This window comes from Dunckerocampus dactyliophorus, chromosome 9, assembly GCF_027744805.1.
Source record: "Dunckerocampus dactyliophorus isolate RoL2022-P2 chromosome 9, RoL_Ddac_1.1, whole genome shotgun sequence".
NCBI classification, from domain to species: domain Eukaryota; kingdom Metazoa; phylum Chordata; class Actinopteri; order Syngnathiformes; family Syngnathidae; genus Dunckerocampus; species Dunckerocampus dactyliophorus.
The window spans coordinates 18,283,199-18,352,923 of NC_072827.1; the positions used below are offsets into that span (position 1 = coordinate 18,283,199).

At 41.5% G+C, this 69,725-nt stretch overlaps 10 protein-coding genes and 1 pseudogene across 10 annotated transcripts in view; 3 read left to right on the top strand and 8 right to left on the bottom strand.

The window, feature by feature from the left end:
* The first annotated feature begins 9,931 nt into the window (after positions 1-9,931).
* LOC129187323 (trace amine-associated receptor 13c-like) lies at positions 9,932-11,087 on the top strand. Its single transcript, XM_054786417.1, has 2 exons — positions 9,932-10,107; positions 10,262-11,087. Exons 1-2 carry the CDS (start codon positions 9,932-9,934, stop codon positions 11,085-11,087), a joined length of 1,002 nt encoding a protein of 333 aa, XP_054642392.1.
* A 1,264-nt stretch (positions 11,088-12,351) lies between these two features.
* Positions 12,352-16,717, top strand: LOC129187326 (trace amine-associated receptor 1-like). The gene is made up of 5 exons (XM_054786438.1): positions 12,352-12,382; positions 12,783-12,792; positions 13,627-13,689; positions 15,616-15,729; positions 15,901-16,717. The coding sequence occupies exons 1-5, from the start codon at positions 12,352-12,354 to the stop codon at positions 16,715-16,717; spliced, it is 1,035 nt and encodes a 344-aa protein (XP_054642413.1).
* A 5,508-nt stretch (positions 16,718-22,225) lies between these two features.
* LOC129187733 (trace amine-associated receptor 13c-like) lies at positions 22,226-23,403 on the bottom strand. Its single transcript, XM_054787361.1, has 2 exons — positions 23,228-23,403; positions 22,226-23,036 (listed from the first exon to the last, which is right to left on the bottom strand). Exons 1-2 carry the CDS (start codon positions 23,401-23,403, stop codon positions 22,226-22,228), a joined length of 987 nt encoding a protein of 328 aa, XP_054643336.1.
* Positions 23,404-26,678: 3,275 nt separating this feature from the next.
* LOC129187741 (trace amine-associated receptor 13c-like) lies at positions 26,679-27,820 on the bottom strand. Its single transcript, XM_054787387.1, has 2 exons — positions 27,648-27,820; positions 26,679-27,495 (listed from the first exon to the last, which is right to left on the bottom strand). Exons 1-2 carry the CDS (start codon positions 27,818-27,820, stop codon positions 26,679-26,681), a joined length of 990 nt encoding a protein of 329 aa, XP_054643362.1.
* A 3,236-nt stretch (positions 27,821-31,056) lies between these two features.
* Positions 31,057-32,214, bottom strand: LOC129187787 (trace amine-associated receptor 13c-like). Its single transcript, XM_054787480.1, has 2 exons — positions 32,039-32,214; positions 31,057-31,873 (listed from the first exon to the last, which is right to left on the bottom strand). Exons 1-2 carry the CDS (start codon positions 32,212-32,214, stop codon positions 31,057-31,059), a joined length of 993 nt encoding a protein of 330 aa, XP_054643455.1.
* A 2,590-nt stretch (positions 32,215-34,804) lies between these two features.
* Positions 34,805-35,962, bottom strand: LOC129187755 (trace amine-associated receptor 13c-like). The gene is made up of 2 exons (XM_054787414.1): positions 35,787-35,962; positions 34,805-35,621 (listed from the first exon to the last, which is right to left on the bottom strand). Exons 1-2 carry the CDS (start codon positions 35,960-35,962, stop codon positions 34,805-34,807), a joined length of 993 nt encoding a protein of 330 aa, XP_054643389.1.
* Positions 35,963-38,157: 2,195 nt separating this feature from the next.
* Positions 38,158-39,303, bottom strand: LOC129187790 (trace amine-associated receptor 13c-like). Its single transcript, XM_054787483.1, has 2 exons — positions 39,128-39,303; positions 38,158-38,974 (listed from the first exon to the last, which is right to left on the bottom strand). Exons 1-2 carry the CDS (start codon positions 39,301-39,303, stop codon positions 38,158-38,160), a joined length of 993 nt encoding a protein of 330 aa, XP_054643458.1.
* A 2,513-nt stretch (positions 39,304-41,816) lies between these two features.
* On the bottom strand, positions 41,817-42,961 carry LOC129187708 (trace amine-associated receptor 13c-like). Its single transcript, XM_054787323.1, has 2 exons — positions 42,789-42,961; positions 41,817-42,633 (listed from the first exon to the last, which is right to left on the bottom strand). The coding sequence occupies exons 1-2, from the start codon at positions 42,959-42,961 to the stop codon at positions 41,817-41,819; spliced, it is 990 nt and encodes a 329-aa protein (XP_054643298.1).
* A 3,676-nt stretch (positions 42,962-46,637) lies between these two features.
* On the bottom strand, positions 46,638-47,757 carry LOC129187788 (trace amine-associated receptor 13c-like). The gene is made up of 2 exons (XM_054787481.1): positions 47,585-47,757; positions 46,638-47,454 (listed from the first exon to the last, which is right to left on the bottom strand). The coding sequence occupies exons 1-2, from the start codon at positions 47,755-47,757 to the stop codon at positions 46,638-46,640; spliced, it is 990 nt and encodes a 329-aa protein (XP_054643456.1).
* A 4,756-nt stretch (positions 47,758-52,513) lies between these two features.
* On the top strand, positions 52,514-55,904 carry LOC129187328 (trace amine-associated receptor 1-like; annotated as a pseudogene).
* A 1,845-nt stretch (positions 55,905-57,749) lies between these two features.
* Positions 57,750-69,725, bottom strand: part of LOC129187333 (uncharacterized) — a 15,306-nt gene continuing 3,330 nt past the window's right edge. The window contains exons 2-19 of the mRNA XM_054786448.1: positions 66,425-66,483; positions 66,277-66,350; positions 64,905-65,123; positions 64,761-64,829; positions 64,590-64,683; positions 64,264-64,363; positions 63,897-64,131; positions 63,148-63,322; positions 62,531-62,621; positions 62,382-62,444; positions 61,392-61,603; positions 61,002-61,133; positions 59,070-59,257; positions 58,831-58,979; positions 58,496-58,741; positions 58,251-58,413; positions 58,085-58,168; positions 57,750-58,008 (exon numbers count right to left, since the gene is read on the bottom strand). Of these exons, the coding sequence (XP_054642423.1) occupies positions 58,085-58,168; positions 58,251-58,413; positions 58,496-58,741; positions 58,831-58,979; positions 59,070-59,257; positions 61,002-61,133; positions 61,392-61,603; positions 62,382-62,444; positions 62,531-62,621; positions 63,148-63,322; positions 63,897-64,131; positions 64,264-64,363; positions 64,590-64,683; positions 64,761-64,829; positions 64,905-65,123; positions 66,277-66,350; positions 66,425-66,483 (2,353 nt within the window). The 3' untranslated portion in view covers positions 57,750-58,008. The remainder of the gene's footprint in view (positions 58,009-58,084; positions 58,169-58,250; positions 58,414-58,495; positions 58,742-58,830; positions 58,980-59,069; positions 59,258-61,001; positions 61,134-61,391; positions 61,604-62,381; positions 62,445-62,530; positions 62,622-63,147; positions 63,323-63,896; positions 64,132-64,263; positions 64,364-64,589; positions 64,684-64,760; positions 64,830-64,904; positions 65,124-66,276; positions 66,351-66,424; positions 66,484-69,725) is intronic.

Genomic DNA, 69,725 nt, shown 5'->3' on the forward strand with positions numbered 1-69,725 from the left:
TATATTGCAATGGGTTGCATTGCTTAAGTGATTATGAGGTTTTCTGCAGCAGCGACTTCTTAGGAGTCCAATGAAGTTTTTTTTTTACTTAATGCTGCCACCTTCTGGACAAAATCGTGTAACACAATCTGTAACTGAGTTTGACGCTTGAAAAACACAAATGTGCTTGCAATGAGCAATACTGTAACCTAGTGGTTCCCAAACTTTTTACTGCTCCCACTACTCCCGCACACTTAAAAAACATAAACCTATTTTTCTTAAATAACTTGAAATATTGAATGTAATTAATTGGTTAATTATCGGGCCGCACTGTGGCCTAGTGGTTAGCACGTTGGCCACACAGTCAGGAGATCTGGGTTTGAATCTCCATTCGGTCTCTCTGTGTGGAGTTTGCATGTTTTGCATGGGTTTTCTGTGGGTACTCCGGTTTCCTCCCACATCCATCCATCTTCTATGCTGCTTATCCTCACTAGGGTCGCGGGTATGATGTAGCCTATCCCAGCTGATTTCGGGCAAGAGGCGGGGTACACCCTGGACTGGTCACCAGCCAATCGCAGGGCACATATAGACAAACAACCATTCACACTCACATTCATACCTATGGACAATTTAGAGTCGCCAATTAACCTCACATGCATGTTTTTGGGAATTTGGGAGGAAACCGGAGTACCCAGAGAAAACCCACGCACGCACGGGGAGAACATGCAAACTCCACACAGAGATGCCTTTTCTCCCACATCCCCCGCACCCAAAAAAAACATGCACGTTGACCGCCGCAGCTAGCTAGCTGGAATTTTCTGCCAAACTTCTCATCTTCGGACTCTAAATGTGACATTTTACCACAGTGACATTTAGTTTTTCAAACATACAAGCAATGCGGTTAGTTTGGAGCTCATTTGTCTCCCACAGGGAAGTGGATATTACGTCCATCCGATACCTACTAACTTTTTCAAGTGTCTATTGTTGTCATTATACTAATTATGTCTTGTCGTCCAAAAACTATTTGTGTGTTGTTGTTTAGTACACATTACTTATTTGCACCTAACCCTTTGGAATTGTCTAATGGCGACCCTGACCAATAGCACTCATCATAAATAAATTGAAAAATGTACAGTTAATCCAGTGATCGGTATTGGTATGGGCCGATCTCACTCATGAATGATCAGTATCGGAATCGGCAGCATAAAACCCTGATCAGAGCATCCCTAATTAGTTTTAATTATGTTGAACATGTAAAGTAAATGCAAATGCAAAGTAATATTATTAAGTGGTTTTATATACAGTATATCCACCACCATCGAGGTACCATTGACGTCCCTTAATGTGAACAACACAAAGACAGAGGACCGTAGTAATTAGGGATGGGCGGGGCAAAACCCAGAATTGGGCGTGCTCTAACCGGGAATGGGTGGGGCTTAAATTGACATGGATTGATCAGAAATTGCTGTATTTATTGTGTATTATTCAGATATATGTGTACTGTGTATGTTTGTAAGTGTTGTGTAAGACTTTAGTTAGTTGGATTGATCTGGGCCGCAAGGTCAGGAGACCGTGAAGACCTGGGTTCGAATCTCCGTAGGGCATCGCTGTGTGGAGTTTGCATGTTCTCTCATGCATGTGTGGGTTTTCTCCGGGTACTTCAGTTGTCTCCTACATTCCAAAGACATCCATGTTGGGTTAATTGGAGACTCTAAATTGTGTCCATAGGTTTGAAATTTTCTCAAAAGCACCGCATTCGGTAGTACGAGCAAACTTTTCCAACTGACTTTATATCATCAGCCAAATTAGAAGCAAGCAGACAAAAAAAAAACAAAAAAAAACACCGGCAGCGTCCGACACAACACAAGCCTTTTAAAGCTCTGTCTTGTCAAATGCACCGCGTACGTAAGGAAAAAAAATTACTAAGCAACTTTAGATACAAGCTGAGCTGAGGAAAACCTCCGGAGTGGAGGCAGTGACCAACGCGACACGAGCCTTCGTCTTGTCAAATGTACCGCATACTCCTCTCTCTGTAGGGAGTCTGTCTAGGGAGGGGCGGTCGCTGTGTGTGACTGGCCAATGGCAGAGTTTGAAGAGTGACTACCTAAGTAGTTACCCAATGAGGATTGTACTTCTTCACGATTACTGATAACGACGAGCTGTACTCGTTTCATGCTGGTACTCGGCAAAAACTCGTCTAAAACGAGTATCCGGCTCATCCCCAGTAATAATCTGTTTGAAGGTGGTGTTTGGTGGCTTGTCTCTCACCGTGGAGCTGGAGTAGGCCTGGGTCTGGGAGGCCAGGATCCCAACACCCGTGGTTTGGTCTCGAGCTGGGTTTGGGGTCACGCTTTCACCTGGGTTGGACCCTCCATGGTTGGATGGGGCCTTCTACTCCGATGTCGTCCACGCATGGTGACTTTGTTGTCACCGTGGATTCTGTGTGTCCCCAAAACATTTGGGCCCAGTTTCACGTTAGGGGCATGAATAAAACCAGGACTAAGGTAATCTGGTCTACAATAATTCACACTACCGTAAATCACGGTGTATAAACCGCACCCGTGTATTAACCGCACCCCCATTTTCAGGCTCACGGTGGAGAAAGTTTAGTTCATAAATGCTTGCCAACTCTTTCATCTCAAATCAACATGCGTAAAGGTACTAAGCAATTTCAAAAAGAAGAAGAAAGGAGAAATCTGCCGTCCATCAATTCATCTGCAATGGAATTCATGTAAGAAAAGTTTATTTCCGACACAACCTGCCAATCATACACACACATATTATACACACCAAAGTAACACTCAAACGTAACACTCATGCCGAACTTCGGCATCTAGATCTTTAATATTATGGCAAAGTACAGATTAATAATAATAATAATAATAATAATAATAATAATAATAAATCAAAATAAAGTAATTTGCATTTTCAGAGATGTTTTGATATCTTTCACTGCTTCTCTTTTTCTCTACAAGCCAATTTGAATAAATTAATGTGAATAAACTCCAACGGTGTATTGTATTTTACATCATCTGCAATGTTTTAATGGAAGCTTAGGTTAGCTTCAGTGTATATAGAGATCGTTTCACTGTGTGAAAATACAGACAGCCGTCAGATAAGTTAGAAAGAAATTGCATACACAAGCATTTTCAGCAATTGTACAGCAGAGGGCGCTAAAGTCAAAGCAACTGTCTGACCCACAGACGGCTATTCCCAAAAGAGCTTCTGGTCAATTTCTCCCCGTATTTATAGCCAAATTCTGGCCTAGCGGACCCAAGCGTCCACGAACTTGCGTCTAGCGGCGCCAAACTTTAACTGGCCGTTGTTGGACCGACGATGAACTTTGCAGTGGCGGAAAATTGGCCGCTCCTCACCGCTCGCAATATTTTGTGCAGCTCAAAACTTTCAGAGCAGCAGGAGGGACCATCAGCGGTGGCCGAGCAAATACGGCGTTGCCTTTTACGGGGGCCAACTTCTGTTAAACGGTGGTGAACGGTTACGAGTGCTGATGAATTTTTTTCACCGCTCCAGGGACGCTACAGCAAAGTTCAGACGGTGTGACCGGGCTTGTAGTACGAGTGATCTTCCGCTGAAGCGTTGTAGAAGTGTTGTCTGATTTTATTTTTCAGTCCGAGTCTGGTCACAGACCTGTCATCGTGTATAAACCGCACCCCAATTTTTTTGCTTCTTACCGGTGGAAAAAAGGTGCGGTTTATACACCGTGATTTACGGTAATCGTGTTGCTAATCAGGTTGCTTTTTGAGATGTAATTTAATTTCAGATTAACTACTTCCAGAACTACAGAGTCTCAGGGGCTATCCACATGGAAACGTTTTCGGTCAAAACGGCAAAGTATTTTAGCGTTTCAGCCTGTCATCCACATGGAAAGGGCATTCTGGGTGCCCTGAAACGGTATTTTTGGAAAACGGCTTCCAGAGTGGGAAAATCTGGAAATGCCGGCCTATTATTTATTATTATCATTTATTATTCATTCATTCATTTTCTATGCTGCTTGTCCTCACTAGGGTCACGAGGGTATGCTGGAGCGCCTATCCCAGCTGACACACACCCTGGACTGGTTGCCAGCCAATCGCAGGGCACATATAGACAACCATTAACACTCACATTCATACCTATGGACAATTTAGTTGCCAATTAACCTAACATGCATGTTTTTGGAATGTGGGAGGAAACCGGAGTACCCGGAGAAAACCCACGTACACACGGGGAGAACATGCAAACGGCATTCGGAGATGCCCAACGGTTCAAGCCCAGATCTTCTCGATCTCCTGACTGTGTGGACAACATGGTAACCACAAGTCATCCAAATAAGTCTCAATCTGTGTCACACATGGTGTGTTCAAGCATCACCGAACAAAGTGGCTGCAACACCCGAAGAAGACACGTTATTTGTGAAAGCATAAATTGACTTACATGTGCAAAATTGGGGGCTTTCAAACATAGTCAGTCAAAAACAAATGATAGGCGCATACAGCTCAGAAAACGCACCGTTTAGTCATAGTCTCACGTGACACACACACATACTCTAATCTTGCCTTTTAAAGGTCCTCTGGAATAACATGAAAATACAATTGAAGAAAACAACAGCCATTGCGTAGAGGGAATATTTCAAGACAGGTGGGGGAACCCCAGTTAGACCAGAGACTGATGACCTACGAAACTTGTTCACTGGGATCATTGAAAGCCAGCAACCGTTGGAAGGTGTCCCAGATGATGATAATCTCAACAGTTCAGGTGGGGAAGCATCTCAGTACTCGTTTGCTTTAGTGTATTTACGATTCTCCCCAGCAGGTTAGCATAAATTAAATAATATATATTTTTGCACTCATTAGAAATGTCATGACCTCAACTCTGGAAATCATATGTCTAATATTGCCATTCTTTTCAAGGAAAAGATGAACTGAACTTGAACCAGATGCTGGAGGAACCGTAGCAACAGCAGGCTGTGTCTCCAATCCAGGCAGCAGTCGAAGAGGGAAAAGCTGACCATTCATGAGAAGCTTGCTGTACAGCTCCAAGAGCACAAACGACTATATTTAAAAGAAGAACATGAACTCAAGATGAGTTGTCTATCATAGAGAAGGGGAGAAATAATGAAGCAGCAGCAATATGTCAATGCTCATTGTAACAATGCCCCTTGTGCCTTTGTAAATTAAAACAAGTACAATAAAATAACAATTCAACCAACATTTATTCATTTTCGTAATGACGCATAATACAGAAAACACCAAATGTAATACATAAAGCAAAATAACACAAATGCCATCTTTTCACACATTTGTTTATGAAAAGTGTTGCAAAACAAAAGGTGTCTTTGTAAGTGTGTCCAGCTTTTTCATTGGCTACTTCAAGTGTGCTCAAGTTAAACCTGCCTCTGGCCAAGTTTAATTGAAGTCTTGATCCGGAACTGGATTAGCTCTAGTTCTCCTTCAAGAAAGGAGATTATTTAACTCAAGACGAGGACATATCTGAGACTATATAAAAAAAAAGAAAAGCAATTTCAAGTCCTTCCATCTTTTTCAAGGTGATTTAGTCTGTAAGTAGAGCTTAACCGGGCCTTGGATTTTAACTCATAAATCCTATATTAACTCGCTGTTTTTATCTCTATATGCAATTTAAATACAGCTGTCTAAAGTTGCAGGTTGCATATTGAATTATTTGTATTATTATTTATGCGTGTTTTTTGCTGGATAGGTCCATTTGGACAAACATTGTGCTAACACGCGTGATGGGAGATTGCCTCACTTGTTGTCTTCACACCTCTGATTGCAGACTGATGTCATCATTGTGCACTAATGCATGCAGGTGTGAACAAGAGTCCACAGAGAGAGTCAGCATGCCGCCATTGTGCTGACTGACATCCTCGAGGGGATGCAGCACACTTAACTCACGCACGCAGAAACCACATCCAGTACATTTTATACAAAGGCATGGATTAGTTGGAACTGATTAACTTTAATGTATTGTGTGGTTAATGGATGGAAATATTGTTAAGTCTGCGAAGAAGTCTCCAATACTTTAAGTACAGTACAGGCCAAAAGTTTGGACACACCTTATCATTCAATGCGTTTTCTTTATTTTCATGACTATTTACATTGAAGATTCTCAAAACTATGAATGAACACATGCGGAATTATGTATGAGCCTCATGACACAGTCGCTTGAAATGGTTTTCACTTCACAGGTGTGCCTTGTCAGGCTTACTTAGTGGAATTTCTTGCCTCGTTAATGGGGTTGGGACCATCACTTGTGTTGTGTGTGTCCAAACGTTTGGCCTGTCCTGTATATGGCAGAATAATGAGAGTACATCATATCAAAAGCAATAAACTTCAATTTTTCAAGAAACATTGTCATTGGAATGTCAAGAGCTTTTAAATAAATGAAACAAACAAAGAACATAATCAATTAAATAAACAAACTGACTGCCGGGACGAAGGCTCTACTGCACCTCCACACTGTGGCATTCATCTTAGTCATCTCATGGCTTTTGTGCCTTCTTGCTAACTGCTAGCACTGCCTGTGTATCCACTCACTAGTGCACTGGAGGACAAAGAGGGTGAATGAGAAGAGGGCTAACTCTCTCCGTTCATTTCACAATAGAACCAAAGCGCACAGACACATGCTGAGGGAACCTTCTTGTCATCAAGCCTGTGTGGAATAGAGAGACGACAGAAACAAACAGGCAAACATGCACATGTTAATTTATTGAGGCAGCAAAATGATCAACTTTGTTTTTTTTTATCATTCGATTAATCAATTTATCAATTATCGTGACAGGCCTAATATGTCGTCATGAGGGTTTGGAATGTCGCCACATTTAGCGACAAAATCACAATATTGTCAACACTGGTATTGCGATTATCAGTCGATCCCGAGTGTCTGTCCCACCTAGTCATTGAGCATGAACTGATGAAGCCTGATCGGAAAGGCGAAATCTCTTCTAAGGGCCCTGTCACACCTTGACGATTTAGCCAGCTTACGCCAACGTATGAAAAATTTGGCCAATACGCTGGCGTACGTCGAAAAGTTATGGGTAAGTTTTGTATATGTTAACAGCACGCGGAAGCACGCCGGCATACGTCGTAGTACGTCTAAGTTGTCCAAAAATTTTGTGCCTGCATAAAACCTTTCCACGTACTGTATGTCAACGTATGATTCATACGTCCTGCATCCGCGGGCAATTAGTTATGCGATCGTTGAGGCCCATTCACACACGTTATTTGTAAGTTACGTACAAGTCGTAATACGTCAACATACCTTGAGACAGAACTGTCTTCTTGGCGAGGTTAGATGTAGAGGAGGAGAGGCTGTCGTGTTTGCATTTGCAGGTAAGTTTGCAGTTTGACCAGTAGAGGGCACTGTGACACGGAATGGAACCAACTTGTTTTGAATTTCTATCAACTTTATTAATGCCTAGCGAGTCACAAGTCCATGAGTGGTAGCGTATGCAGCCTACACCAGGAATCTCAGACTCACGGCCCCCGTCTTAATATGATTACCGTAATATTCGTGTGGCCCGCAAGTTTGATATGAATGACACTTGTCGTGTGCGGAGCTGAACGAACCAATCACGGTGAGGTATATCGCTCTCAAGGGCAGGACCTCGGCTGAACAAACCAATCACGGTGAGGTATATCACTCTCGAGGGCGGGACCTCGCTCGCTCATTCATTCATTCCTCCACTCAGCTGGGCAGAGGAGAAGCCGTGAAGCCGCTGACTCCGCTCTGTCTCCGAGGAATGAATGAATGAGCGAGCGAACAAGTCAAGGCAGTGAGGCGTTGACGTGCTGCCCGGCCGAGGTCCCGCCCTCGAGAGTGATATACCTCACCGTGATTGGTTCGTTCAGCTCTGCACACGTCAAGTGTCTTTCATATCAAACTTGCGGGCCACACGAATATTAATCTTTCATATTAAGACGGGGGCCGCGAGTCTGAGACCCCTGGTGTAGGCTGCATACGCTACCACTCATGGATTTGTGACTCGCTAGGCATTAATAAAGTTGATAGACATTCCAAAAACATGCATGTTAGGTTAATTGGTGACTCTAAATTGTCCATAGGTATGAATGTGAGTGTGAATGGTTGTTTGTCTATATGTGCCCTGCCATTGGCTGGCGACCAGTCCAGGGTGTACCCCGCCTGTCGCCCGAAGTCAGCTGGGATAGGCTCCAGCATGCCCCCGCGATGGAAATTCAAAACAAGTTGGTTCCATTCCCAGTGTCACAGTGCCCTCTACTGGTCAAACTGCAAACTTACCTGCAAATACAAACATGACAGCCTCTCCTCCTCTCCATCTAACCTCGCCAAGAAGACAGTTCTGTCTCAAGGTATGTTGACGTATTACGACTTGTACGTAACTTACAAATAACGTGTGTGAACGGGCGTCAACGATCGCATAACTAATTGCCCGCGGATGCAGGACGTATGAATCATACGTTGACATACGTCGAAAAGTTTTATGCAGGCACAAAATTGTTGGACGACTTAGACGTACTACGACATATGCCGGTGTGCTTCCGCGTGCTGTTAACATATACAAAACTTACCCATAACTTTTCGACGTACGCCAGCGTATTGGCCAAATTTTTCATATGTTGGCGTAAGCTGGCTAAATCGTCAAGGTGTCACAGGCGTTGGGCGTTGGGCATAAATTGTGAACACCGGCAACACGCTACACATTTGTTGATATAAGTTGTCTATAAGTTAGAGAAACGTTCTATATAAGTTACTAATACGTCATGTTTACGTCGACCTCGTTATGAATACGCTATGTATATGCCAAAAATTGAAAAAAAAAATGTCGGCAGTTCAACGTATGCCATCAAAATGATCACGTCAGGCATGCGCTGCCTAAATCGTCAAGGTGGGACAGGGCCTTAAGCTAACATGAACAGTCCAGTTGTGATAGAGTCAAAGCCCTGAGAATACAATGACCTATACGAAAGAAAACATTCACAGGCAGATTTTTAAAATTGTTTTTAACCTGCCAGTCTTAAAGCATCCGGACTAAAAACTAAAGAAACTAAACATACAGAGTAAATAACAAAGCAAATTCAATAAGATGAACATAGAAAAATATAAAAACAGGGAGAAAAATGTAGAAAAATATAAAATAACACAATTAACTATTTTACATTCCTGACTGTTAGTGCAGGGATGCCAGACCCAAAATAAACAAATTTCCCCGTTGGGGATAATGAGGATACCTTAAATGTAAACATAACTATTTTTGAATTATAATGCTACATACGCATACTACATACTTGCAAATGTGCATCATCTTCTATAACAATACAGATTAGCTTGTTTCATGTTAAAATTGAGACTATTGATTGCTGCTTTCGTCTGGTGCCCGCACCGCGAGTAGTGACTGAACTGCTGCGACGTGTGCTGGCAGCAGTGGCAGGTTGTGCAGACTCCACTCACATTTTCACTCTTTCCGTATTGGGTGGTACTTCGGTTTTTGAGGGCACTGTCCATCCACATACCCTGCACATCAGCTCGAGATGTTCCAGGCATGCCCAGCTGGGAGGAGGCCCCAGGGCAGACCTAGGACACGCTGCGAAAGCGGAAGGAAACTGATGGATGGAGGGACGTACCTCATGGAACTGTTCTGTTTCCCAGTGTCTAATATTTTGGACATACCTGTTAAGACTGACACTGACGGGACCAGCTCAGTGGGTGACAATGAATGAAACACTGGCATTCCCGTACAAGATGACCTCTGCTGAGTGCGACAAGTCTCCCATTTAGTGTGCCCCATGCTTGGAAGTGGGCAGGATGAGGTGAGAGATGAGGAAAGGAAAAGAAGGGAGGAGAATGAGGAAGTGAGACACTGACAGAGAGGAGGGATGAAGTCATTAGTGTAGATAAATAGAGGACCTTCGAGAAGAAAGCTCTCAGAGCTCCAGCTTCTCATCTCTTCTTCCCGATGATGGAGACGGAGGACCAATCAGAGCTTTGCTTTCCACAAATCAGCAACATCTCTTGCAGGAAGCCCACATCTCATTGGTCTGAAGGTGTTCTTTTGACTGTTCTGCTGTACATCATCTGCATCTTCACTGTGGTTCTCAACCTGCTGGTCATCATCTCAGTCTCCCACTTCAGGCACATATCCAATGTTTTCGGATGTACTGTTGTGTTATTATGTAATATTTGTACAACGTGACTATGTTCATTGATGTCTTCTGTGGTGACCTTTAGGTATAACTGTCTTACCGAGATCTTCTTGAGCTTGTCTTTACCTATTCTTTGTCTCCAGGAAGCTTCACACTCCCACCAATCTCCTCCTCCTCTCTCTCGCTGTCTCTGACCTACTGGTGGGCTTCTTCCTGTGGCCTGGTGAGATCTACTTGAGAACATCCTGCTGGACTCTCGGTGATGTTGTATGTTCTTTGTATAATTTCTCATCCTTCATAGTGACATCTGCCTCCGTAGGAAACATGGTGCTGATATCAGCTGACCGTTATGTTGCTATTTGTGATCCTCTGCATTATAACACCAAAGTGACTGTGAAAAGAATTCAACTTTGTGTTTGTCTCTGTTGGTTCTTTGCTCTCCTCTACAGCAGTGCAATTTTGAAAGATGATCTGACGCATCCTGGAAAGTATAAATCATGTCACGGGGAGTGTGTTATTGTTATTGACTATTATGCAGGAGTTGTTGACCTTGTTGTGAGCTTCATCCTTCCTCTCAGCATCATCATCACGCTGTACATGAGAGTGTTTGTAGTCGCCGTGTCTCAGGCGCGAGCCATGCGTTCTCATGTTACATCAGTCAAACTACAACATTCAGTCACCGTCAGAGCAAAGAAATCAGAGCTGAAGGCAGCCAGGACTCTTGGTGTCCTTGTCCTTGTCTTCCTCATGTGTTTCTGCCCTTATTACATTGTCACTCTTGCAGGTGACAGCTTGTTAAGTGCCTTATTTGCTACATATGTGCTTAATGTGTACTATCTTAACTCCTGTTTGAACCCGCTGATATATGCCCTGTTTTATCCCTGGTTTAGAAGAGCTGTTGAACACATACTCACTCTGCACATACTGCAGCCTGGCTCCTCCGGGAGAAACATACTGCAGACTAGTTAAATATTCTTCCTTTTGTCTGCCTTGCTTTCGCTTGATCTTAAATTGTGATCATGTGAGCATGAGAGCAGATCGTGCTTGACTGTTATTTAACGTATTCACATTTACATGAACACTCAGAACATCAATGTTGTTAATATCTCCTCTTCATGTCAGTAGTGGATCAGATCGGATGTGTGTTTCTTTTATATGACAATAAAGTCTGGCAGCGTTCAGATGGAAGATTCGTAACTCTGGTGTGTCTTTTGGAACATTACCTGAGGCCGCACTATTTTGTTAGAATCAGAATAGACTTTATTGTCATTATTGCAGAACAATGAAAAACAGCTGAGCAGCTCCCTGTGTAGCAGCATAGCACGTATAGCACATTACATCACACGTACTGTATATGCAGTGTAGTGTATAAAGCAACCAAACAGCATTTAGAATGTAAAGGGTGATGAATAGTGTAGTGTGATATAGGCAAGTAAAGCGTGGTATGAAATTACGAAGAAATACGTAACTATGCTGGAGAGGTATAAAAATGTTTATAGTTATACAGTTATACGTAATCTCATTCATATGAATTCAATTATGCTCTTATAACGCATGGAAAACTCTATATTAACTCAACCTATAAAACATATTCATATAGTCCACACATGAATAAATAAGTAATAAAATATATAAGCATAGTACTGTTTTCAGACGCAGGGGGCATTGAATAGTTCAACTGCTGCAAAGCAAAACGCACACCTGTAAAGCAATGTAACCTTTAATTTGGTCTTTGCTATTATTTGAGTAGGAAGAGTAAATTGTTATGCAGCATTTTTTATGTATGCGCCACAGTATTATTGTTTTTAATAATCACTTTCTTTTATTTAGTATTTATCTTATTTATTCCTTCTTGCACTATAGTTTCGGCATTTGGTTCCTATGCATGTTTCTGGGTACCTAATAAGAGGACGGACTTGTGTTCAGAGAAAAGAGCATGTGGTTGTATACTTGAATAAAGCCATATCAAGAATGTCTTACTGTAGTGGTGATTGCAATGAAGGCAACAAAATATACCAACAGCCTCTGAGACTGGTGAGAGTCGAAATATTTGGGTTTCAGTACTAAAGAGTGGATGACAACTCAAAAGCAACTAGCTTAATGATAAAAAGGAGAGCCCAGCTGGAGAGGCTTTGTTATAAAAGTTCAAACACAGCCTAAAATGTGTAATGGCACAGGGAAAAAACAACTAACATGGAAGGTGCAGCCCTGCAGATGTCAAAACAGAGACGACATGAGAAGACCGGTCCAATGCCTTCATCCAGGTAGGGGAGGTGATACCCCAGGACATGGTCCCTAACCCCCAGGCCGCGGCGTACCGGGCCACACAGAAAGAAAAAATAATTTCCATTATTTCATTTTATTTTATGAAAAGTGTCCGGATTCTCTCTGTTACATCCGTTTCACTTGACACATGTCCATTGTGCGTGTGCTAACTTTATCTCAGATAGACTACTACTGTATTTTTACCATTTTTCTTTCACCTGATATTTGGTCTCAAATGCTGATACTATGTGGGAATGCATAAAGGTAAGTTTTGATGACTTATTGAGTGCTAATGTACACATTTGTCTCAAGTGAATTCATGCTAGCACACTGCCTTTTAGCACACACGTCAAACAGCGATGTAATCATCTCTCTGGAAAAACTTGGCTGGAACTTGAACTGGTGGATGGTGGGTCGGCATTCATTTTGTGCTTTTAATTTGATGTTATTCATGTCTTAGTTTTACACAATACATAATAAATAAGATAAATTACATCGCTATAATGCACGAACTCTTTCCAATAAACGACAGGGATAAATGTTGTTCTCTTTTTATGACAGTTTTATTTAATCACTGTACGGAAGTTAGTGTGACTGTACTTTATGTCCATTATGTGTTCTGTGTACAGTGCCAGTGACAAAGAAGTTAAATTAGGTTCATTTTAGGTATACAGTAGATTCGACTTCCATTAGCTGGTAACCTATCCGCAAGTAGGCTGTAATGCGAATGGTAGATGGAGCTGGAGAAAGAGTCGGTAAGCCAGTCTTACACAGTTGTAATTTCTCGTGCCGGCGGCGGTTGTTCAGCTGTTGTTTATTGCTTTGTTTTTTAAATGTTTCGGTCTTCTCCTTGCACGGTGGCAACTGCAGGCCCAAAACACAAGCAGTTTGCATGTTTAACATAAAAAGCCTAAAAAGTACAAACCTGTTACTTTACAAAAAATTGTTTTAATTGTCGTATTATATTTATCTTTTTTTTAATATTGTATACAGTAATCCAGTTAATTGGCTCCACATCCGACTGTGATAACTGAGTTTCTTAATTATTAAGTCAATATTTTCGTAGCATAGAAAACCTGTTTATGATCTTTATGATCTGTTTTTTATCATTATTAAAGCCCTCTGCACATTAAATAACACCTCTATAGTCACCTTTACACTTGTATTGCCCAATATAGTAGGCATAATACGAGTAAATAAGCCATTTCATGATCATGTGCATTACCGTAAATGTTTTCCCTAGGGAAGCTGTGTTGGGGCAGACAAGAAGTGACGCTGGGGGTTCAGAGTTGAGTTTCAGGTTTGCGTGAGTAACGGCTGCAATGGTGGCTTGTGTTTTAATTAGCTATTTTTATTAGGGGTTATAGTGAAATAATTCAAACCTGCAATAAAAGCGTGCTGTTCTGGCTCGTGTGTCTCACTGAGCATTACAGTAACATTGCTGACACCTAGTGACCAGTGTAGAGTACTACACATCATCGTCTGCATTTGAATGCTTTATGTTTGTATTTTAGTTCATTTAGCCATTTTAATGTTTGAAAATGCAATAATTTAGGGGTAAAAAAAAAATTGCTTAAAAATGCTAATTATAATAGGGTATGTGTAGGCTTTCAGTCGTACAGGAGTTGTCCAACGAGGGAAAGGCTTCTTGAGACGTCATCTGTACTTCTGTGAAGAATGTGTCGGACGTTTCGCTCCTCATCCAAAGAGCTTCGTCAGCGAACTAAAACGTGCTGGTAGCCTAGGCCTTAGATCCCTTTGATCGGAGGTGCTAATGGCAGGAGAGGATTAGACCACAACTCCTCCCAGTCTTAGTGTAAGTAACCAATAAGAGGAGGGTGTTGGCACACCAATTCCGCCCACTTTTACTGTATTTAAGGCCTAGGCTACCAGCACTTGTTAGTTCGCTGACGAAGCTCTTCGGATGAGGAGCGAAACGTCCGACACCTTCTTCACAGAAGTACAGATGACGTCTCAAGAAGCCTTTCCCTCGTTTAACAAATAATAGGCTGTATTCAACCACAAAACTGCATGATTTATGTATTTATATATATTTTTGAAAAAACGTGATAGAGTGAAGCTGCGAAAACCAAAACAGGAAGTGTCGAGGGACGACTGTAGTCTTCATTTTTCCTTTTTAGATATCTTGAAAAGGTAGTAAAAATCTTTAAATTTGTACTTGAAAAATAAAAGAATGTAGCTATGCTAAGAAGTTATATAGCCTACTATTATATGCTAAGTTATATACTGTATATTTGAAGGAAAAAACAGCTGCAGGCTGACGTTGTGTTGTAGGTGAGAAAGTGCTTTTCGCAACATAAAATTTAAGACCCAGAAGGGGTCAGTTTAATGAAAAATGGTTCCATATATGTTGACGTAGTATTGTCGACTTCCTCGTTCTCCCTAAGCAGGGTGAAACGACAACAAAACTGTCTAGTTACACAGCTTTTTTGCACATAATGACTTCCTGTTCTGTGCAAAATAAACAAAATAAGCAGTATAAACCTGGATTCTAGTATACGGGATTCTAGCAACTAACATTGCTAACATTGATTGTTAGCCACTGGAAGACAAGATAAGATATCTGTCAGATAAGGGGTAAGATAAGCTACTCCCAATACTTGATGCGGCCCAACCTTCACCAGGCTGTATCTCCAGTGGCCCCCAGGGAATTGAGTTTGAGACCCCTTGTATACTGCATATATTTCATAAATTGGGACGTGGAATTTATGGGGTTTTTTTATAAGTAGAAGGATACAAAAAAGTGGATCACCGTATTTGTGTTCATTCGTTCCCCTATTTGTTGAATTTGCTAAGAAGTGCGTATAAGACAAATAGACAAAGTGTGAGAATTTGACTCTGCGTCAAACAGTTCCATACGGGAACAGCAAAAACTAAAAATAAATGTGTAAAAAGTGTAGAAAAAAGTGTTTGCATGGTTAAAAAGTTGGATTATCTTGCGGTGAAGCACCATCAAAACACCAGGGCCTGTTGTTTGGCTACAATGTCTACAATGTCCATCATGACATCACCCTTCACCTTTGAGAAACTTTGACCCAATAAGGTTAGCTTGGGGGAGGTACAAGGGGTTGGATGAAGGCTCTTGAAGGTAAACCAGATGTATAATAGAGAGCTTTAGACGGAAAGCGGAGCTGCAGCTTCTTTTCCTGATGATGGAGACGGAAGACAAATCAGAGTTCTGCTTTCCACAACTCATCAACATCTCCTGCAGGAAGCCCGTATCTCATTGGTCTAAAGATGTTTTTTTGAGCGTTCTGCTGTCCATCATCTGCATCTTCACTGTGGTTCTCAACCTGCTGGTTATCATCTCAATCTCCCATTTCAGGTACATATTATTTTCAAGGCTCACATGAGGCTCACAAGTTTCCTTATGTCGTGTGCTGCATGATGTTTACACTACATGTGTGTTCATGTGTCCTTACCATAACGTGTATTCTACACCTCTTTAGTCCACTGAGGACATATGTTGCCTTCTTTATTTCTTCTTTGTCTCCAGGCAGCTCCACACTCCCACCAACCACCTGCTCCTCTCTCTCGCTGTCTCAGATGTTCTGGTGGGCCTCCTGGTGATACCAGTTGAGATCTACATGAGAACATCTTGCTGGACTCTTGGTGATGTTCTCTGTTGTCTGTGGGTCTACATGACTGTCACACTGACATCTGTCTCCGTAGGAAACATGGTGCTGATATCAGCTGACCGTTATGTTGCTATTTGTGATCCTCTGCATTATAACACTAAAGTGACTGTGAAAAGAGTTCAACTTTGTGTTTGTCTCTGTTGGTTCTTTGCTCTCCTCCTGTGTAGCATCATTGTGAAGGATCAGCTGGCTCATCCTGGAAAGTATTATTCCTGCTATGGAGAATGTGTCATCGGTATTGACTTTGAAGGAGGAATTTTTGACCTTGTTGTGACTTTCGTCCTTCCTCTCAGCATCATCATCACTCTCTACATGAGAGTGTTTGTGGTTGCTGTGTCTCAGGCGCAAACCATGCGTTCTCATGTTACATCAGTCAAACTACAACATTCAGTCAAAGGAAGAGCAAAGAAATCAGAGCTAAAGGCAGCCAGGACTCTTGGTGTCCTTGTCCTTGTCTTCCTCATGTGTCTCTGTCCATTTTACAGTCTTTCTCTTGCACATGACAAGAAAATAATGTCTTTGTTTGCAAAATATGCTTCTTATTTATATGAGTTAAACTCCTGTTTAAACCCGTTACTGTATGCCTTGTTTTATCCCTGGTTTAGAAGAGCTGTTAGACACATTGTCACTCTGCACATACTGCAGCCTGGCTCCTGTGGGGACAGCATAATGTAGCATGAAAGGAATGCTTTTTTTCTGTTATCTTCAGTCATCAAGCAGAGTGGATGTGTTACTAAAATTTCAATGAGGTATGGAAGCATTTGGGCTGGAGTTATGTAACCTTTTATACCGTCATACTGTACTGTGCAAAGGTGTGTTATTTTAAGAATGCTATTAAGATGACTTTGCATGATTATACCTAGTGGCTAGCATGTCAGCCTCACAATCAGGAGGTCTAGGGTTCAACTCCTGGAACACGTCGTTGTAGTTTTCATGTTCTCCACTTGCCTGTGTGGGTTTTCTCCGGGCACTCCGGCTTCCTCCCACATCACAAAAACATATATGTGTATGTACTGATAAAGGTTTTTCAGGACTGATACCGATTGTTAGTAGTTAAGGAGGCCGATAATCAATATTTGGAGCTGATATTCATTTGCAGTAAAAGTGTAAAAATCGGCGTATAGATGTTGAATAATACAAACACTTAACTTTGTTCAATTGCCTAAAACATGTTTATTTAAACAAACAAATAGAAAAAAAGCTCCACAAGAACGTGGAGTTCCTAGACTCAATAGCATCTCTTAGAAGTTGGATAAAAACTGAAATAAATAGCTCCCTGAATTGTTTCCACAGTAAATGAAGTAACATTGATATATACAGTAACTTATCTTTGTTTGGAGGTCAAACAAAATAAAACGTAGAGGGAGTTAACAAGCTCAGCAGCAACTCTTGTAACGTTAAATAAAAACTTGTGACATTCACGCAAACACACACTATTCTCCACATTACATGCATTCTCCCCATTGCTAATATATCGTCTGCTGAGCCTTTAGAGACACACCGGCGAATTAATGTGATGGTACAACAACCAGCCTCCACCTTGGTGTGCTTCCTTCCAATAAATCAAGTGCATTAAGTTTTTTACACGTTCTCGCTCTCAATCACAAACATGCTTTTACAATCACGGATTACTTTACTGCCAACATTATCAGCAGCCTACTTTCAAATAATTCACAGACATGTCGGGCGGGGCTACAATGTTAACGCCGCTCTTATATTATTCTGCTGCTCACTGCAATGGTAGTAGTAGTTGTGAGATGTCGAGCACTGGCATGTTTGTTACAAGTTCAAGACAGTTTTCTGCGTTTCCCTTGAAGTGTGTGTTTGCTCTCGGGACATTCTCCACACGAGAAAACTTCCCCCTTTGCACACTAAAGCGTGCTGTGGCTTGCTTGACCAATCAGATGGCGCCGTGGGTGGAGTAATGCTGGAGACAGAAGTCGCAGCCGGCAGGAGGGAGAGAGAGAGAGAGGCGTAGCTGCATCTGAACTGAAATAATCCAGTTTTGCATTGATTTCTTGATATCGGCACGTCGGATTTAAATAAAGGCCGAGACCTATGTACGTCACAATTCCAAATATCGGCACGGCCACTATTGGAAACTATAAATTAAACATAGGTATGTGTGTATGTGTCCTGCTGGTGGACCGGCTGGTGGAAAAAAGTCAGCTTGGATAGGCTCCAGCTCAACTGCGACCCGAATGAGGACAAACGCAATAGAAAATAGTTGAGTGGTGGTAGTAATTCGGAGAGACGTACCTCCTGAAAACAACCTCTTGAGAAAAATGACACTTCAGTCAAATAAAATAGAATAACTTCCCACTTAAGCATGACAATATGACGTACTTTTAACAACATAAAAAGTGATAGTGTTAACCTATAACCTCCAAAGTGGAAAAGGGACATAAAACCCATTCAACTGTAAATGATGTATGTAAATTATGTCACGCTCCGCATGTCAGGAAAAGACTCGTACACAAGCAGAGCTGTTTCAAAGTCTATTCTCTGAGCGACAGGCAGCCAGTGCAGAGACCTGAGTACTGGACTGATATGCTCATATTTCCTGGTTCTAGTCAGAACATTCTGGATATACTGCAGCTGTTTTACAGCTCTTTTAGAGAGCCTGCTGAGAAGGCTGCTACAGTAGTCTAGCCTGCTTGAGACAAAGGCATGGATTAGTCTCTCCAAATCTGTTTTAGACACTGATTTTGGTAATGTTTCTATGTGGTACAAGGCTGATGATATTATTGATTTAATGTGGCTGTTAAAGTTCAGATCTGAGTCCATTATTCCCCCTAGATTTCTAATGATTAGGTTTTAGAGAAAGTGTCTGAAGGTGACTGACAAATTTTCTGGGGGCCAAAGACAATGATTTCAGTTTTGTCTGAGTTTAGCTGGAGAAAATTGTTTGGCACTCGGATCTGTTTGATGCAGTGACAAAGTCAATCTGCAGGCGCATGTTCAGGACCATGTCAGTGACACGTAGATCTGAGTGTCGTCTGCATAGCTGTGGTAGGACACATTGCAGCTGCGTATTAGCTGGCCTAAAGGAAGCATGTACAGATTGAACAATAAGGGTCCCAGGATTGACCCCTTGGTAACCGCACACGTCATAGCCATTTCGTCTGATACACAGTGACCAATTCCAACAAAATACTTCCTGTCCTCCAGATAGGACTTGAACCAGTTTTGAGCAGCACCAGAGATTCCCACACAGTTTTTTGACCTCTGTAGTAAGATCACATGGTCAACTGTATCAAAGGCAGCGCTCAGGTCTAGCAGAACTAAAAGTGAGACTTTGTGCATCTTTGTTCATCTGTCACCTTGTTCAGAGCTGTCCCAGTGCTATGGTGGAAAATTGGAAAATATCAAACACATTGTTAGAGAGGAGAAAGTCAGTAAGCTCCTGGTATACAACCTTTTCTAAGACATTTCCCAAGAATGGCAGGTTTCATATGGGCCGATAGTTGATCGGTACCGTAGCATCAAGACTGCTCTTCTTCAGAAGAGACTTCATGACAGCAGTTTTAAGGGCCTTTGGAAAAGTTCCAGTCAGAAGTTAGATGGTAACTAGATGAGTGAGTTGTGGTAGCAAACTGCTCAGCGCAGTCTTTAGAAATCTCGTGGGTAACTCATCAAGGCAGCACCTTAATTCAGGCAGCACAACTCTCCCTTGTTCCACGCAAGGTTTGTTTGAAAGCATGTAGCTTTTCTTTGTTAACCTCATCATGAACCAGGAGTTTTGACTTGCGCCATTTCTGTTCGGCTCCTCGGCACTCCCTTTTCAGTGCCGTGACAGACTCTTCTTTTCTCTTCCTTTCTTTTCTCCTTTTCTTACTTTTAACCATTCTAACCTTGACAGCAGCAACACTTGATGTATAAGAGCTCAACAGATCATCAACGTTAGAACACGGAGTGTTTTCAAACCTAATCCTTGCCATAAAGTGCGTCCCTGTGCTGTCATTAATGAGTCTTCACTGAAGAGTCTGCAGGTTTGGGTGTAACAGACAGGTCAAAGAAAACACAAGTGATCAGACAAAGCAACATCCCCAGCATTCACATTTAGTGTGTCCTCTGCTGTGGGTAGGTTCAGTCACATGCTGAGTTAGACCAAGCATTTCCAGGACATCAGTGAGTTCCTTAGCATGCCTGTCATTAGCTACATCCACATGTACATTGACGTCCCTTGTAATGACCAAACAGTCAAAATCAGTGCACACAACTGAAAGTAATTCAGTTAAATTGTCAATAAAACAAATCTGTGGTGGTTTGTAAATGGTAATATAAAGTATGGAAGTCTGTTTTAACACCATTAACACACACTCAAAAGAGGAAAAAAAAGCCCAAATGACACTTTTTGGATGAGTATATTGTTCCTGAATATGGCACAAACACCCCCACCCCTTTGGTTTTGTTGTGTTTCAGATACAAAGTTGAAATGCGGAGCACGAGGCTCAATCAGGACAGCATTGTGTTTTTGTCGAGCCATGTCTCAGTTAAAAACATCAAAATCAAGATTGTAAAAGGAAATAAAATTATTGATTAAAAATTATTTATTAGTGAAATATCTTAATATCTACTGTATGTTTAAGATTAGCTAGAGTTGAACTGGACGCTGTGTTCTTGCAAGGAATGTGGATCACATTGCTTTGATCAGTGTGTCTCTTAACTAATCGATGTGGACTGACAGTGGTTATTGTTTAAGGCGAGAACACTCCCTCCCTGGGCCTCTGGTTGACATGAGGTTTAGCCAAGCAGAGGCCCTTGGTGTCCTAGACAACAGCATTGACACTGTTGGGAGTGACAGCTACCGGTGCCAATGGTAGAGGCCATGTCAGGAGTGAGGGGATGTCGGTAGATATCGGTATCAACTTTTTTCCCATCCATCCATCCATTTTCTATACCGCTTCTCCTCATTAGGTCACGGGGGCATGCTGGAGCCTATCCCAGCTGACTTCGGGCGACAGGCGGGGTACACCCTGGACTGGTCGCCAGCCAATCGCAGGGCACATATAGACAAACAACCATTCACACTCACATTCATACCTATGGGCAATTTAAGTGTCCCCAATTAACCTAACATGCATGTTTTTGGAATGTGGGAGGAAGCCGGAGTACCCGGAGAAAACCCACACATGAAAAACGATTTTTTACAAAAATGCTGTATAGATGGACATTTTAATGTTCCCATGGCCAGGATGACACCATAGTTTGTTCACATACAGTGCAAGCCCACCTCCTTTGCGCTTTTCATCAGCTCTTATGTCCCTGTCCGCTCTGACGGCACTGAAGTCGGCTGGCTCCCCATGTTAGCATCTGGGGCGCTAGCTGTCAGCCATTCAGTGAAGCACAAATGAGCTGCACTCCCTGAAGGCCTTGACGTTCATGCCAGCTCGTCAATTTTGCTAAATATTGTTGGAGGAGACGTGCTGGGGCAACTGATTATGGCTCAACAACAATTCATCATTGCTGCTTTCTCTTTCTTAGCAGGAATCACAACACTCTTTCATTGTATTGCCAAGCACTTGTGTTGTAAATGTGCCGGTTAAACATACCGTATTCACAAATATACGGGCCTTGATGCTCCCTGTATGTCTGTCAAGAAAAGCTATTGTCTTGTGTGCATGTTGAGCAAGAGATAAGCGACACCCTACTTTAAAAATCAGGGGTTTTCTCAGCAGTCAAATTATTATCTACAGTATGTATGTTTGTGTCACACAATACCACCATTTTATTTTACGTTAGGTTTATTTGTGGAATGTTTACAGTATGAACATATTGCACTCTGTTGATATGGACGCCTGTTATAACAATAATGTCAATTTCAGTTATTTGTTTTCTGTAAAAATTACTGCGGCACAGTTTAACAATGCTCTCACATTTCTCTTGTTTTTGCCAGTAAATGACCTCATTTTTCTGATATAGTAGAAAACCTATATTAGGTATATGGATCCAGTTAAAAAGGACAGACCAGAGGAATATCTTCAGTCCACCTTTATTTATTGCCAATTTTTATGAACATGTTTACAATATGTACAGAAGAGGACAGATGCACAACCTCAATGCTCCTAAAATTCATGTAGAAGCATTTGAAAAATGAAGCATTTAAAAAAAAAACAGTTGCCTGTAAACTGTACGAAACATGCCAGTTTAGGAAAAAAACGGCATTGTCCGCTTTTTTGTCTACAGTATGTTTTCCCCACAGGAGCCAGGCTGCAGTATGTGCAGAGTGACAGCATGTCTAACAGCTTTTCTAAACCAGGGATAAAACAAGGCATATATCAAAGGGTTTAAAAAGGAGTTGACGTCAAACAAATACTGACTGTACTTTGCAGATGAAGAAAAGGTTGAACTTGCAAGGGAAACAATGTAAAATGGACAGAAACACATGAGGAAGACAAGGACAAGGACACCAAGAGTCCTGGCTGCCTTCAACTCTGATTTCTTTGCTCTTCCAGTGACTGAATGTTGTAGCTTGACTGATGTAACATGAGAACGCATGGCTCGCGCCTGAGACACAGCAACCACAAACACTCTCATGTACAGTGTGATGATGATGCTGAGAGGAAGGATGAAAACCACGACAAGGTCAAGAATCCCCTCTTCAAAGTCAACAGTAACGACACACTCTCCATAGCAAGAGCTACACTTTTCCGGATGAGCCAGTTGATCCTTCAAAATGATGCTACACAGGAGGAGAGCAAAGAACCAACAGAGACAAACACAAAGTTGAATTCTTTTCACAGTCACTTTGGTGTTATAATGCAGAGGATCACAAATAGCAACATAACGGTCAGCTGATATCAGCACCATGTTTCCTACCGAGGCGCATGTCACTGTGAAGGACACATAGTTATATGACAAGCACAGAACATCACCAAGAGTCCAGCAGGATGTTCTCAAGTAGATCTCACCAGGCCACACCAGGAGGCCCACCAGAAAGTCAGAGACAGCGAGAGAGAGGAGGAGCAGGTTGGTGGGAGTGTGGAGCTGCCTGGAAATAAAGAAGAAATTAAGAAGGCAACAAATGTCCTAAGTGGACTAAAGAGGTGTACAAAACAAATCAACGAAGACATTAGAGTGAGGGCGCATTGATAAACATGTTGCACAACTCCAGAATATAAATGTCATGCAACATGCTACATCAAGAAAATGTTGCTGTGAACCTTGAAAAAGAATATGTGCCTGAAGTGGGAGATTGAGATGATGACCAGCAGGTTGAGAACCACAGTGAAGATGCAGATGATGTACAGCAGAACAGTCAAAAGAACATCTTCAGGCCGATGAGATGAGGGCTTCCTGCAGGAGATGTTGATGAGTTGTGGAAAGCAGAGCTCTGATTGGTCCTCCGTCTCCATCATCAGGAAGAAGACGTGATGAGAAGCTGAAGCTCTGACAGCTTTCCATCTCAACTTCTCTCCTTACACATCTCATTTATGTTTTCAAAAGCCTTCGTCCAACCCCTTGGAGATCCCCCAAGCAAACCTTATTGGGTCAAAGTTTTTCAACGTTGAAGAAGGTATGATGTCATGATGAACATTGTAGCCTATCAACATTTTTATGAATATTAAACATTGCTATTCATGGCATGATGTGTTGATGCCCCCCCCCCAGTCCACAACAAAATTATCAAACTCCTTTTTAAAACACTTTTAATTATACTTTTTTTTGTTTCTGAATGGAACAGTTTGCCCAGAAATGAAAAGCTCACTTTGTCTATTTGTCATACATAATTCTTAACAGATTCTACAAATGGTGGAACAAAGGAAAACAAATATAAATGCTGCAAACAAAAACTTTAAATCACATAAAATAGGGATAACAAAATAGACTTCTAAACAGACTTTCTCGTTCCGATTTGCATCTGCAATACGTGTTCGAACAAGATGTCGTTGCGTTGGCTCGGAAAAAAAACAAAAAGAAAAAAACGCAGCTGAGTAGCTGCAGTTCCAAAATGAAGAAAGGACAGAGAAAAGGCGTTGTACATCGTTATGTGACTAAACAAGTGAGTTTATAGAGTAATGATCCTGTTTTTGTCAAGGATAGACTCACATCGTCCATGCACTTCAGTCACTTATTAACAAGCGGACAACACATTTGCAGTGAACATTCCCACAGCAGCTGCTGTCGACCACAGCTCACTCACAGATATTAGAAAAAAAGTCGCTTACAGAGAAGATACAAACGCTTTATTCCCAAACACTAAATTATTAACATTTGCTGATCTGGTAAACTTTCAAACAGCTAAAATTATGCATAAAGCAAATAATAACTTGCATCGAATCGTGAGGTGGCCAGAGATTGACATCTGTTCACACATCAAAATGATCGGTATCCGTATCTGTACTCAGAGTGGGTGTGACATAAAACTGAAGTGGGTGTGGTTGGTGGGTGGGGCTTAAACCTGTACATTATTTTAAGTCTGAAATTGACGTCAGAACTTGCTATATTTATTGTTTATTTGAAAACGAGCCTCAAAATTGAGATTCAAATTACGTTTTTGCTCACAAAAGTAAAATAGCCACTTACAGAAAATAATTTGTAGGTTTTTTTAATGATCTGTGTGAAGTTGGTGATTCATGCAAACATCCAGTGATGGCAAACAGGGAAATAATCTGTCCGCCTGGGTTACTGTATTTTTTTTTTTCTCAAGAGCACCGCGTTCAGTACTACAAGCAACGTTCTCCAACTGACTTTATATCACCAGCCAAATTAGAAGCAAAGCGGGCGAAGAAAAATACGCAGGCAGTGACCGACGCAACACAAGCCGTTTACAGAGCTGTCTTGTCAAATGCACGTCTACCAACTAACTTTAAATATCATACAAACCGATATGGTCATGATCCTTTATTCATGTACATTCCGGGTGTCTTATTCAGTAAAAAAACTGTAAAATTCAATTGTTATTTGATGTTTAAAGTGCTCCTGAAAAAAGGGACACAAGCACATACGTATAGCAGATTGTATGACACTACAGTATAATTCCAGGTGGACTGTTGGAATTATAAGCGTAAAATAGTGTGCATGTATCAAATATGTAGTCTGGCCCCCCTGACAATTTTGTCAACTCAATGCGGCCCGCGAGTGAAAAAGTTTGCCAACCCCTGTCTTAGGGTGAGTCCAGCCACCCTATGGGGGAACTCATTTCTGACGCTTGTATCCGCGGTCCCGTTCTTTTGGTCACGACCCAAAGCTCATGACCATAGGTGAGGGTGGGAACATGGACCGACCGGTCTGGCACCGTGACCACATTACTGCAGACGCTGCGCCGATCCGCCTGTCGACCTCACGCTCAAACCTTCCCTCACTCGAGAACGACTGTACCGCTTATCCCACACCCTCAATGTTTTAAATTGGTAAAACCGGAAAACAAAGAAGACATCATGGATAAGTTAAACTTCATTTGTAGTACAGACTCCGGGTGTTTTGGTTCCTCTCTGTAGGCCAGGTCTTTGTTATCCTGGGTAAGGCTCACTAACGTTGTGTTGTCTGCAAACGTGGGTCAGAATGCGCTCCCTACAACAGGGGTTTCCAAAGTGCAGCCCAGGGTCATTTGAGGCTCGCAGGCGTAACAGCAAAAGTTTAAAAACGAGATAAAGGCAGAATGTAACAAGAATACATTGAAATGTTAATACTAATAACATGATACACTGCGTCACCGATAAGCTGACATGCAGGCTGTTCATTCTTTGAGTATGCAGTGGTGTGGAAAAGTATTTGCCCCCTTCTTGATTTCTTTTTTTTTTGCATTTTTGTTACACTTAAATGTTTCAGATCATCAAACAAATTTAAATATTAGTCAATGACAACACAATTGGGCCGCACGGTGGTCTTATGGTTAGCATGTTGACCGCACAGTCACAGTCTGGAGATCGGGAAGACTTGGGTTCGATTCTCCATTGGGCATTTCTGTGTGGAGTTTGCATGTTCTCCCCGTGCGTGCGTGGGTTTTCTCCGGGTACTCCGGTTTCCTCCCACATTCCAAAAACATGCATGTTAGGTTAATTGGTGACTCTAAATTGTCCATAGGTATGAATGTAAGAGTGAATGGTTGTTTGTCTATATGTGCCCTGCCATTGGCTGGCGACCAGTCCAGGGTGTACCCCGCCTGTCGCCCAAAGTCCGCTGGGATAGGCTCCAGCATGCCCCCGTGACCCTAATGAGGATAAGCGGCATAGAAGATGGATGGGGAGAAAAAAAATCCTAACCTTTATGACCCTGTGTGAAAAACTGATTGCCCCCTAAAACTAATAACTGGTTGGGCCTCAATTACCTTTTCACACAGGGCCATGTAGGTTTGGAATTTTGTTCTCCCTTAATCATAAAAAGTTTCATTTAAAAACAACATTTTGTGTTCACTTGTGCTGTCATTGACTACTGTAAAAATTTGTTTGATTATTTGAAACATTTCAGTGTGACAAAAAAAGAAATCAGGAAGGGAGGCAAACACTTTTTCACACCACTTCATTTCCTGCGTTTACACACTTTTTTGAGTTAATGTCCAGTATGGGTAACAGCTGACAGTGTAAAAGATGCATAACCTCCACTCTCTTAAGGGGAATAGAAATTTTAGCACTTTCTGACTTTCATTTCTGAGTTTCACACAGAAAAGGAAGCTGGTTTTCAATCTTCTACTCTAAATAATGTTGGTCTGACAGGAGCCGGGCTGCAGTATGTGCAGAGTGACAACGTGTCTAACAGCTCTTCTAAACCAGGGATAAAACAAGGCATAGATCAAAGGGTTTAAACACGAGTTTAAACCAAATAAATAAAGAACATATTTAGCAACTGAATACATAATTTTGTTGTCACCCGTGAGATTGACTATGTAAAAAGGGCAGAAACACATGAGGAAGACAAGGACAAGGACACCAAGAGTCCTGGCTGCCTTCAGCTCTGATTTCTTTGCTCTTCCTTTGACTGAATGTTGTAGTTTGACTGATGTAACATGAGAACGCATGGCTCGCGCCTGAGACACAGCAACCACAAACACTCTCATGTACAGTGTGATGATGATGCTGAGAGGGAGTAGGAAGGTCACAACAAGGTCAACAAATCTTGCATAATCTTCAACACCAATAACACATTCTCCGTAGCAGGAAATATACCTTCCAGGATGCGTCAGCTCATCTTTCAACATTACGCTGCTGTAGAGGAGAGCAAAGAACCAACAGAGACAAACACAAAGTTGAACTCTTTTCACAGTCACTTTGGTGTTATAATGCAGAGGATCACAAATAGCAACATAACGGTCAGCTGATATCAGCACCATGTTTCCTAATGAGACAAATGTGACTATGAAGGACACGTAGTTATGTAAGAAGCACATCACATCACCAAGAGTCCAGCAGGATGTTCTCAAGTAGATCTCACCAGGCCACACCAGGAGACCCACCAGAAAATCAGAGACAGAGAGAGAGAGGAGGAGGAGGTTGGTGGGAGTGTGGAGCTGCCTGGAGACAAAGAAGACATAAAGAAGACAACATTTGTCCTTAGTGGACTAAAGAGACTAAAGAACAAAGTTTGGTGAAAAGACACGGGCGACAACGTAGACTGAGGATGCATTCACAAACATGTTGGACAATGCCAGAATAGAAATGTATGCCTGAAGTGGGAGATTGAGATGATGACCAGCAGGTTGAGAACCACAGTGAAGATGCAGATGATGGACAGCAGAACAGTCAAAAGAACATCTTCACACCAGCGGCATGTGAGCTTTCTGCAGGAGATGTTGATGAGTTGTGGAAAGCAAAACTCCGACTGGTCGTCCGTCTCCATCATCAGGAAGAAGACAAGATGAGAAGCTGGAGCTCTGACAGCTTTCCATGTAAACTTCTCTCTGGTACATCTCATGCATGTCTTCAAGAGGTTTCGCCCAATCACTTGTACCTCCCCCAAGCAAACCTCATTGGGTCAAAGTTTTTCAACGTTGAAGAAGGTATGATGTCATGATGAACATTGTAGCCTATCACCAGTTTTATGAATATTACATAGGGATGTCCGATAGTGGCTTTTTTGCAGATAACTGACATGCCGATACTGTCTGACTCTCAATTTCCGATTCGATATCAACCGATACCGATATGTGTAACATCACATATCTTTTTCCTGAGTTAAATGGTTGTAAAGTAACAAAACTCGAAAATGAGTACAGTTGTTTTGTTGGCTACTACCCCCATCTCTGAGTAGATAATTAATGTATTACATATTGTATATTATACAGAATACATTTGTCTTTCTTCTGCCTTGATTTATGTTATTTTTGTAAAGATTTTAATTATTTTTAGCTAAAGGGGTATCGTTTAAAATACATTGACAGATCTTGACATAAGCCTAAACCATCTTAAATGCAAAAAAGGGCGAGCCAAATGTAAGATAAAAAGAATAGATATTAGGAAAAAATACTTAAAACTAGTGAAACGATCTGTCTATGCAGCTAGTTAATTTTACTTGATGAAAAATCCTAAATTAAGATTTCTATAGCTACAAATAAACAAGACCTTTAAACTGAAAATACTTGTATTCAGAATAAGATACTTCATGCAACCAATAAAAAGTGAAATATTATTAAAACAAGTGAAACTGAAATTACATCGTTGTGCAAAATGAAACTCGCTGATCTTGAAATAAGCTCAAATTAATCTTACAAGTAGGCCAAAAAGTCTTTACTAAAAAAGTCTACTTGTTACACAAAAATCCATCTTAACTCGTGCTATTAAAAATCACGAACAGAAGTTCTAATTTGATTTTTATTTTGATCAATTTGATATTTATTTTCTTGAAAACAGTATACCAAGTATACCAATTTAGTCATTCGTCTGTATTGGCCAGCAAAAATTGTTTCCAGTATGCCATTTCCTTTCCTCAATTTTAACATTTCTGAACTAAACTAGACAAAAAGTATTCCCTCAGATGGTAGGCTGGGCTTGCGCATGAAGCTATTGCTAATGGTGGCCTCATCTTAGCTTTCTGCCCTCTATTTGATCAGGAAATGTGCAAATTCAGCGATTTTTACAAAAAAAAAATTTTAACGATTGGAATCATACGGAAAATTTCCCAGCAAAATGAAAATAGCTAAAGTGGTTCCAATTTTCAAAAATGGAGATAAATATCAATTTACAAACTATCGACCAGTTTCCCTCAATTTTCAAAAATGATCGAGAAGCTATGTAATAACAGGTTGGACAAATTTATTAATGAGAAAGAATTACTAGCAGGTAATCAATACGGATACAGAGCTAACATTTCAACTTCTATGGCACTGATCGAAATCACGGAGGAAATTACTCCTGCTATAGACCACAGAAGATGTGCAGCTGAAGTATTTATGGATTTGACAAAGCCTTCGATACAATTAATCACAATATTTTAACAACAAAATTAGAAAGTTACGGAATCAGAGGATTAGTCTTGAATTGGGTTGGAAGCTACCTAGCAAACAGGAAGCAATATTTAAAGCGAGGAGAATACACATCTGGGAGTTTATACACCACAAGTGGAGTACCCCAGGGGTCTATACTGGGACCAAAACTGTTTAATTTGTACATCAATGACATTTGTAAAGTAACAAAGGACTTAAAGTTGGTATTATTTGCGGATGATACTACTGCTTTTTCTTCTGGCGAAAGCACACAAGAACTCATTAAAAAGGTCAAGGATGAAATGGTTACATTAAAATCATGGTTTGACTGGAACAGATTATCCCTGAACTTAAGTAAAACTAAAATAATGCTATTTGGAAATAGCAGAAGGGAGACGTGTGACCGAATACAAATTAATGGAGTGGACATTGATATAGTGAAAGAATATAAATTCCTGGGGATCATAATAGACGAAAAATGAGTTGGAAATCTCATATTAAAAATATACAACAGAAGGTGGATAGAAATACTTCAATATTGATAAAGCAAAATATGTTCTTGATCAAAAATCACTCCACACTCTGTACTGTTCCTTAGTATTACCATATTGAATGTATTGTGTGGAGATATGGGGTAACAACTATAAAAGCAATCTTCACTCACTCACTGTACTGCAAAAAAGATCTGTGAGGATCATTCATGAAGCCAAGTATTGAGAACATACAAACCCTTTATTTCTAAAATCACAAATATTAACATTTCCAGATTTAGTACATTTTCAAACCGCTAGAATAATGCATAAAGTTAATAATAACCTGTTACCTAAAGACCTCATACAGTATTTCTCTTTAAGAGAGGAGAAATATGATCTTAGAGGAAAATTCAACTTAAAGCACTTCTATGCGAGAACTACGCTGAAAAGCCACAGCATTTCAGTATGCGGAGTTAAATTATGGAGTGGATTGAGCAAGGAACTCAAACAATGTACAGAGATGAGCAAATTCAAAAAACAATACAAACAGTTGATGTTTGCTAAATACAAGGCAGAAGAGTCTTGATTGTTATACTTATTGTTCTGTCATGCTTGTTTTTTATTGTTATTATTTATTATTTATTATTACACTGATTATTATATAAAAAACATGACATGGAATGCAGGAAGTGAACAACATGTACTGTGCTAGATGTGGAATGGATGGGGGGTAGGATTAACCAAGCTTTGCTTCTTCCTACTCCTTTTGGACATGTGGAACTGTGAAAGGATGATTCATGAGATGTATTCCATTGTGACCTTCATGTTCAAATAAACTAAACCCAACCAAAAAATTTCTAATGCAATTAAATGGAAAAGTACTAATATTCATTTTATGTTGTTATTCTTTTTTTTTTTTTTAATGTCATCATGACATTTGTGAAGTGAAGCTCGTCACTGATTATAAGCGTGGATGAGAATTAAGTTAGAAAAGACAGAATCAAATATCTTAATTTCATATGTTTGCACACTTCATCATCAGGTTTTACTACCACACGTCCAGTCTGGTAAACAGCTGACACGGCGTTTAAGATGCATAACCTCCACACTCTTAATGTGAATAGAAATGTCAGCACTTGAAATACTCAACGTAACCTGCTGCTCATCCTAAGGCTTCTACTCTAAATAATGTTGGTCTGACAGGAGCCAGGCTGCAGTATGTGCAGAGTGACAACGTGTCTAACAGCTCTTCTAAACCAGGGATAAAACAAGGCATAGATCAAAGGGTTTAAACCCGAGTTTAAACCATATAAATAAAGAACATATTGAGCAGCTGAAGATGTCATTTTGCTGTCACCTGTAAGATTGACAATGTAATAAGGACAGAAAGACATGAGGAAGACAAGGACAAGGACACCAAGAGTCCTGGCTGCCTTCAACTCTGATTTCTTTGCTCTTCCTTTGACTGAATGTTGTAGTTTGACTGATGTAACATGAGAACGCATGGCTCGCGCCTGAGACACGGCAACCACAAACACTCTCATGTACAGCGTGATGATGATGCTGAGAGGAAGGATGAAGCTCACAACAAGGTCAACAAGTCCTGCAGAATAGTCAATACCAATGACACACTCTCCATAGCAGGAAATATACATTCCAGGATGAGCTAGCTGAACATTTAAAATGACACTACAGTAGGAAAAAGAAGAGATCCAACAGAGACAAACACAAAGTTGAATTCTTTTCACAGTCACTTTGGTGTTATAATGCAGAGGATCACAAATAGCAACATAACGGTCTGCTGATATCAGCACCATGTTTCCTACCGAGACAAAAGTGACTATAAAGGACATGTAGTTATACAAGAAGCACAGCGCATCGCCAAGAGTCCAGCAGGATGTTTTAGAGTAGATCTCACCAGGCCACACCAGGAGGGCCACCACGCAATCAGTGACAGCGAGAGAGAGGAGGAGCAGGTTGGTGGGAGTGTGGAGCTGCCTGGAAACAAAGAAGGAATAAATAATACATATTATTTTACATACATTTGTACTTAGTGGACTAAAGAGTTCGAAGAACAAAGTTTGTCAAAAAAAAACACAATTACTGAATGACGGAGGACACATTTACAAACATTTTGGACAATGCCAGAATAGAAATGTGTGCCTGAAGTGGGAGATTGAGATGATGACCAGCAGGTTGAGAACCACAGTGAAGATGCAGATGATGGACAGCAGAACAGTCAAAAGAACATCTTCATCCCGATGAGATGAGGGCTTCCTGCAGGAGATGTTGATGAGTTGTGGAAAGCAGAACTCTGATTGGTCCTCCGTCTCCATCATCAGGATGAAGAGAGAAGCTGGAGGTCTGACAGCTTTCCGTCTAAACTTCTCTCTTACACATCTCATTTATGCCTGCAAGAGGCTTCATGCAACCCCTTGTACCTCCCCCAAGAAAACCTGATTGGGTCAGTGTTTCTCAACCATTTTATGAATATTAAACATTGCTATTGTCGGCGCGGTGTGGTGATGCTTGTCTACAACAAAACAATCAAACACATTTTTCACACTTTTAATTTTACTTTTTGCCGTTTCCAAATGGAACAGTCCACCCTGGAATTAGAATTTCACTTTTTCATACATAATTTTTCAAAGGGAAGAACAAATGAACACAAATACGGTAATTGCCATTTTGTGTGTCCTTCAGATGCTAAAAAAAAAAAACCTTCAATCATGCATACCGATTAATCAAATATTGAAAACAAAATTGACGTGAATTTTGAAACAGACTTTGCTTGTCATTCAGATTTGCATCGGCAATACACATCACAATAAGATGTTGTTGCATTGCTCTCAAGGGCTGCTGATTGTGCCTCCGGGTGTCGCGGCCTTGTGTCGCTGGTCCTACAACTGGTCAAGGTGTGTTTGAGTTGCATTTTTATTTTATAAAATCAGAGACCAAGAACAGACATTTTATCTTGAAAGGCAAGCGATAGTAATACCAATAAAATGGAGAACAACAGGCTAAATAGGCGTCTGTTAACATAACGTGAATAAGTGGCATGTTAATGTAACATGTAGTTATTCAGGGAACTATGAGTAAAATAACTCTCAATGACTTAATTATTTTTGTTATTTTATTTCATCAGGTTTTTATTGCTTTCCTTGTATTTTACTTTATTTCATTCTGTCCCTTCTGCTCCTCCCGGTCTTCCGTATAGTTGGCTTCTGTACTTCCCTTGCTGTGCCTCACAATGTGCTTGGCATGGAACAGAAGAGGGCATTTATTTTATTCTTTTGTCCTTCAGAGTAAACCTGGAAACCACCCATTGAGCGTTCATCTTTTGGCCCGCACTCCTCCAACTGCACAAGTCCATCATGCACCGTTACACTGGTGCTGTGGCAATTTGGATCTTCAGAACATCTTGATGCTCATCACCATGGATTCTATGTCGTCGTCCTGGTCTGCATTGCATGATCGTCTGGTCAGGTTTATGAAAGACTGTGATATAGGAATTTGCCCAACACACGCACACAAGAGAAAGATAATTCACCTTCAATGAATTGACGATTTTTGACGAGGAGGAGGAGGACGACGGCAGGAGCAATGTGTTTTAACAAGGATACAAAAACGCTACAGCCGAACGGCGACAGGATGAGGCACGGGTCAGAGGGGTGAATACACGTGAGTCCCTAAATAATTTATTGTGTCCAACCTAGTAGATTGATCATTAAAATTCAAACGATATTTGAACTTTGACAGCATTTAAACAAGAGAGAAATGTGAGAAAATGTTAATGCCCGTCTGAGAAAAGTGTATAAAGTCGCAGCTGAAGAGCCACATCACCATCATCACCCCTGGGCAGTCCAGTCCGCCATCATTAAACTGTGCTAAATCTGAGCCGTTTCTCACTGTGGGTCCCTCGCCCTCCCCTCTTCACAAGCAGTGCCATTCTCTGAATTCCCCGCCTTTTTCTCCCCATAACCAACTTGTGTATCAACCTCCCTACCCTCGTCCAACATCTGTGTCTGCTCAAGGTTGTCCCCCACATGCTCAGTGTCAGGTGTCTGTAGTAGTTGTAGCACAGAACCATCAGCAGTCAGAGGAGAGTTTTCTCTCTCGTACAGTCGACATGTTTCAGGTGATGATGGAGAAAATGCAGCGCAACACGTCTCCTCAGTTTTGAGGTGGGCGCTTTAAACGCCATAGCAGCGAGGTGTAATGTGTAATGACGCGTGCGTGGGTTTTCTCCGGGTACTCCGGTTTCCTCCCACATTCCAAAAACATGCATGTTAGGTTAATTGGTGACTCTAAATTGTCCATAGGTATGCATGTGAGAGTGAATGGTTGTTTGTCTATATGTGCCCTGCCATTGGCTGGCGACCAGTCCAGGGTGTACCCCGCCTGTCGCCCAAAGTCCGCTGGGATAGGCTCCAGCATACCCCCGCGACCCTAATGAGGATAAGCGGCATAGAAGATGGATGGGGAGAAAAAAAATCCTAACCTTTATGACCCTGTATGAAAAACTGATTGCCCCCTAAAACTAATAACTGGTTGGGCCTCAATTACCTTTTCACACAGGGCCATGTAGGTTTGGAATTTTGTTCTCCCTTAATCATAAAAAGTTTCATTTAAAAACAACATTTTGTGTTCACTTGTGCTGTCATTGACTACTGTAAAAATTTGTTTGATTATTTGAAACATTTCAGTGTGACAAAAAAAGAAATCAGGAAGGGAGGCAAACACTTTTTCACACTACTTCATTTCCTGTGTTTACACACTTTTTTGAGTTAATGTCCAGTATGGGTAACAGCTGACAGTGTAAAAGATGCATAACCTCCACTCTCTTAAGGGGAATAGAAATTTTAGCACTTTCTGACTTTCATTTCTGAGTTTCATACAGAAAAGGAAGCCGGTTTTCAATCTTCTACTCTAAATAATGTTGGTCTGACAGGAGCCGGGCTGCAGTATGTGCAGAGTGACAACGTGTCTAACAGCTCTTCTAAACCAGGGATAAAACAAGGCATAGATCAAAGGGTTTAAACCCGAGTTTAAACCATATAAATAAAGAACATATTGAGCAGCTGAAGATGTCATTTTGCTGTCACCTGTAAGATTGACAATGTAATAAGGACAGAAAGACATGAGGAAGACAAGGACAAGGACACCAAGAGTCCTGGCTGCCTTCAACTCTGATTTCTTTGCTCTTCCGGTGACTGAATGTTGTAGTTTGACTGATGTAACATGAGAACGCATGGCTCGCGCCTGAGACACGGCAACCACAAACACTCTCATGTACAGCGTGATGATGATGCTGAGAGGAAGGATGAAGCTCACAACAAGGTCAACAAGTCCTGCAGAATAGTCATTACCAATGACACACTCTCCATAGCAGGAAATATACATTCCAGGATGAGCTAGCTGAACATTTAAAATGACACTACAGTAGGAAAAAGAAGAGATCCAACAGAGACAAACACAAAGTTGAATTCTTTTCATAGTCACTTTGGTGTTATAATGCAGAGGATCACAAATAGCAACATAACGGTCAGCTGATATCAGCACCATGTTTCCTAATGAGACAAAAGTGACTATAAAGGACATATACTTATACAAGAAGCACAGCGCATCGCCAAGAGTCCAGCAGGATGTTTTAGAGTAGATCTCACCAGGCCACACCAGCAGGCCCACCACGCAATCAGTGACAGCGAGAGAGAGGAGGAGCAGGTTGGTGGGAGTGTGGAGCTGCCTGGAAACAAAGAAGGAATAAATAATACATATTATTTTACATACATTTGTACTTAGTGGACTAAAGAGTTCGAAGAACAAAGTTTGTCAAAAAAAAACACAATTACTGAATGACGGAGGACACATTTACAAACATTTTGGACAATGCCAGAATAGAAATGTGTGCCTGAAGTGGGAGATTGAGATGATGACCAGCAGGTTGAGAACCACAGTGAAGATGCAGATGATGGACAGCAGAACAGTCAAAAGAACATCTTCATCCCGATGAGATGAGGGCTTCCTGCAGGAGATGTTGATGAGTTGTGGAAAGCAGAACTCTGATTGGTCCTCCGTCTCCATCATCAGGATGAAGAGAGAAGCTGGAGGTCTGACAGCTTTCCGTCTAAACTTCTCTCTTACACATCTCATTTATGCCTGCAAGAGGCTTCATGCAACCCCTTGTACCTCCCCCAAGAAAACCTGATTGGGTCAGTGTTTCTCAACCATTTTATGAATATTAAACATTGCTATTGTCGGCGCGGTGTGGTGATGCTTGTCTACAACAAAACAATCAAAGACATTTTTCACACTTTTAATTTTACTTTTTGCCGTTTCCAAATTGAACAGTCCACCCTGGAATTAGAATTTCACTTTTTCATACATAATTTTTCAAAGGGAAGAACAAATGAACACAAATACGGTAATTGCCATTTTGTGTGTCCTTCAGATGCTAAAAAAAAAAAACCTTCAATCATGCATACCGATTAATCAAATATTGAAAACAAAATTGACGTGAATTTTGAAACAGACTTTGCTTGTCATTCAGATTTGCATCGGCAATACACATCACAATAAGATGTTGTTGCATTGCTCTCAAGGGCTGCTGATTGTGCCTCCGGGTGTCGCGGCCTTGTGTCGCTGGTCCTACAACTGGTCAAGGTGTGTTTGAGTTGCATTTTTATTTTATAAAATCAGAGACCAAGAACAGATGGGGGATGGGTGAGGGAAGAGTTATTTATTTATTTATTTATTTGTGTGTTTATGTGTTTGTGTTTTTATGCTCTGTTTGTCTTGCACTGTTGTCCAGCAGGTTCAGCTACACCTGATGTAAGTGGCGATACAAATCAAGATGGATTGTTTAGGATTCCTGCCACCGGAGGCACCTCAAGGAGGCGACAAGCAACCACTGCTATCGAAGAGAGTTCTATGTGGAGACAATCCGCAGCATCAGCTACCTTGACCCAAGACCTTTGGGAAATACTCTGTGGTCTGACACCATAAAAGTTAAACTTTCTGGAAGGTGTGTGTCCCATTACATCTGATGTAAAAGTAATGCCGCATTTTAGAAAAAAAACATCATACCAACAGTAAAAAATGGTGGTGGTAGTGTGATGGTCTGGGGCTCTTTTGCTGCTTCAGGACCTGGAAGACTTGCTGTGCTAAATGTAACCAAGAACTCTGCCATTTACCAAAAAATTTCTGCAGGAGAATGTCCGGCCATCTGTTCGTGACCTCAAGCTGTAATCAACTTGGTTCTGCAGCAGGACAATCATCCAAAACACACCACCAAATCCGCCTCTGTATGGCTGAAGTAAAACAAAATGAAGACTTTGGAGTGGCCTAGTCAAAGTTTTGACCTCCAATGTGGCTGAACTACAACAATTCTGAAAAGAGTGTTAGGTGGAGACGATCCGCGGCATCAGCTACCTTGTGAGGGTGACAAGCAACCCGCACCACCCATTGAAAGTGTGGTCTTCGATGCCTTGTTCTTGGCATCACAAAAGAGGGAGACATGGCTGGAGGGCCGGCCTCCTGACAGTCGGACAGGAGGCCACTGGAACGGGCTTGACTACGCCAGCAACAACCACGCCACGAGTAGGACTTTGTCATGGACACAGCTAACCTGCCAGGTGGGGACTATGTAGCATCGCTAGGAGTGCTTCCTTCTTCCCAGCATGCGATCATGGGTTCATTTGAACTGTTACAGTCTTGTTACTGTTCTTTTTATATAAGATTAATATGTGTTGTTTGAAATGTTCTATTTGTTGTCTGTGAAAGAGATCTGAAGTACTTTTTTTGAAATATAAATAATTTCCTTTGCATGTGGTACAAATGGAAGATATTTTATTAAATAAATACATAAGATATTTTAAATCGGCTTTTGGATTACACGGGGGGCAAATGACTGACAAGTAAAATTGATGATTTAAAGTCTTCTGTCATTTTTTTTCATTTAGAAAGTATCCTAGTGTACATTATAAGGCTGGACTAGGGCTAAGTTATAAAAAACACAACCAAATATCTTTATTTCATATTTTTGCACACTTTATTTACTAACACATGTCCAGTCTGGTTAACAGTTGACACAGTGATCAAGATGCATGACCACCACGCTCTTAATTTGGATAGAAATATCAGCACTTGAAATAAAAGTCAATACAACCTGCTGAAACACATCAACATCCATCCACATTTTCATACAGAATATAAGGCTTAGGAGAAGCGGCATAGAACATTTATGGATTTATGGACATAAAGCCTGTTTTAAAACTTCTACTCTAAATAATGTTGATCTGACAGGAGCCAGGATGCAGTATGTGCAGAGTGACAACGTGTCTAACAGCTCTTCTAAACGAGGGATAAAACAAGGCATAGAGCAAAGGGTTTAAAAAGGAGTTTAAACCAAATAAATAAAGAAAATACTTAGCTATTGAAGAGATCATTTTGTTGTCACCTGCAAGACTGACAATGTAATATGGACAGAAACACATGAAGAAGACAAGGACAAGGACACCAAGAGTTCTGGCTGCCTTCAACTCTGATTTCTTTGCTCTCATGGTGACTGAATGTTGTAGTTTGACTGATGTAACATGAGAACGCATCGCTCGCGCCTGAGACACAGCAACCACAAACACTCTCATGTACAGTGTGATGATGATGCTGAGAGGGAGGATGAAGACTGCAACAAGGTCAAGAATGCCTCCTTCAAAGTCAACGCTAACGACACATTCTCCATAGCAGAAACTATACTTTTCCGGATGAGCAAGTTGATCCTTCAAAATTATGCCGGACAGAAGGAGAGCAAAGAACCAACAAAGACAAACACAAAGTTGAACTCTTTTCACAGTCACTTTGGTGTTATAATGCAGAGGATCACAAATAGCAACATAACGGTCAGCTGATATCAGCACCATGCTTCCTACTGAGACAAACACGGCTATAAAGCACATGTAGTTATGTAAGAAGCACAGAACATCACCAAGAGTCCAGCAGGATGTTCTCAAGTAGATCTCACCAGGCCACACCAGGAGGCCCATCAGAAAGTCAGTGACAGCAAGAGAGAAGAGGAGCAGGTTGGTGGGAGTGTGGAGCTGCCTGGAGACAAAGATAGATATAAAGAAGACAACAAATGTCCTTGGTGGACTACGAACTTTGAACAACAAAGTTTGGTGAAAAGACACTGACAACTACATAGAGTAAGGACATATTCACAAACATGTTGGACAATGACAGAATAGAAATATGTGCCTGAAGTGTGAGATTGAGATGATGACCAGCAGGTTGAGAACCACAGTGAAGATGCAGATGATGGACAGCAGAACAGTCAAAAGAACATCTTCAGGCCGATGAGATGTGGGCTTCCTGCAGGAGATGTTGATGAGTTGTGGAAAGCAGAACTCTGATTGGTCCTCCGTCTCCATCATCAGGATGAAGACAAGATGAGAAGCTGGAGCTCTGACAGCTTTCTGTCTAAACTTCTCTCTTACACATCTCTTACACATCTCATTTATGCCTGCAAGAGGCTTCACCCAACCACTTGTACCTCCCCCAAGAAAACCTTATTGGGTCAAAGTTTCTCAAAGTGTAATCAGGTATGATGTCATGATGAACATTGTAGCCTATCACCAGTTTTATCAATATTAAACATTCGTCTTCTTGGCTTGGTGTGTTGATGCTGGTCCACAACAAAATAATGAAAGTAATTGTTCTGTCACGCTTCGCAGGACAGGAGCGTGTACTTCCTGTCCTGCGCCATTATTCTGGCAAGCTATGCTTCCGGGGTGGTGGAAGGAACTGCCACTCCACGCCTGGTGGCCGCACAGCTGCGGTCAATACTAATCACTGACAGTTAAAAGACCAGCGCCGTCGTATGCGCCGCGCTGGTTCATTGTTGTTGTCATTTCCATCGTTGATTTTTCCGTGCTGTCACCTACCTGTGTATAGTTGATATTATTTTTCCCACAGAGTTTTTCCTCTGTTACTTTTAGTTTGTTTCTGTCCTGCGCAATAAAATTACTTTTATTTTTGCACCTTGCCGCCTTCTCTCTCTCTCTGGGGGTCAACCTGCCGACAGCTTCAACGTTTCGTGACATGTTCAAACATTTTAATTTTACTTGTTGCTCTTTCCAAATGGAGCTGTCCGCCCCGGAATGAAAATTTCCCTTTGTCTCTTTGTCATACATAATTATTAACAGATTCTACAAATGGAGGAACAAATAACCACAAACACTATAGTCACTATTTTTTGTGTCCTTTGGCTGATGGAAAAAACCAGAAATCACACATCCAACATCCCAATTCCCTGTAATAAAATATTGATAACAAAATAGACATACTACAATTCCGCCCACTCGTACTGTATTTAAGGCCTAGGCTACCAGCAGTTACATATACAGTACATATAATAATACTATAATATGTCATGAATGGTAGAGGCTGTCGACTGTTTGACCCCCAGTATGCAGAGACGAAGCGACGGAATGCAAAAAATAAAGGTCCTTTAATGGTGTACAATAAGAATAAACAAAAGGCGACAGAGAAAAAGGCTCTGTGGTAAAGGGTGCAGATAGTCCAGGTAAGTGAAATCCTCAGGTGACAGCACTGACTAGAAAACGAGGTAACAATGGCAATTGCAATGAACCAGCGCCGCACGTACGACGGCGCTGGCCTTTTAACCGACGCAGCTGTCCGACCACCAGGCGTGAAGCGGCTGTCTCCACCACCACGCAGGAAGTACAGCTCGCCAAAATAAAGGCGCATGACAGGAAGCCCTCGCTCCTGTCCTCTGAAACATAACAATAATACATATAATAATAATGCATCTTATTTGTAAGCGCCTTTCAAGGCCTTTAATGTATACAGCAGGATTTTGAATTAAATTCTAGATGTAACAGCGAGCCAATGGAGTGCTGCAATATGGGGGTGATGTGATGACAAGAAGGGTTTCTGGTGATGATGCGGGCAGCTGAATTCTGAACAATTTGAACCTTATGGAGGGATTTGTGAGGGAAGCCGACAAGGAGAGAGTTGCACTAATGTATATGGGAGGTCACCAGGCTGTGAACAAGAATAGAGGCAGTATGTTGGCTGAGGGTGGGGCGTAGACGATTGATGTTTTGTAGATGGAAGTATGCAGACCGGGTAATGTTATTGATGTGGGAATAGAATGACAGCACGCTATCGAGGATGACACCCAGACTCTTAACCTGAGGGGAGTTGGAGACCATCGTGCTGTCGATGCTGAGGTAGAAACTGTCAACTTTGGATAGTGTAGATTTAGAGGCAACCAGAAGGCCTTTCTTTTCACAGTTGAGTTTAAGGAAATTTGAGGTGAGCCAGGATTTGATTTCAGTTAAGCAGGTGGTTAGGGAGGATGACATTTGGTTTGCTAGAGAAATATGCTGCTTTTTATTTCCATTTTTTCAATCTCATTTCTATGAAACTAGTCTGAAGTATATGATTTGAAATGTTTGAAATATAAATAATTCCCATGGCATCTAATACAAATGGCAGGTGTTTTATTCATTTTTTTAAATCGGCATGTGGATTATATGGGGAGCATTGGAAACTGTTCCCTGCTGTAAGGGTCCCGTGGTCCCAAAATGTTTGACAGCCCCTGGTTTAAATGACTGATGAGTAACATTTACGACGTAAATAAAGTATTCTATCATCTTTTTCATTTAAAAAGTAGTGTATATTATGAAGATTCTTGAGTGTAACGTCATAAATGACAAACTCAGATATCATGACTTCATATGTTTACACATTTGTCAGATTTTAAGGTGTTTAAGATGCATCACCTCCACACTCTTAATGTGAATACAAATGTCAGCACTAGAAATAACAGTCAATAAAACCCGCTGTTACATGTCAACATCCAGTGACTTTCATTTCTAAGTTTCACACAGAAAAGCAAGCTGGTTTTAAGGCTTCTACTCTAAATAATGTTGGTCTGACAGGAGCCGGGCTGCAGTATGTGCAGAGTGACAATGTGTCTAACAGCTCTTCTAAACCAGGGATAAAACAAGGCATAGATCAAAGGGTTTAAGAAGGAGTTAAAACCAAATAAATAAAGAACATATTTAGCAACTGAAGAGATCATTTTGTTATCACCTGTGAGAATGACAATGTAATAAGGGCAGAAACACATGAGGAAGACAAGGACAAGGACACCAAGAGTCCTGGCTGCCTTCAGCTCTGATTTCTTTGCTCTTCCGGTGACTGAATGTTGTAGTTTGATTGATGTAACATGAGAACGCATCGCTCGTGCCTGAGACACAGCAACCACAAACACTCTCATGTACAGTGTGATGATGATGCTGAGAGGGAGTAGGAAGACTGCAACAAGGTCAAGAATGCCTCCTTCAAAGTCAACGCTAACGACACATTCTCCATAGCAGAAACTATACTTTTCCGCATGAGCAAGTTGATTCTTCAAAATGATGCCACACAGAAGGAGAGCACTGCACCAACAAAGACAAACACAAAGTTGAATTCTTTTCACAGTCACTTTGGTGTTATAATGCAGAGGATCACAAATAGCAACATAACGGTCAGCTGATATCAGCACCATGTTTCCTACTGAGACAAACGTGATGATAAAGGACATGTAGTTATGTAAGAAGCATAGAACATCGCCAAGATTCCAGCAGAATGTTTTAGAGTAGATCTCACTAGGCCACACCAGGAGGCCCACCAGAAAGTCAGTGACAGCAAGAGAGAAGAGGAGCAGGTTGGTGGGAGTGTGGAGCTGCCTGGAGACAAAGTAGATATAAAGAAGACAACAAATGTCCTTAGTGGACTAAAAAGTTTGAACAACAACAGTTTGATGAAGACACTGACAACTACTAAGATGGAGTAAGGACATATTCACAAACATGTTGGACAATGCCAGAATATAAATATGTGCCTGAAGTGTGAGATTGAGATGATCACCAGCAGGTTGAGAACCACAGTGAAGACGCAGAGGACGGACAGCAGAGCACTCCAAAAAACGTTTTCAGGCCGATGAGATGTGGGCTTCCTACAAGAGATGTTGATCAGTTGTGGAAAGCAGAGCTCTGATTGGTCTACTGTCTCCATAATCAGGAAGAAGATGAGATGAGAAGCTGGAGGTCTGACAGCTTTCTGTCTTAACTTCTCTCTTATACATCTTACATATGTCCTCAAGAGCCTTCATCCAACCCATTGTACCTCCCCCAAGAAAACCTTATTGGTTCAAAGTTTCTCCAAGATGAGAAAGTTTTATGAATATTAAACATCGCTATTGCTGGCGTGGTCCGTTGATGGTTTTGAACCACCTCCAGTTAATTTGCACATTTTGGAGTGTCCTTTTATTGTGGCCAACCTAAGGCACGCCTGTGCAATAATCATGCTGTCTGGTCAGCATCTTGACATTTCGCACCTGTGAGGTGGCTAGATGATGAATCATGAATGATGAATGTTCACTAACACAGATTTAGACAGATTTGTGAACAATATGAGAGAGATAGGCCTTTTGTGTACACAGAAAAAGTTTTAGATCTTTGAATTCAACTTGGGAAAAATGAGAGCAAAAACAAAAGGTTTGCATTTATATTTTTGTTGTGTGCATAACTGTTAGTATGTGAGGTTTATGGCTGGTGAGGCACTGACCCGCTAGCGAGAGGAATCTACATTACTGAAGTGTATTGTGACGTTCGCATTAATCACTCATGTAACACAGCACATCGTAAGTCTGTTTGCTGTGAATCATAGCCACCCTAGTCCACCAACCATTCCCATGGTGAGAAATATTTATTGTATTCAGCACACAGTATGGATGGTCAGGAAGTGAGCTAAATAAAACATGGCCATATGTGGACAGCACACCAGATTAATCAAAGTTTATTAAACTTTTGGAATCTAATGTTTTCCCCATCTATTTTTTTAACCATCACTCTATATTTGTTTTCAACACACTGTTACTATACTACTATTACTATTATTATTGCATTTATTTACGATAGTTGGAACACACACTCCAGCAGACTGGGGGGTTGGTCGCCCTTTTTTAGAAGGGGGACCACCACCCCGGTCTGCCAATCCAGAGGCACCACTCCCGATGTCCATGCAATGCTGCAGAGTCGTGTCAACCACTCACAGCATTCAGTGCCTTAAGGAACTCCGGGGGATATGTTTATGTGTTTATGTTTCTTATGTTCTTATTCTTTCTTGTGTTTTCTTTCTTTTCGTGGGAGAATGAACAGAATAAGATTTTCATTGCATGGTATAACTGCTGTTTTACCATGCACATGACAATAAAACTCTCTTGAATCTCTTGAATCTCTTGAATCTCATCCATCCGCCCGGAGTGTCCTGCCACCGAGGAGCTTTTTGACCACCTCGTCAACCTCAGCCCCAGAGATAGGAAAGTCATCACGTAGTCAGGCACTACTTCCTCATTGGAAGACGTGTCCGTGGCATTGAGGAGGTCTTCCAAGTATTGCTTCCACCGGTCCACAACATCTCAAGTCGAGATCAGCAGCAGACCATCCCCACCATACACGGTGTACTGCTTCCCTCTCCTAAGATGGCAGTTGGTGGTCCAGCATCTCTTCGAAGCAGTCCAGACGTCGTTCTCCATGGCTTCGAGTTTTTGTTTGCTTCGGCGACAGCCAGAGCTGCTAACCGGCTGTGGCGGCAGTGACTCAGGAGGTAGAGCAAGATATCCAGAAACCGGAAGGTTGGCGCTTCGATCCTCACTTCTAAGACACTTTACCCACCTTGCCTGCAGTGCTGCTGAATGAATGTTTGGTGGTGGTTGGAGAGGCCGTAGGTGTGACTTGGCAGACACATTTCCGTCAGACTACCTGGGTTACAGATGTAGCTTACCACCAGTGTGTGACTGAGGTGTGAATGAATAATGGGTTCACTTCATTGTGAAGCGCTTCGGGTGCCTTGAAAAGCGCTATATAAAATCTAACCCATTATTATCATTAACCGCTTGGCCTACCGGTACATGGCCTCCCTCACCGCTGATGTCCAACAGGTTTTGGGATTGCTGCCACGACAGGCACCCATCGTCCTACGGCCACAGCTCCAAACAGCTGCCTCAACAATAGAGGCATGGAAGATGGCCCACTAGGACTCACTCCCTCCGAACATGGTCGAAGCTTGAAACTCCTTCTGACGGGGGACTCTGCCAGACGTTCCCAGCAGACCCTCACACTACGTTTGGGCCTGCCAGGTCTCACCGGCATCCTCCCCCATCAACAGAGCCAACGCACCACCAGATGATGATCAGTTGACAGATCCGCTCCAACGACACGACCAGGACGGCGCAATCACAAAGTTGATCATCAAACTGCAGCCCAGGGTGTCCTGGTGCAAAGTGCACATATACATGTAGACATTCCTATGCTTGAATATGGTGTTCGTTATGGGCAATCTGTGGCAAGCACAGACGTCCAATAACAAAGCATTGCTCGAGTTCATATTCCCGTTCATCCCAATCACGCCTTTCCAGCTCTCACGCCGTTGAAGTCCCCCAGCAAAACAAGGGAATCCCCCAAGGGAGCACTCCCCAGCACTCCCTCTAGAGATTCCAAAAAGGGTGGGTATTCTGAACTGCTGTTTGGTGCATAAGCACAAACAACAGTCAGAACCCGTCCAGCCCCTCTCGAGAGGACTGGTTCCAGAGCCCTTGCCGTGCATCGAGGTGAGTCCGACTATATCTCGCTGGAACTTCTACAACTCGTGCACCAGCTCAGGCTCCTTCCCCACCAGAGGGGTGACATTCCATGTACCTGCAGCCGAGGATCGGATTGCCAAAGTCCCAGCTTTCAGCTGCCACCCAGCTCGCTCTGCACCCGACTCCTTTGGCCCCTCCCATGAGTGGCGAGCTCATTGGAGGGGGGACCCATGTTGCCTATTTGGGCTGTGCTCGGCCGGGCCCCATGAGTGTATGCCCTGCCAACTGACGCTTGCCATCTTGCCCCACCTCCAGGCCTGGCTCCAGAAGAGGGCCCCGGTGACTCACGTCCAGGAGAGAAAACTAGATCCATATATCATACTCGTCATCTGGGTCTATTTGAGTTACACTTGGTCCGGTCCCTCACCTAGAACCTGTTTGTCATGGGGCCACCCATGACAAACAGGTTCTAGGTGAGGGGGCATAAAAGGGCATAAAAGCCCCCAAAAACGTAGCTCCTAGGATCACTGGGACATGCAAACTCAGAGAGGAGAAAATTACCATTTTTTAAAATTAATTTATATGAAACGGGTTTGAAGTATATTGGTTGAAATGTTTCAAATAGAAACAATTCTCATGGCATCTACAGTAGTTCAAATGGTAGATATTTGATAAATTTTTTTAATTGGCATGAGGATTATACAGGGGGCATTGGAAACTGTTCTCTCCTGTAAGAGGCCCGTGGTCCCAAAAGGTTTGACAGGCCCTGGTTTAAATGCCTGGTAAGAAACATTTATGATGTAAATAAAGTATTCTATCATCCTTTCATTTGAAAAGTATCCTAGTGTATATTACAAGGATGTATGAGGGTTAAGTTTCAAAAACACAATCAAAAAGCTTCATTTCATATGTTTGCATACTTTATTGTCAGGTGTCCAGTCTGGTTAACAGTTGACAAAGTGTTAAAGATGCATAACCTGCACATCTTAATGTGAGTAGAAATGTCAGCACTTGAATTAACAGTCAATACAACTTGCTGTTACACATCCACTGACTTTTATTTCTAAGTTTCACACAGAAAAGGAAGCTGGTTTTCAATCTTCTACTCTAAATAATGTTGGTCTGACAGGAGCCGGGCTGCAGTATGTGCAGAGTGACAACGTGTCTAACAGCTCTTCTAAACCAGGGATAAAACAAGGCATAGATCAAAGGGTTTAAACACGAGTTTAAACCAAATAAATAAAGAACATATTTAGCAGTTGAAGACATAATTTTGTTGTCAGCTATGAGATTGACTATGTAAAAAGGAAAGAAACACATGAGGAAGACAAGGACAAGGACACCAAGAGTCCTGGCTGCCTTCAGCTCTGATTTCTTTGCTCTGACGGTGACTGAATGTTGTAGTTTGTCTGATGTAACATGAGAACGCATGGTTTGCGCCTGAGACACAGCAACCACAAACACTCTCATGTACAGTGTGATGATGATGCTGAGAGGAAGTAGGAAGGTCACAACAAGGTCAGCAACTCTTGTATAATAGTCACTACCAATGGCGCATTCTCCATAGCAGGAAATATAACTTCCAGGATGCGTCAGCTCATCTTTCAAAATTGCACTGCTGTAGAGGAGAGAAAAGAACCAACAGAGACAAACACAGAGTTGAACTTTTTTCACAGTGACTTTGCTGTTATAATGCAGAGGATCACAAATAGCAACATAACGGTCAGCTGATATCAGCACCATGTTTCCTAACGAGACAAATGTGATTAAAAAGGACACGTAGTTATGTAAGAAGCACATCACAGCACCAAGCATCCAGCAGGATGTTCTCCAGTAGATCTCACCAGGCCACACCAGGAGACCCACCAGAAAATCAGAGACAGCGAGAGAGAGGAGGAGGAGGTTGGTGGGAGTGTGGAGCTGCCTGGACACAAAGAACAAATAAAGAAGACAACAAATGTCCTTAGTGGACTAAAGAGTGTGGTGAAAAGACAACTGACAACTACTTAGACAAAGGAAACATTGTTGGACGATACCACAAAACAAATATGTGCCTGAAGTGGGAGATTGAGATGATGACCAGCAGGTTGAGAACCACAGTGAAGATGCAAATAACAGACAGCAGAACAGTCAGAAGAACATCTTCAGGCCGATGAGATGAGGGCTTCCTGCAGGAGATGTTGATGAGTTGTGGAAAGCAGAGCTCTGATTGGTCTTCTTTCTCCATCTTCAGGAAGAAGACAAGATGAGAAGCTGGAGCTCTGACAGCTTTCCATGTAAACTCCTCTCTTGTACATCTCATTTATGTCTTCAAAAGTCTTCATCCAACCCCTTGTACCTCCCCTAAGCAAACCTTATTGGGTCAAAGTTTCTCAAAGTTGAAGAAGGTATGATGTCATGATGAACATTGTAGCCTATCAACAGTTTTATGAACATTAAATTACAGTTGTTGGTGCGGTGTGTCGATGCTCGTCCATAGCAAAATAGTCCAACTCCTTTTCCAAACACTTTTAATTTAACTCATTGCTGTTTCCGAATGGAACAGTTGACGCCTGAATTAAAATGTCATGTTGTCTCTTTGTCATACATAATTCTTAACAAATTCCAGCAAGATGGGGCTGTGCATTATCATGTTGCAACATAGGTGATGGTCGTGGATGAAAGGCACGTCTATTGGCCTCAGGATCTCATCACGATAGGTCTGTGCATTCAAAATGCCAGTGGCGGTCGGTGTATTTGGTACCTCGGCCTTCAGTGGGCTGGCCAGGGCTGGCTGTTTTCGCCAGACACCGTGAGAGCCAATATGTATAGGGTTTCGAACCAGAGTGACCCATGTAGCACGACAGCGTCGTTAGCAATGCACTGTACAGGTGTTCAGAGTGAGGGGAACTCCAACACCTTCCGTAAGATCACCACTATCCTGACACTATGGCTAAGTCCCCTTATCTTCGGATACATCGTCACCAATATGCCTGACTCACATTACTGCTAGTAACTTCGAATCAGTGATAAACGATTCACCGGTGCTTGTAACGTTTTTCACTCAGCCAAATGTGACGAGCACAAATAAACGGCTCCGTGATTAAAGGCAGTTCACAATCTTGGTGAACGGTTTTGCTCTGATCAACCAATCAGGACTGGGGGCATGCCTCTTTGCCCTGATCAACCAATCAGCACTGGGTGCCGGCAAGCTGGCCCTGAGAGGCGAATCAGAAATCTGATTGGCTTAAAAAAAACAGCCACATTGCTAATAGTGTTTATGCCACGCTGCTGATTCTGAAGACCCTGGGCAGATTACATTTCTATGGCAACATAGAGAGGTTGAAATCTGATTGGACAAAAAAAAAACATCTGACACATACACTACTGGAAGCGGTGCAGGCAAGAAACACGCAACGGAAGGAATATAATAGACTGATGGGAATAAATTCACATAATTCAATGGAACAAATACTACAATTTAAGTTTAAAATGTAGGTCAGTGCTTCTGGTAATGGTCAGGCCAGCAGAGAAGGCCTTGCTGGCCCTGACTGCACACCACTGCAAAATGCCATTAGTAAAAGGCATCTGTGGCCCATGGCGGGGGTGGGGTTATGGTTAGGGTACGAAATAAAATCCAACCTGAACTGTAAATAAACACGTAACAATATATTCTGGACCGTTTTGCAATGCAACTCTATGAGTGAGAGGGGACAACAAGTGGTAACAACACATAACACAATGACTAACACTGTCCAGTCAATGATAAGGTCCTGTAGGTACGTATTTATTTACGCAGCCAATCAATTCATTAAGAGGGCGTAACGTAGCACATGCTGCTCTTTTGAAGGTTAGCTAGTAGCGTAGCTACTGGTGCAGCGGAGTAAAGAGAGCTGAATGCTGCTTGCTAACCCCGTATAACAGCGAAACAAACATAAGGCGGACTGGCTGTCGGAGTATGTGCAAACAGAAGAATGACAGTTTCAATATGGCATCAATTTCAAGTACATTTCCAGAATGAAATGGTGCCAAACAGGCTGCTGCAAAACAGAAAGGAAATACAGCAATACAAGTATCCATCATTAAGAAAATAGATGGTAAACAAGAAAAGAAATGGAAAATGAAGTCATAAACTAGGGGTTTCCTCCAACATTCAGATCATTAATTGGATGAGAAGCTTGTTTTGTCTGAGGGTGACAATAAAGAAAGCTACATTGTGAAATACACCTTGTCAACCCACTCATATACAAAATACGACAGAATCGAAGTACTTCAAGTTCTCAGGTTTTGGACAGGTGTGATACGACAATAATATTAGCAATAGCGTAAAACACAAACGTTATTGATTAGCAACAGGCTAAGCTATCATAACGCTGTACTTTGTATTTATTCACATTTTCTAAGAAATGTTTGGGCTTATCTGTTTAAAAGAGCCATGTTGATTTGTTGTAATGCTAAATAATAAAAACGACATGTGGACACTTAAGTACTGGGACAGAGTTCTTTGCAGACTTCACAATATGATCGTCCATTCAGTTGTTGCAAGTTCATTTGTAATCAATCTATAAAATATATGTTGTTTATGTGTGCATGGGTTAATGTGTCCTGCGCCCTCGAGGACATTTTCCCCAATGTTTTGCAGCATAATGACAGCACACCGACGCTCTCGGCGGACGCTGCTTCACACGTGTTTGTGATCGCGTAGGACGATGACACCAGTCTGCAATCAGAGGTGTGAAGACAACAACACGTGAGACAATCAGTGTGTCTCCCAACAGACATGTTTCTCTTTGTTAGATGTTATTGTACATTGTCTAAATGAGCTGTCAGTGAAAAGCATGTACATTTACGCATGTGAAAGGTTTAATTAGTTAACTCTAGATGACTGTCCTGTAGCAATGTGCGGTTTGTGAAATTTGTGAAATATTGATACTTCCGATACCAACTCTTCATGCTCTAAAATCAATTCTCCAATCAAAATATCGATTCTTTCGATTTGTGGTGTTTGGTGGTTTGTCTGAAACATTTGTCTGAAACAGAGCAATGTGTGAATTGTAACTAAAGTGTTAATTCTTATAGTAGTTCTTAAAAATGAATCATTTCTTTTAATGGTTTAGTTATTTTACTTGTTTTCCCTTTTATTGTTTAAAATACAATTTTCATTCTGTCATGTTTTTTCTATTGTTGAATATTGGCTTGGCTATATTGTAAATCACCCCGCTACCTCAATATACTTCAGGGTTTAAAATAAATAACTTAAATCAATTATCTATTAAATAATTTATTTATTTAAATTATAAATGTATTTAATTACTATATTAATTACATATCTTCCATTATTTATGCGATGATATGAAATACACTGCTTTCTCAAATTTTACCAGACACATTAGGTGAATTTGCACAAAGTATCAGTATTGGATCGATATCGCCAATACCTGCCTGAATTTTATTCAGTATCGGATCAGAAACTAAGTCAGTTGTATTGCACATTACTACTGCCTTCATAATATGCACAGATAAAGAGAAAAAGTTGTCACTGGAAGTAATTAATGCAAGCCAAATGGTTGGGCTTCTAATGTTTTGAGAGCACATGCAGCCCAGAACCCACCATGACAACAAAGGCCCAGTTTAAGCTGAATGTTCCTACGTAGCAATGATGGCAACTGAGGGTGGTAAGTGTCCATCGATGACTGTTTTGAGTGCAACATAAATAATAATAACAGTAAAGATCCCAAATTACCCACCAGTAGAGGAAAGGAATGAAATTAAAGACAGGAATCCCAATTCCCTGTTCCTCACTAACGTTACAGAAAAGGAAATCATCAATATTGTTAATAAATTTAAAGCAAAAACGTCAACCGATTGCAACGGAATAGAAATGGAAACGATAAAAAGGGTTATAAATGAGATTACGCAACCGCTAACGTACATTAGTAACCTATCATTCCAGACTGGTAAATTCCCAAACAAAATGAAAATAGCTAAAGTAGTTGCAATTTTTCAAAATTGAGACAAACATCAATTCACAAACTACGCACCAATGTCCTTATTACCACAATTTTCCAAAATCGTTGAAAAGCTATTCAACAACATGTTGGACAAATTTATAAATAAAATGAATTATTCGTGAATAGCCAATACGGATACAGAACTAACAGTTCAACTTCCATGGCACTAACTGAAATTACAGAGGAAATGACCAATGCTATAGATCACAGAAAGTGTGCAGTTGCAGTATTTATCTATTTAACAAAAGCCATTGACACAATTAATCATGATATTCTAATTACAAAACCAGAAAGGTATGGAATCAGAGGGTTAGCCTTGAACCGGGTTAAAAGCTACTTAGCAAACAGGAGGCAATATGTGAAGCTAGGAGAATATACATCCACAAGTTTAAATATATCATGCGGCGTACCCCAGGGGTCAATCGTAGGACCAAAACTGTTTAATCTACATACAAACGACATCTGTAAAGTCACGAAAGACCTATAGCTAGCTATAGATATAGCTATTTGCAGAGGATACAACTGCATTCTGTTCTGGAGACAGCACACCAGAGCTAGTAAATAAAAATCACAGATACTAAAAAGATGGTTTGATAAAAACAGACTATCCCTGAACCGAAGTAAAACTGAAGTGATACTATTTGGTAAGTGCAAAAAGGAAGCGGATGAGCAAATACAAATTGATGGTGTAGACAGGGTGAATGAAAATAAATTTCTCGGGGTTGTAATAGACGAGAAGATGAGCTGGAAATCTGACATTAAAAATGCACCTTGTTACTTATACACACTGTGTCATGTATTGCAATGCTTGTTGGTCAGGTTCATTCAGTAAAAGATCAAACAGTTTTGTCCACCAATGAAATCGCAATGAATCAATGACGTTGAGAGGAAAGGAAGGAATAAGCATCCACGAAGACATAAATGAGATGTATAAGAGAGAAGTTGAGAAAGAAAGCTGTCAGAGCTCTAGCTGTAAGCCTCTTCTTCCGGATGATGGAGACAGACGACCACTCAGAGTTCTGCTTTCCACAACTCATCAACATCTCCTGCAGGAAGCCCACATCTCATTGGTCTGAAGATGTTCTTTTGACTGTTCTGCTGTCCATCATCTGCATCTTCACTGTGGTTCTCAACCTGCTGGTCATCATCTCAATCTCCCACTTCAGGCACACATTTCTATTCTGGCATTGTCCAACATGTTTGTCAATGTGTCCTTACTCTATGTAGTTGTCAGTGTTTATTGTTCAAACTCTTTAGTCCACAAAGGACTTTTGTTGTCTTGTTTAACTCTTCTTTGTCTCCAGGCAGCTCCACACTCCCACCAACCTCCTCCTCCTCTCTCTCGCTGTCTCTGACTTTCTGGTGGGCTTCTTGCTGTGGCCTTGTGAGATCTACTTGAGAAAATCCTGCTGGACTTTTGGTGATGTTCTGTGCTTCTTGTATAAGTACGTGTCCTTTATCATCACATTTGTCTCAGTAGGAAACATGGTGCTGATATCAGCTGACCGTTATGTTGCTATTTGTGATCCTCTGCATTATAACACCAAAGTGACTTGTATTGGTACATACAAGATATGTACCAATGCAAGTTTACAATAAGAAACCAAAGCTATTTTGACTTGTACCCATAATCCATTGCGTCAAGCAGAGACGTTCATTGGCCAATGGCTGCCCACTGCCGGGCGCCGGGCCACCGGGGGGAGCTCATCAGCTCCCATGACAGACTTCAGACACGACTCGTGTTTTGGGAAAGAATTAAGCTTTCTTTTTTCCTTTCTTTTCTTTTTTTTTGGCGTATTAACATTGGGGCAACTAATCAGTACTGATAGTTTATGATAATAGATAAAGTAGAGATAATAATACATTAGATGCTTTGAATGTCTTAGATATAGCTGTGCTGTATTCATAGTAGACCGAAAAGCAGAAAATGATAGAAGGCTCATTAAAACAAGAAGAGGCTTGAGAGATGTATTTTTTTAGAGACTTGAGACTTATCTTGGACTCGTGACCAAATACTTGACACTGAAAGACTGGTGAACATCTCTGCTATTGGTTGGACAGAACAGGTTTAAAAAATTGTTTTCTTTATAGGTATGGATAGTTGAGTACGTCAACTTTGTGTTTGTCTTTGTTGGTTCTCTGCTCCCTTCCTGTGTAGCACCATTTTAAGGATCAGCTGGCCCATACTGGCAAGTATACATCTTGTTGTGGAGTGTATTGTTGGTATTGACTTTGAAGGAGGGATTCGTGACCTTGTTACGACCTTCCTCCTTCCTCTCAGCATCATGATCACGCTGTACATGAGGGTGTTTGTGGTTGCTGTGTCTCAAGCGCGAGCCATGCGCTCTCATGTTACATCAGTCAAACTACAAGATTCAGTCACTGGAAGAGAAAAGAAATCAGAGTTGAAGGCAGCCAGGACTCTTGGCGTCCTTGTCCTTGTCTTCCTCATGTGTTTCTTTCCTTTTTACATAGTCCCTCTGGCAGGTGACAACAAAACAGTCACTTCATTTGCTCGTTATGTTATTTATTTGCCTTGAACTCGTGTTTAAACCCACTGCTATATGCCTTGTGCTAGCCTTGGTTTAGAAAAGCCGTTAGACACGTTGTCACGTTGCACATACCCGCCTGGCTCCAGCGGGGACAACATACTGTAGAAAAAAAGGTGGACAATTAAAACAAATGTTTTCTTTATACGTATGCATGGTTGAGTATGTTGAGTGTGTCCCTTTTACTAAACGTATCATCAAATTATATTCCAGCCTGGCATGTGCAATGTTCATGATTTATAACGTGATGTTACGTTATGGCCAGGGGCGGACCTACCATTAACCTCCTACGACCTGGCGTCCACATGTGTGGACATCACATTTTTGGTTGTCAAAACTACAATGTTAAATTTTGGACTACAAGGGCCTGGCATCCACTTATGAGGACATTAAACTGCCACCTAGTGGTGGAAGAAGAGTGTAACCAAGCACATGTAAAATTCAAGATGGCTGACAACCCACCCAAACATTCAGATGGCTCCTCCCAATCCAAAAGTTGACCAGATAAAAAATTCAAACAAATTTCAGGGCTGATTCTTGCTCAGATATGTTTAGAAGTGTTCAATGTGTGTTGTGGAAGTTGAATTTTGCAAAAGTAAGAAAATTTGACGATTTACCATGCTGCTAAACTTGATGTACACATATGTGGACAGAGGGACTTAGTTTTGTTGATTTTGTTGAACATGTCCACAAATGTGGACAGAGGGAGTTGGTTTAGAATTTGTATTTTGGGATGATTTTGTTAGAAAACGTCATTTTATACAGTACAAACAAATATGGCATGTTTTAAAAATAAATCTATGTAGATTTGTTTTTGGTTTGAAACAAATTGGGTTTTTTTCCAAGAGCGTTATTCTCTGCAACAAGTAATGGAAATGCTGGGGTTAATTGGTGGAGACAACTCCGAGGTGGAGGATTTATCAGTCATCGATGATCCTGTGGGAGATGCTGAATATCAACCTCCTCCCACCAGCAGTGAGGAAGACAGTAGTGGGTGTGAGGACCACAGCCCTGTCAGCCTATCAGGGGACGCAAACGTTTGCGCAAGGAATACGAGGGATATCGGTCAGATCGTGACATTGCCACATCACGCACCCCCAGGCTTCGCTCTCAGACACCGCAGGAAGAGGCTGATGTCTCAGGCAATGTCTCTGAAGATACAACACCAGGACTCAGTCATGTAGAACAGTCCAACAAAGGGTACCAAGTGGTTTGACAATAAACCAGTGTTGATGTCTACTGTACTTGCTCAAGAGCCAGAAGACACGTGCCAGAGATGGGACAAGAAACTGAAACGGTATGTGACCATCTCTCGACCATGTGTTATCCGTGAATACAACTCCAAGATGGGTGGAGTTGTCCTTGTGGATAGAATGATCAGCTACTATCGAATGAGTGTCCGTACAAAAAAATGGACATTGCGGATGCTGATGCACTTTACCGATCTGGCTTTAGCCAACAGCTGGCTACTGTACCGCAAAGACCTCACTCTGAATGGCACACCAAAGAAGAACATCATGCAGTTTCTTCAGTTCCTCATGGAAGTGGCCATGACCTTCTTGGCTCAGAGAGACAATGACAACTCTGACTTTTCGGAGCAGGAAGATGACACAGAAGTTTCAGTCCAAGGGAAACAGCATCCAGTGCAGGCAGTGCCCCACATCTCATTCTGCAGGAAGGCTAATGCACATCTGCCAGAAGTGGTACACTCAAAGAACGCATCACGATGCAGAGCAAAAGGATGCTCAGGCAAAACTCAAGTGCAGTGTGTTACATGCAAGGTGTTCCTCTGCTTACAGGCAGATCGCAACTGTTACGCTGCCTTTCATACATAGGCATGAACATTTTCCCAAGGGGAAAAAATGTTGGAGCACTTTTGGTGTGCAAGTTTCACGTTTCACACCATGTTCAGAAATTGAAATGAATAGTTCAACAGTAGCAATGAAAAATATTTTTGAAGGTTTACTTGTTTTATATCTGTCCTCCTGCAACTGATAGCAGCACTTCATATGACTTGCGGAAAGGGGCACAAGTTGTTGCTTTGAATTTTGTTTTTGCACTTGGAAAAAATGCTGCTGTGTTCAGGCAACAAATAAAGTTTTGCACATCATTACTCAATTGTGACGTTATTGTGTTCACTCAAATTTAAAACGAATGTCCTCATATGCGGACATCATTTTTCTCAGAAACTACATCATGTAAAAAGATAATTCTTTGTTTTTACACTCATCAGGTCCCAATTAGCCTAAATATCAAAGAGAAAATAAAAATGCATGCCTTGAAAGAGTTCGGGTCTTAGGAGGTTAAGGCAAAGTAGGCAAACACCTTAGGCCCCCCAAACAGTAGGGGACCTCCAACCAGCCCGGGCGAGGGCCACTACAGCCAGCAGCACAAGAGGGCACCATAGTTACCTTGTTTAGTTGAGACTGCGTTTTCAGATTCAAGATGGCTGCATGAATAGAAATGTAAATGATTGTTCTGGAGGTTTCCAGTTCACTAAAGAGACTAAAAGCTGCTATGCTGCCTCAGAGTTTCATTCCAAAACTTCACAGAACGTCATTACAGATCCGAGATATGAAGATGAAACACACATTTACAGGATGTTAAGTTGTGTCTGCATATTTATTTAACCTCAAAGTGATCATTCAACATTCAAAGTAATCATAATCAGCCTGGTGTGAACGTTTAGATAGAAATAATAGCCGTATTCCCCATTAAGATATAATTATATATATATATATATAAGATACATGGCACTGATACAGTCAGACTCTACAGGATGTCCCCAGGTGTCTGCTTTTATTCACTAAAATACAAAACATTGGACTACATAAAAGTGGATCAATGTGTTTGTTTGTTAAAAACACAACAGTCCCCACAAGCGTGCTGTGATTTGATGGAAACTCGCCATTCACACACCAACAATGTGGATACAAAAAGTAGACAGCACCATAAATATCATGTTTAAACTGCAGAACATGGCAGTTACAGTACTTCATAATCAATCACATCCAATTTCATCCTCATTCAAAGAGACACTGACTGTGTCCCAAATGAAATACTTCTGGCAGTGCACTTCAATAAGTATACAGTGTAAACTCTCTACTTTGCTCCTGAGTACGCAAATTATGTAAATTTTGTCGTTGCACACTTTCTGGAAATACCGATCGCTTTATTTACCCTCTTCTTCTCTCCCGCAACCTCCCTTTCTGCTCTGTAGCCAAGATGGCGACCATTGTGGATGGTAAGCGTCCATCGCTGCTCACTAACCATTGACCATTTTGGGTGCAACATCTGGGTACGTACAGCGCACTGCATTCTGCTGTACTAAAACTAAGTGTAAGTATGGAAGTGCACAAATTGAGACACAGCTGCAGAGTAAGTACGGAAGTGCCTGAATTAAGCACAGAAGTGTGTGACTTGAGACACAGCCTCAGTGTAAGTATGGAGGTGCGCAAGCTGAGACACAGCCGACTGACTGAAACAACATTCAGCTGATCTCGGTTGGCTTTCCCCAACGTGGTTCCCCAAGTTGTGGTTATAGAAGCACATCAACATGTCATGTTATAAGGGGTGCGCGCACAGGAGGTGCCCTCACGCATCAGAGGAATATTTTTGCTGTGAAAAGTCCTCAGATGTTAAAGATGCTAACTCCAACCCTGCAAGACGCTCATAATATATAAACATGGTTTTACCAGACATTCCAACTCATACTTTTGATCTACTTTTTGTATCAACTCTTCGCTGGTCCAAAAGGTTCCAGTTAAAACTGGATGAGTGTCTGCTTTTCACTCTTCTACTTACTAGCATATGGCTTCATTACAACCCTGAGCTCATCTTCTCAAACACATTCAAAACATAAAGGTTCTTCATCAGGACAAAATCTGGAAACATTTAGAAGGTCCACACCATGTCAGTCCAAGTCACCATGCAAACAACCTGAGAAGACAAGCTGAACAATTATCAGGCGATCGGACCTCATTGGTCACGTGTCAGCAACAGAGGCGTGTCTTACCTAATTGGTCCAGGACATGCTGATGATGGTGGGGCTTTCAGCAACATACCTGCGTCGCCTTCTCTTGGAAGGAACCCCGCAATTCTAAGACAAAATTTAAGGCAAGGTCACATTGGTCATGAACGTGTTCTTCATTGAGGAGGATGTATTTGGGAAGAAAGTGTACCGGGGCACAGATCTGGTTCTGCTTCAGACACAGGTGGATGTCACAGTGCAGGTAGAGCTCACGGTTGTCACCGGCGAAGTGGAACATGTTGAATGAGAAGAAGTTGGCCACTCCTATTCCGTTGACCCCCACCTTGACGGTGTCATCATCAGGGCTGGCACAGCTGCAACAGGAAAACCGCTGCAAATCTTCTCCACTCCACTGCAGTCTGCTTCTACTGTTTGGTGACATGATGCGTCTCTCACCCGTCAGTAATCAGGTTGTGTCTCAGAGGCCCGTTTTCCGACGAAGTGTTGCTGGCCCAGCAGTGGTCAGTCACCAAGGAAACCGTGTTGTCATCCAGACCTTCTGTTGCCAATGCTATGTAGACAGTCTGGTTCAGCTGGATTTCAGTGTGATGCTGCACAAGGCGCTCGTGATCAGCATCCAAGTAGGCCCTCATGATCAGCGTGTAATCCCAAGAGTCAGAAATGAGGCGTTGCATGACAGAGCTGCAGAATGCACACAAACTTTAGTACTGAAGACTCCGGCTGCATTCCAAAGCTGCGGATTCAGGATTCGACTTGCACACTCAACTCACTTATCTTTGATTTTGAAGGTCACGCTCTGGTGGTCCGGCTGGTTCTGGAAGCAGGAAAAGTCCATGTGGAACTCATCAAAATGAGAGACAAGGTCGGTGGTGTTCTGTCCTCTGATGGTGTTCTTGTACAGGACGATGGTTTCATTGGCCTGCAGATGTTATGGACATGCAAACAGTGTTACTGTGTGACATCTCACATGGACATGGACTCCACAGCAGCTGTCAAAGGAGACGCCCACCGTCATCACAGCTCCACAGGCGTTTCTGCTACTATTGAAGGAGAAGGTCACCATGTGGTACATGTCGTTATGACCTCTGCATGTGTCGTCGTTGAGGTGCAGGTCGTGGTAGTCGAAGCCCTTCTCCTCCAGGATACAGTTGGGCAAAATGATTTTCGCAGTGTTGTCCTCGCAGATTGTCTGATCACCTGAACATCAGGACACACGTCAATAGTGAGATCTAGGGCTGTGTCTCACATGGAATACTGTGGTACCTCGGTTAACGTCCGCCTCAGTTAGGTCAACATCCAAAATGTATGCTAAAATAATGCCTTAGTTTGCGTTTGCCCGCCTGGTTAGCGTGCAATATGGCGCACGTAACATACTGTTGTAGTTGTGCCTGGTTTGTTTACACAGCCATCTTGGATCACGCGCCCAAGACAAAGTCTTGTGATACTTAGCTCACACTTTACTACGGCAGCCTGTAAGGCACATACATGTAAGGCATCCGGAATCAAGTATCCCTCTGCGTTGATGACTCCTGTCCGTGCATTCATTTATTGAGTGCGATGAAGTCTAAAAAAGCTGCTACACTGCAAAAACAGCCGTACTTGAAAGAAGCCCAAATTATCTTACAATGAGACAACTTTTAGAATTTTTTTCTTGTGACTTTTTAAGAATACTGGAGAAGCACTCAGAGAGTGCAGACCTTGTGATTCCCACAATCCTACATTTTTTGTATCACTCCCTGATATTTTCTAGAACCTGTTGGAAACTTGCCCTGTATTTTTTTTTCCAAGTGCTCTGACCATTTTTTGTGGACTTATATGCACAAATGGCCCTATCTCGCAGAGTTGAAGGGTCACTGGCATCATTTATCAACTTTGCTTAAACATGTTCTATGTTGTTTGTAATTCTGTTCTATGTTGTTCATTTTATAAAAGTGAACGGTAAATTGGATTTACATTATTTTCTTTGGGAAATCTTACCTTGGTTAGAGTCCGTTTTGGTTTGAGTCGGACCTTCTGGAGTGAGTTAATGACGCTAAACAAGGCACCACTATACTTCCATCAGTGTACCATTTTGACAGTGTAGTACTGTGTCAAATCCATTAAGGTTGTTGCGTACTTACCCAAAATTACGATCGCAATATTTACCCTGCTTCTTCTTCTTCTCTCCTTTTTAAGTTTGATAGTCCTGATGTGCGGTACCACTGATTTAGTTTCCAAACTGATTCTGAATAAAATTCAGGCTGGCATTGGCGATACCGATCCAGTACCGATACTTTGCAAATCTGTCTGGTAAATTTTAAAAATTAGTGTATTTCATATCATAGCATAAAAAATACAAGATAATTAACTATTCAATTAAAAAAAATTATACTTTCAAACACAATTAAAAAAATATATATTAATAATTTAATAATTGATTGAAGTAATTTATTTATTTATTTTAAACCCTGAATTTTATTGAGGTAGCAGGGTGATTTACAATATGGCCAAGCTCATATACAACAAACAGAGGACAAAATCATATAAAATATGTGAAAATGGTATTTTAAAATCATTACATAATCAAACTTTATCCACAATTCACACATGGCTCCGTTTGCGATCGGTCAATGTTTCAACAGACAAACGTTTCAGACAAACATTACCCCATATGACTGAAGTATCGAACATATTATTAAAGCGAATTCACGAGGAATTACTTCACGAGTATGGTTTGTTTTTTCTGTGACTTGGTGATTTGATTTGATTTTTTGTGATGCCACCACAGGCTCACATGGCCAGCTTCATGTCTGCGTGTTTCAGGGATGCCAAGCTGATGAGTGAGTTTCATTGACTTAAAAGAAACAGGAAGTATTAAAGAATGGCGTACATGTTAAAAGCGCTCCAGACAAGGAGGATGCGTGCTCTCCTTAGTGGTCGGCGTCCCACCAACAACTCTTACCTAAAGTGCCGTTTTCTTTGTATTCGGCAGCAAACTTGGCCCGACAGAAGCAGTTGATTTGACCATTGATGCCGCTGGCACAGAACTCGTGATCAACACAGTATGTGTGATTGCAGAAGGTGTGATTGTGAGCTGCAACACAAAGGAAAAAGAATGGTCATAACTTGATAAGAACCTTCAAGACGCTATGTGTCGCTGGTATGTGTGAGTGACAGGAAGAAAAGCCCTGACTCGTTTAGGGGAAAAGTCGTTTGGCCTTAACTGCTGGTTTGCGTGTATACATCTCAAGATCTAGATGATAAGATGATGACTTCAACCCAAGTGGTAGGTGATAAACGATCAGTTGTGTTAACATGACAAGAGAGCAGGTGATGGTGTTGTGCAACTCACGGCAGTACGCTTCCTCCCTCCAGTCATTCATGTGTTCCCCCTCGTAGTGCATCACCATGCGGCAGGCTTTGTCGTAGGCCCCCAGAAACTGGCACCGGAGCCCATCCGTGTTGGGGTAGTGGCACAGCGTGTTGTTGCAGGCGGTGATGTACGGCTCGGGGTTGATGTACTCATGGCAGGCATTGAAGCTGGCGCTGTGCAACATCTCACATCTGCAGTGGGAAGGACGGAGGAGCAGTGAGCCAAAACATTAGGTACGCCTACAACGTTCAACAAGCATTATTCGCTTTGTCATCACTGTACTGCTCACACCCACTAGGTGGTGATGTATCAAGTTCATTGTTCATTGTTGTGGTGTGCACGGGGAGATATATCATGTGTAAGCCTGTTAAACCAAAGAAGATCTCTGAATTTCTGTATAAAAATTGGTGTGCGGATACCGAAGAGTATCCGCACGTATGTTATTCTGCACCTACGTTCCTCTGTTTATGATCACGTCATGTTTTGATGTTCAATTACTTCCACCTTTCTCAACCGATTCCAAACCATTCCAGCATCAAAATGTTCAGCTCATTCATAGTCTTGGTTCATAGTCTTGGTTTTCCTGGTTCCAAAAATTCCCATTGAAATGATCCACATTTCTCAACCCATCCAAACCAGTCCAGCTAAGACATTTCCACATGCCAAATATACCCGCTTTTCCCATAATTCCACATTTTCCTAACAGCTTTTCAGTTCGACTTTAGCTGTTCAGCATTCACGCGCAGCTTCCACAAAAATTACCTTCTTAGTTTAAGACGGTGTCTCTAATTTTAACCCTAAACAAGGCAGTCAACATTTTAGGGACACAGCATGTGGTTAAATGACAAGGACAAACAACTGTGAGTGTTTCGAATGTTGTGAGCGCTGAAAGCTAACAACAATGTCCTCGAATGAGAACACGGGAAAGGTGTGATGTCACGTCCTGTGTGATGAAGAGTAGCTGCTCACTGTTCAGTCACCATGGTGCAGTTGATGGACTCGTCAACCGGCTCGCTGTACTGTGCCTCACAGCTAGGGGGGACGAAAAAGAGCATCGGCGTCATTTGTTGGACACACAGCGCTGATGCGGGATGGTTTGTGAGGTGATGAGGTCTTACCCGGGTGAGCTGTGAACACTGTCCTTCTTGTCTGTTAAAGGCACAGTGGCATTGGCACACAACCCATGCAGGTTTTCCATCCTGTAAACTCCTGGACAAGTTTGGGATCATAAAAAAAGTCAATGAGACAAACAGGAAGGCATGAACAATAACACAGTGGAACCTCCAAAGTGGAAAATTATTTTGGGTTTTGCTCTTATGGAATGCACCACAAAATGGTAGCAGTAATGGCAAAAAGAGAAAGTGTGTCGACAACCATAAAATCACGAGTGGATGTTATTGTGAGATAGGGAAGGTTCTGGCTGCTCAGTAAAATAAGAGTAATACAGTTATTCCAATATCAATGACATATGCTCATCCATTATGCCATTTTGCACCCTTCTTAATTCCAGCAATACCTATAAGAGGCCACTTGATGGCAGTATGGCTGCAACACCTTTCTGATCCAGAGGTAGGGTCAATCAAAGACTGTGTTTTACAGTTTGTTTGTTTCCTTAGTTGTATTATACAGGTTATAATGTCTATACATATAATATACAAAAACAATATCTAAATATATATGTATATAAAACTAATACATATATATTATATATACACATCTAGGAGGGGAAAACAACCTGTGGTGGTCATGGCCCTGGGCGTGTGGATCTGAACCGTGTATCCATCAAAGAAGACCACTGTGTAGTTGGCGGACAGAGACACGTTGGCGGTCACGCCAGTTTCATCCTTGGACAACATCACTCCGTAATGCTCCTCGGGTGTAGCGGTGAGGTTCAACTTAGTGTGGTTGGCCTGCATCACAGCAGTAGTCACACATGAAGTAACGTTATTGCTTCACTGATAATGTATGCACACTAAAGGCTGTGATATATAACTTCATTAAAAGCCAAATGATCTATTTCGGTATACAAATGACTTAAGATAAGCAAATTGTTTTTAGATCAAATTGCCTGATGAGACAAAAATGTCTTTTTTAGTGGAAAAATAAGCACTTCTGACCTGGATTTCAGATATTTAATATTACATAATTTCCACTTTATGTAGTTTTTGCAAACAGGCAAACATTTTATTTATGTGTATATTTAAAGTACAAATCTTTGTGTCATCATTTGTTACGAGTATGAACATTTCAGCTTTTCTCCCGTACATTATGCTAATTTACTATATTTTTTCAATTTCTACTGACATTTTTTGTTGTTTTTTTTACAGTGATCGACAGGGGCAAACAATAAATAATCCAAATGAGCCAAAGCCCAAAACACACAAACACCATTAAACACACCCGCTTCGGGAAATGCTGCAAGTTCACAGAACAAATTGGAAGTCAGCCAGCCTCAGTCGTGGAACTTCACTGAGGGGAACTTACTTTAACCTTGCCGCTTTGTCCCAGGTAGATGTCGACATCTGCGTCATCTAAATGGATGATGACACCGTCCAAAAACATCACATCCATTCGACGGCGTTCCCTAAAAACGCCCGACACCTGGACGCCACTGTCTGAAAACAAAGTGTAGGCACAGTGGTCCTCCACTGAGGTGGTGTCGCCGTGGTGATCAATGATGGTGGAGGCGGACACAGTGCAGATTGCGTCTTTTATGCAGCTGTCAAAGGAAGGAGCACGAGGGGGTGAACATTCAGCATCAGTACCAGTGGATGACCGAAGTTTTAATGACCACAAAGCTGAATTGAAGTGATGACAGCATTAATTATTGAACAAAGCGAGACTTCGCTACCTGTCATTGTTAGGAGAGACGTTAAGGACAGAGGCTGCGCTACATGTGACCAGGGTGGCTGCGTCATCACAGGTTGACATGTCAGGTAGGTATGGAGTGCCTGAAAAACACACAACAAGCAGTCCAGTGGCAAACCTAGTGAAGGGCACCACGTTGTGGCACACTGCTTTTGGGGAAACAAAGTACAGTACAGTTGTAGGGTACCTAAAGGGTGGAGTGATGGGAATGGAAAAGGACCAAAAAACAGTAAAAAAAGATGTCCTCCATTGTTGCCATGTCAACAACAAGTCCACCGACCCAACAGACCACAAGTTGGTCCCGCTTACCTTCATGTGTGCAGCCGCTCACGTCGCCAAAGGTGTCAGACTCATAGGACACCCATTCCCTCAGCACCATGCCGTCAATGTGAGCGCTGGAATTCTGCCGAGCAACAAAGATTGCATCACATGCATACACATAAACACACACGCAAACACGGTCAGAGCGTTGTCACTCACGAGCATTCGTCCATGGGTTTCAAACAAAACCATCGCTTCTCTACCAAACGTACGCAGAGTGACATTCATCTGCGGACGGAAGGTTTTTCAAAAACAAGCTTTCCAACATGTTTTTTGTGATGCGGCGGGGGCGGGGGCACTCACGGTTGTGTTGCCATTGCCGTCCTGCAGGAGAATGACTATTTTGCAAGGCGACGTATCCGTGAGTTCCGGCTTGGCTTGGTGAAATGGTGAGTTGGTGTCAGCCAGGTCTTGACTGACCTCTACGCTCAGCGACGTCGACGTGCCGTTCACGATGCTGATGCATTTATCTCCCATGCTGCCATCAAAACAAAGGTCTATCACACCGTTGCTGATGTCCGTCTGTCAATGAGAAGACACTCACTGGCCACTTCATCAGGTACACCGTCAAATGACATCCAATACAAATTCAGGGACGTCGCTGTCAGGGACGGTTGACTTTTGCGCACAATATCATGTGAGTGTGAGGTGAAAGATATTTGTTCTTTTCGGCAAGGTCTTGCTGTGTTGAATTTAGTTTTCTATCAGCCATATTGACATTAATATGCCGATGACACGGAGGCTCCAGAACGTCTGGACACGTCTGCAAAAATGCACATATTATACAATTATTGAAAAACAGAAATTAATATACATAAATCATATCATAAATATCATATATATTTATATCATACATATTTAGATATTTATATTAAATATATTCAAAATTAAATATATGAATATTCATATTTAATGTATTAATTTTAATATATTTGAATTATATTATTATATAATATATTTATTATTTGTTATTTTTTATATTTTCAAAATTATAGAATTTGAATAATAATAATACGTCATAGTAATTTATAATGAATTATTATTTCATTCTTAATTATTCATTACATGTAACTTTTTGTATAATGTATGTATATCACATGTGTCCAGACTTTAGGGACACCCTCGTATGGAGTTAATACGCAGCAAATGTCCACTTTGTTTTTGTTTGTTTTTAATTGAAAGAAAAACACATCTTCTTCCTTGGCGTATACAAAATGTGTTACTGTTTTATTTTCTATTAATACACAAAGTTATTCTGTTCTTGCTTTCTTCATATTGTGTGTGTTTTGTTCAAAAGTGTGTCATACTTATGTTTTTGTGAAGGAAATTTTAAAAATCAGTCTGGGAATGAAAGTGAGAAATGGACTTAAGGGTGTCTCTGTCTCGAATCATTTAGTTTTCGTCTTCAACTTCCCATACGAGCCCCGAACACTGGGATCTCCAAAGTGCGGCCCTTTCTGGCCTGCAGCTCAATTTTTATTGGCCCTCAGCATATTGTTAAACTAAAGTGAATTCATTATTAATGAGATTTGCTATGAGCTATTACGCTAATCTGCTCTGTCAACTATAACATGAAGCTAAGATGTGGATGTTTTGTTCAGAGAGCTGAGCATATATTGAGGTACGGTGGATTGGTGTCAGCGTCTTTCATGCACATCGATGTGGCCCTACTCACGTATAAAGTGCTCTGACTCTCGCCAAAGAATTTGAAGGGACACGTGCTGATGTTGTGCATCTCAGCTGCTGAACCTGTACACACAGTTAGCCATCAGTACTGTAGCCACCATCAGTAGCAACATTCAGGAAGTGACAGATCGTCATACCTGGCAGCTGGCTGAGCGCAGCTATGACGACCAGGAGGCGGATCATGCTGGACAGAGAACTGGAGGACACATGGGACATGTTTGAGTTCTGGATCACAACTTTTGGGTCGCTGTGTTAGAGCTGGGAGTTTCTCCTCCTTGATGAGCTCCTTAGCCGTAACGATGTCAGCAATGGAGTAGAAATAGTGCGTCAATGATGACATATCAAAGAAATATCAAAACTGGGGGGGAATAGTAAGGAAACGAGAAAAAGCAACAATAATTTTGGTTTTTAATTCTTGTAAAATTGGACGTGGCGAAACAAAGCTGGCAGATATTTTGTGGGGCGATCCAGATATGGGTGATAATGCTCCGTCGCTCATGGTTGCAATTCACCATTAAAAAGGAGAGAACAAGAAGACGCGGGTAAAGCAGGGGTGTGCAAAGTGCGGCCCGGGGGCCATTTGCAGCCCGCGGCTGTGATTTTATCGGCCCGTAGCACAGTCTAAAAATGTAATTTAATAAGGACATTTTTTTAAAAAAACAACAGCTGCAAAAATGGGAAAATCAATCAAAAGTCAAAATATTAAGAGAAGAGTTGGAATCTAGCGAGGTAAAAAAAGCCATCATTTCACAAGAATAAAGTAATAGTATGAGGAAAAATGGCATTTTAGGAGCATGAAGTTGAAATATTCAAGATTTTTTTTTAAAAGTCAAAAACAATGAGTAAAGTTGTAATTTTTGGAAACTTGGGTTGGGGGAAAATCTGTAACATGGGAATAAAGTCAAAATATTAGGAGACGAAAGTTGAAATATTTGGAAAATTATCCAAAAACAATCAATAGCAGAAATGTGACCAGAGTTATGTCATACGATTAACAGAACAATTTTCTAATGAGAAAAAAGTTAAAATTCTATGAGAATAAACTTGTGAAGTGAGGAAAAATATAATGTTAGTAACAACGTTGAAATAAAGAAAAAAAATACATTATTGTTTTAAAAGATATAAAGTTGTAATTACGAGAACAAAATTTGCAGGAAAGCTGAAATGGAATAGTTGGCAAATTAAAAATAACAGCAGAAATGAAGAAAAACAACCATTTTTACGAGAATAAAGTCAAAATATTAAGAACAAAAGTCATAATCGTATGAAGAAGAAAAGTTGCAATTTTACAAGAATAAACTCGCATTGTTATGGAAGAAACGTCATTTTTAGCAGCTTACCACCTGTATTACAAAGGTGAAAGGCAGTTTTTTCTTGAGCTGCATACAGCTTCTTAGCACATCTGCATGTGTTGGTTCACAAAGTACCAAAGTGGCCTCTGCATGCTTCCATTTTTCAGTATGTGGCCCTCGCTGGAAAAAGTTTGGACACCCCTGGGGTAAAGACTGCGATCATCATTTCCAGTAAGTGCATAACGACAGTAATGGATTTGGGACGGCACCACACTGAGGGACGAAGTGGAAAGTGTATGTAACCCGCCTGGCTTAGCCAGAGTCGAGAGCGCTAACCATCGAGCCAAAACCCCAGCCGGTCAACTTGATGTCCAGCGCGCGAGGTTGCCGCACAGCTGCACCTGCTAGCATCCGTTACGTGTCCGGAGTGTACTTATTGAAGTGTACTGATGGAAGTATTCCACTGCACTGTCTATAATGGATGCTGCACTCACAATGCTGAGTGTGCACTGATGGACACTTCCCACCCTCAGTAGTGGAATGCTTTACGTAAGGATAGAAGAAGACAAAGATTGCACGTGTCCAACGATAGTAACGGGTTTAGACACGGTATACTTACTGAAGCGTACTGATGGAAGTAGTCCACTTTAGACAAAGCTGAAGTCTACGAGACCTTCTTAATGCTTGTGGTGTCAGATCCAGCTCACACCGACGCATACTCATGACGTCGGGCTGCACTGAACGGGTTTTACCTGCCAATATTCCAGGCGTGTTTGACATTTAACTGCATTAAAAAAAAATCCAAAATATTTGCTGTGATGGAGCGAGGCCAGCCGAGGAGCAGCCAGCCACCATGTGACAGCTGGCATCTATCATGTCTGACATCTCAGCAGCATCAAGGAGGACCGCTCACGAAACTTCGGGTTCTTTTTCAAGGTGAGCATAAAACAAGGTCTTGGACAAGACACTTTGTGGACCACCAGGAGTCTTCTGTTCTCTCCACTCTCTTGGCGTCAAGCAGCAGCTGGACAATGTTTGAATTGTCTTTAAAGTCAACATGAATTCCAATAAAGAGTGAAGGCAGCAGTAATTACAGAGAAGAAAGCGCTTGAGGCTGACGTGCGTCAAAAAAAAGAATGCGATCATCTTGAAATCTACTTTGTGGAATGCCACTGAGCTCGAAAGACTTGGACAGAGCAGAGACACTTGGAAGATGTCTTGATGGTCCTGAAGGACAAGTTCCTCTATCTATGTCTCCTAAAGATATTTTCACTGAGCCATGGGACAGCATGTGTTTGGACAAAAATCCAGAACAGGCCCAAGATTCTCTATTGGGGCGGGTGGATTGATCCTAATCTCGATAGTATCAATACCGATGGGAGTACCAGTTTCGTGGTGTCATCAATATTTTTCTATTCTCATGTATGTTTATTTTCACAGACATATTTGAAGACATATTTGTTTGCAAAATCAGGGAATACAATCTTAGACACAGAAGGACTTTGGGGTCAAAAAGGCCCAAAAATGTGAATGAGAGCCAAGTTGTTTACTTGTTTTTGCACTATTGACTAATAGTGACTACTATTAAATAACAACAGGGAATCTTTGTCATCATTGCCTTATATTGTTGTATTTATATACTCTTCAATTGTTCACAAATGATCTGTCCTGTGTTTTATTGTCATTATAATCACGATCAACAAATGAAAGGCAAAAATTGCAAAATTATTGAATGATCTTGAAACATTTCAAGCAAAAAGTATCGAAATCAGTGTCGGTATCCACAGCACTGGCCCTGTATTTACTTGGCATGGGGTCGATTCCAAAATTTGCAGTATTGCCCTTGAACTAGATGCTTGAGGGCACTGGTGTATTTGGAACATAGTGTACCTGGAACTTTTTGCACTCCAGCAGCCACACCAGTGAGGTAAAACGAAATAAAGTAAATACTTTATTAACAATAAACACCAATGGGCAATCTGTACTGACCACCTAAATACCAGATGACAGCGGTAGTGCCTCATTGTGCCGTACTGTGCACACGGAGGTTCCATCTCAGTTGGCCGTAAGACTAAAACAAAAATAAAATACAGAATAAAGAATTTATTGTCAGTAGCCCCGGTGTGCAAGAATAAAGGGGAACGAG

Coding starts and splice junctions, on each gene's coding strand:
- LOC129187323 (XM_054786417.1), top strand. CDS start 9,932: ATGATGGAGACGGAGGACCAATCAGAGCTTTGCTTTCCACAAATCAGC. Junction 10,108..10,261: donor ATCTCAGTCTCCCACTTCAG/GCACATATCCAA, acceptor CTTTGTCTCCAG/GAAGCTTCACACTCCCACCA.
- LOC129187326 (XM_054786438.1), top strand. CDS start 12,352: ATGAGAAGACCGGTCCAATGCCTTCATCCAG. Junction 13,690..15,615: donor GAGTTGAGTTTCAGGTTTGC/GTGAGTAACGGC, acceptor CATCTCCTGCAG/GAAGCCCGTATCTCATTGGT. Junction 15,730..15,900: donor ATCTCAATCTCCCATTTCAG/GTACATATTATT, acceptor CTTTGTCTCCAG/GCAGCTCCACACTCCCACCA.
- LOC129187733 (XM_054787361.1), bottom strand. CDS start 23,403: ATGATGGAGACGGAGGACCAATCAGAGCTCTGCTTTCCACAACTCATC. Junction 23,037..23,227: donor ATCTCAATCTCCCACTTCAG/GCACATATTCTT, acceptor CTTTATTTCCAG/GCAGCTCCACACTCCCACCA.
- LOC129187741 (XM_054787387.1), bottom strand. CDS start 27,820: ATGGAGACGGACGACCAGTCGGAGTTTTGCTTTCCACAACTCATCAAC. Junction 27,496..27,647: donor ATCTCAATCTCCCACTTCAG/GCATACATTTCT, acceptor CTTTGTCTCCAG/GCAGCTCCACACTCCCACCA.
- LOC129187787 (XM_054787480.1), bottom strand. CDS start 32,214: ATGATGGAGACGGAGGACCAATCAGAGTTCTGCTTTCCACAACTCATC. Junction 31,874..32,038: donor ATCTCAATCTCCCACTTCAG/GCACACATTTCT, acceptor CTTTGTTTCCAG/GCAGCTCCACACTCCCACCA.
- LOC129187755 (XM_054787414.1), bottom strand. CDS start 35,962: ATGATGGAGACGGAGGACCAATCAGAGTTCTGCTTTCCACAACTCATC. Junction 35,622..35,786: donor ATCTCAATCTCCCACTTCAG/GCACACATTTCT, acceptor CTTTGTTTCCAG/GCAGCTCCACACTCCCACCA.
- LOC129187790 (XM_054787483.1), bottom strand. CDS start 39,303: ATGATGGAGACGGAGGACCAATCAGAGTTCTGCTTTCCACAACTCATC. Junction 38,975..39,127: donor ATCTCAATCTCACACTTCAG/GCACATATTTCT, acceptor CTTTGTCTCCAG/GCAGCTCCACACTCCCACCA.
- LOC129187708 (XM_054787323.1), bottom strand. CDS start 42,961: ATGGAGACAGTAGACCAATCAGAGCTCTGCTTTCCACAACTGATCAAC. Junction 42,634..42,788: donor ATCTCAATCTCACACTTCAG/GCACATATTTAT, acceptor CTTTGTCTCCAG/GCAGCTCCACACTCCCACCA.
- LOC129187788 (XM_054787481.1), bottom strand. CDS start 47,757: ATGGAGAAAGAAGACCAATCAGAGCTCTGCTTTCCACAACTCATCAAC. Junction 47,455..47,584: donor ATCTCAATCTCCCACTTCAG/GCACATATTTGT, acceptor CTTTGTGTCCAG/GCAGCTCCACACTCCCACCA.